Genomic DNA, 69,234 nt, shown 5'->3' on the forward strand with positions numbered 1-69,234 from the left:
GTAACATGATTTCCAGTCATGGTTCATTGACCATCCAGTAATGTGACTTTGCAAAACGTTCTGTAAACTGCGCCCCTCTCCCCAGCTTGAGATTGCTCATGCATAAGGTGCCGGAGTGGACTTTAGATGGTCACTACAGTCCCTGTAAGCTCTAAGCTTTCCTGAGATTTCCCTGCTCTCAGAGCTCCTCCCATGTTCTGACCTTTCCAGTAGACTCGAGGCTAGAATGGATATGAGGAGTACCATTTTTTGTTAGAGGCTTAAAGACAACCAAGACTTTGCTATAGCAAAGGTTAATGTTCTGTCTCAAAGATCCATTTCCCCAGGCTCTCCGAATGTAAATGTTAAGGTGATGAAAACAGGGGAAGCTAGGCTCTGGTTCATTTGAGTCAGAGGCGCTCACCCCACACAGTGCAACTCTGGAGCTGAGGGCCTCTTCTGTGGCCTGCAGCTTCATAAACTCAGGTTGGGCTGTCAGCACTGATTTAAAGAGATTTGGTGGTTCAGTTTGCTTCTGGGGAAGAACTGACATTCACAGAGGGGCTTGGGGGGCTAATAGTGAAACCAGAGCTGGCTTCTCCGCCCCCCCCCCACCCCCTCCTGCCTTGGAGGGGCAGAGTGAGTCACCTGTTTGCACAGAAGACTGTGGTATCAAATCCACAAATTCACAGGCCTTATGCCTGCACCACTTTAAACCAGAAAGGTGTTGCAACATAACAGCTTTAATTGCTAAACCCAAGCTGCAAACCCAAATCTCGGGATTTGATAAGAACTGGGTGGGAAAGGCCGTGAATAATGGTAGTTTTCTGCCAGGTGTGTTTATTTGTTCCTTCCCTCCCTCATTTGCTTCCTTGTTTGTGCTCAAACCCAGACCACAGGCCTCTGGACAGCTGCCATCAGGCCGGCCAACAGATGATGGGTTGGTAGTGGCGATTACAGGTTTGCATTCTTTTCTATTCTTTGCTGGAGTCTGTGGACCTTGTGTCTACCCCAAAGTCCTAGGAACAAGCAACTCCGAATTCTTCTTGCTGTAGCTCATGTGACTCTCAGTCTACAGCTCAGGTGGACAAGCAATAAGGCTTTCTTTCCTAGAACTCCCCTCAGTGCAGGCCTCCCCCTTTCTTAGCTGGTATAAAACCTCTGATTGCAGTCTTCCCTGGGCATTTCCTCCCCGTTCCTCTGCAACACATACTAAGTGTCACACTGTGCCGAGGGTTTGAGGGAGGCTAAGGTGAGGGACTGGGATGACTCTGGCTCTGGGTCTTCAGTCCCATGGTAGGTCAAGGGATCTGTTGCCCCGTCCACCTGGCCCCTGTGGCTCCAGGGTCCTCTGCTCCCTTCTTGACATTATTGGGCCCCAGGAATCCTTCTGAGGCTGTGGCTGGCTGCCCCGCCTTCCGCAGGTTTCCAGACTTGAGTCCGTATTCCTGGAATCAGCTCCCTTCTTGAATAGGAGGAAGGGAGAAAGGAAGATACAGGAAGAACCAACAGTGTGGATTAACACCCTCCTGCATAATCCAGGCGGGTAGCTAGCTCTCCCTTTGCTCCAGCTCCGTGTTTATACAGGAGAGATTACAGGCATTTATTTTTTCAAGAGGAGTAGTAAAATGACAAAAAGTAATATTCTCTAACCTCTGTGGAGTAAATTCTGAACCCAGCATTATCTGATTTATTCAGCATACTGGCCTTTTGAACTATGTACTATTTTAAAAATTTATTTATTAGGAAGAGGAGAGTGCACATGAGTAGGAAGGGAGAGGGGCAGAGAGAGAGAGAGAAGCTGAGCAGAGAGCTCCATGGGGGTGGGAGGGGTGCTCCATCCCAGGACCTTGAGATCATGACCTAAGCCAAAGGCAGACACTCAACCCACTGAGCCACCAGGTGCCCCTGAACTAAGTACTATTATTATTTCCATTTTAAAGATGAGAAAACTGAAGCTCAGCGAGAAACAAAAGAAGTTTGCTCAAGGTTACATGGCAAGTAGTAGGAAAACTGGTATTTGAGGGGTGCCTGGGTGGTTCAGTCGTTAGGTGTCTGCCTTCCGCTCAGGTCATGATCCCAGGGTCCCTAGGATGGAGCTCCATGTCAGACTCCTGTTCAGCAGAAAGCCTACTTCTCCCTCTCCCACTCACCCTGCTTGTGTTCCCTTCTTCACTGTCTCTCTCTCTGTGTCAAATAAATAAATAAAATCTTTAAAAAACAACAACAACAGGGGCGCCTGGGTGGCTCAGAGGGTTAAAGCCTCTGCCTTCGGCTCAGGTCATGATCCCAGGGTCCAGGGATCGAGCCCCACATCGGGCTCTCTGCTGTGCGGAGAGCCTGCTTCCTCCTCTCTCTCTGCCTCCCTCCCTGCCTACTCGTGATCTCTCTCTCTGTCAACTAAATAAATAAAATCTTTAAAAACAACAACAACAACAACAACAAAAAAAAACCTGGATTTGAATCTGGGTCTTCTGATACTGGAGTCCAAATCCTTATTTATAAGTAGTGCATCTTAGATGCCTTCGAAAAAATGTCAGACCTGTAAGTCCAGTGTGGCATTTGAAAACTCTTTTCATAGAGTTTGTACTATATTCCAGGTCTTCTCTCAGTAGGACTATAAAACAGCACCTAGCAGTTACTCCAGCTCAATAACACTTGTTTGAATTATACATCTCATAAACAATTTTGCATTTTCAAATACTTTTGTGTCTGGTTCAGATGTGGCAGAAAAAGTGAGAGGTTGCTGGCAGCCCTGTCTTATCTAAAAGATATAAAAAACCTTTCAGAGGCACCTGGCTGGTTCAGTTGGTAGAACATGTTACTCCTGATCTTGGGGTTGTGAGTTCGAGCCCCATGCTGGAGGTAGAGTTTATTTTAAAAAAAAGAAAAAAAAGGGCACCTGGGTGGCTCAGTGGGTTAAAGCCTCTGCCTTCGGCTTGGGTAGTGGTCCCAGGGTCCTGGGATCGAGCCTTGCATCGGGCTCTCTGCTCTGTGGGGAGCCTGCTTCCTCTTCTCTCTCTGCCTGCCTCTCTGTCTACTTGTGATCTCTGTCAAATAAATAAATAAAATATTTAAAAAATAAAAATAAAAAAAGAGAAAGAAAGAAAGAGAAAAAGGAGAGAGAGAGAGAGAGAAAGAAACCCCATCTAGTTCTGCTTAAATTTCTGTTTGTTTGCTTACTGAGACTTTCAACTTTTCCTTTGTTTTGACTTCCTAGTTCCCATCCAGACTCACTGAGCATGGGATGCCCTGTAGGGTTTTGGCAAGTCAGACCTGGCTTTTAAATCAGACCTGGCTTTTAAATCCTGGCTCAGACACTTGCTATTTGTGTGACCTGAGCTGGTTTGCATACTTCTCTGAGTCTCCACAAAATGCCCATTAAAAAAGAGTAGTAATAAAACTACCTCTGGGATATTGAAAGTGTACATAATACTTATAGGCACTCAACTTCTAGTTCCTGGGGCGCCTGGGTGGCTCAGTGGGTTAAAGTCCCTGCCTTCAGTTCAGATCATGGTCCCAGGGTCCTGGGATCTATCCCCACATCATCATCCCCTCTCTGCTCAGCAGGGAGCCTGCTTCCTCCTCTCTCTCTGCCTACTTGTCATCTCTGACCGTCAAATAAATAAAATCTTTAAAAAAACAAACAAACACCGCTGGTGATAAAAATATTTTATATGTTTATAAAAAATAAAAATAAAAATAAAAAATAAATTTAAAAAAAGAATCAGCTATAAAACAAACAAACAAAAAACTTCTAGTTCCTATCTTTGTTAATTAAATCAGCCACAGCAGAACATTCTAATCCATTTAAACTTAAACTTAAGATCCTTCTGAAAACTCTTTAAGGATGTCATCCCTTTATTTGATTTACTTATTGTTATTTTCAAAGTAAGCTCTGTACCCAACAGGGGGCTTGAACTCATGACCTGGAGATCCAGAGTTAGCATGCTCTACTGACTGAGCCAGTAGGGTGCCCCAACCCTTTAGTTGGATTTAAGAATTCATGTTTACAATGCAACTTAATGACAATGTATCAATAGGATATTTTCAGTTGCAAGGAAAATGCTGACCCAAATTGGCACAAATAGTAAGAAAATGTATCCAAAGGTGTGAGGGTTGGTTCAGTGGCTGGTGGTAGTAAGGATGTAGGTTTTCCAGCTGTTTCTCAGCCTCTGCTCTGCTTCAGCTTTTGCTAGAACCATCCTCCCACCTTCTCTGCCTATCTAAATTCTTCCCTCACGTGGCCAAATCCCTCATCATCCAAACACGCCTTCTCTCCCTTTTCTGAATTCTGGTTGTCAGCCCAGAACCTTTGGGGCAACTCCTGTGGGCAAGCACATAGCCATACCCTCCTGTATGTTACTAGGTTTAAATCATCAGATTCCTTTAAAAATATTTATGATGTAAATACAAAAAGCAGCTTGACTAGAATCTCTAAATGAACATTTATCTAGCATCTAGCACATGGAAGGCATGCAATGAAAAGTGTCAGAATAGCTGTTCCTGGCTGGCTCAGTGGGGAGAGTATGTGACTTTTGGTCTCTGGGTGGTGAGTTCAAGCCCCATGTTAGACATAGAGATTACTTTAAAAAAATGTTGGAATGGTCGATAAAATACTTGAATGGTCTTAAAATTCTGAATAGTATTTTTAAATAGCTATATACTGGTTAACATGCAGAGGATTTCAGGGCTCATAGAAACAATTTTTTCTTTCTTAATGTAGGTCTCTATTTTACTGGCTTCAATCATTTGCATATACCTTTACAATTTCTATGTTATCTATTTACTGTCTGTGTTATTACTAATATGGTTCCTTAAATTGATTATTTTTTATTTTTATTTTTATTTTTTTTAATGATTTTATTTATTTGTCAGAGAGAGAGAGAGCACGCGCACAAACGGGGAATGACAGGCTGAAGAGGCAGAGGGAGAAGCAGCCTCCCTGCTGAGCAAGAAGCCTAATGCGAAACTTGATCCCAGGACCCTGAGATTATGACCCAAGCTGAAGGTGGATGCTGAACCAACTGAGCCATCCAGGCACCTCTGATTAGTTTTTAAAGCTATTCTAGATCTAAGGAAGAATGTCCGTGACACCAGTGGCTTGATGTACTAGTTATTTTCATACATCTTAGAAAAAAATACACAAGTAAGATATCAGACAGTTGTCTATGTGTCACCTAACGTTACTTCATGGGGCACACTTGGGAAACACTAATCTTGGCGTATTTACATCAATATATTTTAGGACTAGAAAAACCAGTCATAATGCAAAAAATTACTCTGGTATGTTTACTATTGTGTTCTTCTACTTAAATGAACATTTAACAAAGACAAAACTAGAGACAGGAAGCAGATCAGTGGTTTGCCTGTGGCTCAGGACCAAAGTCGCGACCGACCTTGGACAGGAATCAGGGAAGTTTTGGGAATGCTGGAAGAATTCTAAGACTGGATGGTGGTAATGGTTGTACATCAGTGTGAATTTAGTCAAATTCATCAACCTGTGTATTTCAAACAGATACATCCTATGGTTTGTAAATTATATCTCAAAGAAGGAAGAGGAGGAGGAGAAAAAGAAAAGAAATGACCAAGCAGGAGGGGGCCTGAGGGAGGCTTCTGGAGTCCTGGTGAAATTTTGTTTCTTGATCTGATATTGCTCACAAGTGTGTGTTCACTTTGTGAAAATTCATCAAGCCATTCAATTATGCTTTGTGTACATTCCTATATGAACATTATACCTCAGTAACAAAATTTTCTTAAAAAAAGATAGAAAAGAAAAAAAAGTCAAGCAAGATTTTGGGGAGGGACACCATAACTTCCCAATAAAGAGTACTTTTCTGTTTATTATTTTGTGTAATGACCTCATTCTGCCAACTTAGTTTTATGATGTGAGGGGTTTGGGTTTTATGTGTCTTAGGACGGGAAGGGTTATAAAAAGACATTTAGCTAATCACACAAGTGCTATAAGAATGTCAGCGGAAGCTATTGTTTCTTAATTATTCATAGCAATTATCAATGTGGACAACATTCAACTTGCAACCGAAATAAATGGATGTTTGAAGAGGCCTTGGTGGAGCAGTCAAATCCTCAGTCTCAAAATGTCCCTCTCACAGCCCAGTCCTGCTGCCCGCCAGAGTTTCAGTTCTATATTTATCTTTCCGAATCAGCAGTATAGCAATTAGTTATTATAATAGGAGCTACCAATTTATTGTGTGCTGACTTCACGCTAGGCACTGCGTTACCCGAGCTTTTCATCCTTTAATTTCATTGTCCCCACAACCCTGCCAAGATGTTGTCTTACACCACTTTACAGTTGAGGAAACTGAGGCTGGGGGACTCCTGAGTGGGTCCAAGCCCCCCAGCTCTGCTGAGTGACAGCCAGAAAGCAAGCTGGGGTCCCACCCAGTGTGCTTTGCTAGGTCTCGGGACCTGACGTCAGTGACAGGAGATAAGTGACATGTGTAACAGAATTCCGAAGCCCGAATCATGGCTCTTCACGCGGTTACTATAGTTACTTCTCTCCATGATGCTCACATTTTTGCTGGGATAACAATGGATCCACTGTTAGCCATTGAGGTGTTTGAACCCCTACCTTCCTCATGAAACCCGAGGGACATTTTAATAGGTTTAAAATAGCATTCCTGCTATTTAATCAGACCTTTTATTTCAGAAGCTCCTGGAATGTTAACAGATCCCACTCTGTGGCAGCTTTACCACTATTGTTTTTTGCACTTTGTGTAAAACATAGGAGCTCTCTAAAGGTAATACAGCCCTATTTCAGAGAGAGACCCCAAAAACTCCTTGACAAAAGCAATGCATCGGGTGGGTGGGTGGGGGTGCATGGATGCCCCCTCACTAGGTTGAGGGTTGGGGGGTGGGCATCAGAGGAAGATGTAGGGAAAGAGGGACCTTAGCTAGGGTGGGAAGGAGAGGCGGTAGGACCTGGAGAGATCCAGCAGAAGAGGCAGGAGCTGTGCTTTGCAAGTGGATAAACAAACATATGCAGAGGAAGTGGTTTGGATTAGGAATGAGGTGGGAAGACAACCAAGGCCTGAAATGTGTTATTGACAGGCATTTAGAGCACTAAGCTGTCGGGGAGTATGAGAACTCAGAATCGGGGGTTCTCTTGCCAGCTGCCCAAGCAATGGTCAGGCAGCTTTATTCCCTTTGGACTCTCAAGGCCCCTGACATTCTCAGATGGGGCACACCGAGACACCCATGGGACTAAAAAGACAGAAGCCAGAGCTTCAGATTCCTGGTCTAATGGCAGATCCATTCTCTCTAATTACAGTGTCATAATGGTGAAGAGGATGGTGACATCCAAGGACAACCACAGGGCCTCTCTCTCAACACTGGTGAGAACAAGATTCCTCCCCCTGGGTCTGTAGCTCCCAGCAGAGTTCTGGAAGCTGATTAAAGAGAAGATCAGAAATAATAGGTAATTAGGAACCTTATAAAAAGGAAAAATGCTCTCATCAAACTTACCAAAGCGTCTCCATGGCTGGGAGTGGGGGAAGCATTGAAAAGTACTGGCTGCAAGGCTCACTTGTGTCAAAGGCCTGGCCTGGAGGCTGGGGGGTATGTGTGCAGAGGGACTGGGACTGGTCCCCAGGGGTGGAGTCGGGAGGTGGTTTAGAAATGTATTTCTCAACTGGGGCAGCCACTGAGCAAAGGGCTAAGGAATGCCTTTCAGCTGCCCCAGGAGAACCTCAGCAGGTGAAACCAGTGGTACAAGGACCAAAACGGACTGAGGGCAAGAAAGGGAGAGACACACACAGAAGAGAAGGAGCCCACCAACAAGACAGGTGGGTGGATGGACTTCTCTACTGGCCAGTTCCTTGGCTATTCAGAATTCTCCAGGAGGGGTAGTTGGAAAGAGCTCAGCAATGCAATTGGTTGCTCTAGGGTCCCTTACCTTCTGGGATCCCTAGGAGCAGTGTGGAAGGTCATTGGAATGCCACGTGTGGGCTGAATGGAGGTTCAGTAGTTCTCTGAGCAGTGGAGCAGCACCCCACAACTTTGCAGGGCATCTCCCCACCGAGGGGTTCCTCACAGTGTCTTTCTAATTTAAGGCGGAGGCATACAGTCCCCTACCCCCACCCCTTTTCTGTACCCTATAGGTCCTCCCATTTGAATGCTCAAGAGACTGTTTTGGAAAAACCCCTGAAGGGAAAGACTGTTTCTTTTTGCATTTCTGCTCCACCAATCCTAAGGCTTCCTGAAGCTGGGGGTGAGGGTGGGTAGACACCCCCTTGACAGAGACAAGGCAGGGGGTAGAGGTGGAGTGGGAGGAGGAGCTCCTGACTGCAGTCAGCACCCCAGAGATTCATCCTGTGTTTTGGGCCGAGTTTCATTTGCTGGTTCCTTTTTCCATCTTGTTTACTTTCATCTCTTCTGTGCTCTTTCATTCCCTTGCTCAGTAAACCTTACTGACCATTTCCGTGGCCAGGGTCAGTCCCAGGTGAAAATTCACTTTGAAGACTGAGACAGGTCTTCTCTGTCAAAGGAGGTCACATTCTAGGTCAGTTTCAAAACAGAGTGAGCTTTATACTCAGTGGGGGCAGGCAGGGGTGTGGTTTGGGGGCCCAGGTTTTGGGGAGTGCGTGGACCTAAGGTGGTAGCAGTGGAGATCAGGGAACTTTCCCAAAGGAGGAGGGAACTCATGCTGGTTCCTGCTGGAGGTTGTCAGATGAAATACAGGAAGGACCCTTGTATTTAATGCAATATTAATGACATAATTTTCCTAAAACAATTATTTGTTATTTATCTGAGATTCAGATTCAACTGGGCATAGTGTATTTTCATCCCTAGTTTCCTGATGAAGATATAGATAGGAGTTAGCTGAGTAAATAGAGGGACAGGAGGGAAGAGCATTCCTGCAGAGGGAACAGCATGTGCCAAGACTTGGAGGTGAGGGATCCCGTGCTTCACTGGAGAAACTGAACATTATCTAGGGGCTGGAATATGGAGTGCAAGGGGCGGGGAGGGAGGGATTGGAGAGAATGCACCACACTGGCCCATAGTTGCTGAGTGGGTACTAAGTGCCAGGCACACTTTGCTCACAGGGTGCTCTTCTGAGCCAGATGGACACAGTTTCTGCTCTCAGGGAGCTCACAGTTCAGATGAGAGGCAGTGAGGTGGGGAGAGAGGACAGGCACTGTGGAAGTTACAGCTGGGGGACATCAGCTTGGCTGGGAGGTCAGGAGATGACAATACGTTGAAGGATGAGGAGACAGGCGTGCTGAGAGCTGCGGGAAGAATGTTCTAGACTAAGGGAATAGCATAACAGAGGGCCTAAAGTAAAAAAATTCACAGTAGGTCCTGGATGCTGAAATGTGGCCTAAGGGGCCAGGGCGCTGAGGAGAAGAGGGGCAGAGGAAGAGCCCGGAGAGGTAAGCAGGGGCCAGATCACATTGGAGGGAATCTGGGCTGGATCCTGAAAGCAATGAGAACCACTGAAGGAGTTTAAAGCAGGCAGGGAGACACAACCAACTTTGTGTTCTTAAAGGTGACTCACGAAGGAGAGAAGAGGACGGATGGGTAGTGTGGGAGCAGAGAGAATGAGGGTGATGAGGGAGGGGGCTCCTGCAGATGTCCAGGGCAGACAAGTCAGTGGCTTGGAGCTGAAGAGAGGAGGAGAGATGGATCCAGTCTGCGCTGAGGAGGAAGACTTGGCAGGGCTGGGTTACCCGGCACTGGGAAGTGAGGGGGCGGGAGGAGCAGACGTGACTCAAAGCTTCTGGTTTGGACAGATGGGAGGACGGTGGCACCACTTGCTGAGCTGAGCTGGGGACTTGAGAGGTTTGGGGGTGGCAAACTAACTGGGTTCAGGTTTGCACATGAAGAAGGTGAAGAAGCTGCTGGTGGGCCATCAGAGGAGGGTGTACAGGAGGAGAGAACCAGGGTACGCCCAGCAGAGTTGGTGTTCAAAGCTTTCTTCTCACACTTGGCTGTGTGGCCTTGGTCAATGACTTTCCCTCACCTTGCCTTAGTTTTCTCATCTGTACCCTGGGATGACATGGGTAGTCTGTCCTCGGAGTTGTCAGGGTGTGGTGGGCAACCTCCAAGATACTCCAGTCATCCTGGCCTCCTGGGATTCGCTTGTGTGGCGCCCTCCCACATTGTGAGACCAAGGGACTACATGTGTGCCACTTTGAAGGCTACGTTATAAAAGACACTGTGGCTTCTGGGGTGCCTGGGTGGCTCAGTCAGTTAAGTGTCTGCCTCCAGCTCAGGTCATGATCTCAGGGTCCTGGGATCAAGTCCCAGGTCAGGCTCCTTGCTCAGCGGAGAGTCTGCCTCTCCCTCCCCCTTTCTCCCTCCCCCTTCTTGTGCTTGCTCTCTCTCAAATAAATAAATAAAATCTTAAAAAAAAAAAAAAAAAGAAGACACAGTGGCTTCTGTGTTTTCTTTCTTAGATCACTGGCACTGGGGGACACCCCAGCGGCCATGTTGTTGGGAGAGGCTCAGGTGAAGAAGAGCTACTGCTTCCTGCTAAAAACTACCCCAGTGATCTCAGAAGTGGCTTCTGGCCCCAGCCCAGCCTTCGGCCAACAGCTCCAGCTGACATCTAGACTGTAAGATCTGCTCTCCATCTAATCTGCTTCTCAATTCTTGACCCATAGAAACTGTGAGATAAGAAATGCTTTATGTTTTGAGCCCCTAAATTTGGGGTTGATTTATTATGTGGCAATAGAGAACTGATCCAGAGGGCAAAAAACTTAGCACAGTGCCTGGTGCAGGGTAGGGGCCACAGAATAAGTAATATCTGTGGATTGGGCTCAGGAGAGAGACTTTGGGCTGGCGGTATGGATCTGGGAATCTTTTGGCTTAGAGACAATAATGGAATCCGTGGAGGTGGCTCAGCCAGTCCGTAGAGATGGGTAGACAGAAGAGGATGGCCTTGGCCATAAACCTGGGCAAAGGGGCAGGTAAAGCAAGAGGAGGAGCATTGCCATGAGTCTGAGAGGAGGAGCTGCAGAGGAAGGAGGGAAACTAGAACAGGGCCTGGGAAGAGGCTGACTCCTGGAGGGTGTGGTCAACAGCATCCCTACCTGTGGGGTGGGAGGTGCTGAGTTGGGGAGAGCTAAGGAGGTTCTTTTGGATTCAGCAATAAGGAGATTCCTGGTGGCCCCACAAGAGCTATTTAGGTGGAGAGACTGAGGCCAGATTGAATATTGTGGGTTGGGGTGTCAGTATAAACACTTTCCACCCCCAACTCCCAAACCAAGATGGTTTGCAGGAGAATCCTATAGAAAATCCAAACTACAGAAAAATCACACTCTTATATAAGCTGTGTAGTGAACAGACACCCATCCTTAATTGATTTTATGAGCTCATGTAGCTTTGATAGCAAAACCAGACAAGGAGAGAAGAGGGAAGGAAATTAGCAGGCATATCTCATTGTAGATATGGATGCAAAAACCCTAAATAAAATATTGACAAATGCAATCCAGCACTATCTCAAAAAAATAACACATCATCAAAGGTATGTTAATTCCACAAATGCACGGACAGTTTAATATAATAAAATCCACCACTGGATAAGGGGGAAAAAAATCTCACGCTTGATAAAATTCAGCACCCATTCCTAATAAAGCAGAATAGTGCTTCCTTACCCTCATAAAAGGTATCTATCAAAAATCTATGACTAACACTCTTTTTAAAGGTAACGTATTAGAAACAGTCAAGAACAAGATGGAAATGCCCAGTGTCATCATTGCTATTCAGCATTGTGCTGAAGATTTTAGTCAATGCCTTAAAACAAGGAACAGGAAATAAAGGCTGAACAGGGAGATACCAAATGTAATTGCTTCCAGACTCTATGATTATTTAACAGAGAATTCAAGAGAGGCTCTAAGTTTATTAGAGCTAAAAAAGAGTCCAAGTTTGCTGGATACATTTTATAAAAACCAACCACATTTCAGTAATCATCAATATATTATAAGATGTATATTTGAAAATATAATTTATAATAGTAAACATTTCAAGAGATATATAGGAATAGTTCTGAGAAAACAACTGACAAAATTAATTCCTCTGTTTTTAGTTGAGGAAAAGGGAAGTAACTCTTTAAAGGATACCAGCTAGCAGGGGGCACTTCTGGATTTTCAGTGGCGTGCTCGCTTCTGCAGCACATATACTAAAATTGGATTTTCAGTGGCACCAAATCCTGAAGATCTGAGTGTTGGGTAATTTTGGTAGTGTTTTTCTTTTGTAAAAATTAAAACATATTTTCTGATTATAAATTCAATATCTATGCATTCTATAAAATACAGAAAATTCAGAAATGCATTAAGAATAAACCACTAACATCCCCATCCTAGAGAACTATGACCAATGACTTGGCATATTTTCTTCAAAATTTTTGTTTATGTGTATTTTTGTTTTTTAAACATAATATTAGAACTATACCACATATACCGTTTTGTCCATGTCTTATTTTCATACACATTTCCCTGTATCCTCATCTAGTCTTTTTGAATATGATAATACAGCACTCAATCATGTTGATGAAACATATGCCATTCATTCAATCTATCGATTTGAGTTTTTGGAGAAAAACCAAATTATCAGATTTGGCTGTGATGATCATGCGAAAAAAAGTTAAACCCCAGAGCCAATCAGGCACATGCGGACATGAAAAACAGGTGAGTTTCTAAGGCCAGGGGTTACCCTGGTGTAGACAGGGAAAGGACAAAACCAACATCATTTACCTGGTCCCTCCTGAACCAGGACAGAGATCTGGTTAGCGGGAAGAGAATGGAATTTGGAAAGTCTATGCTTGCGGACCAGTTCGCTCTGAGACTTTAGGTAATTCCCTAGCCTCTGCAGCCTTGGCTTCTGTAGCGGTGTACCCGCACCAGCTCAACTAGGGCCAGCTTCTTTAGGCCTCAGGACCTTTGCACTGGTCATTTTCTCTGCTGAAGTCAGCTCTCCCCTTCACCCCACCTGGCTGCCCATGGCGACCCTTCAGGGCTGGCTGCCCTTCCCTACCATACCCACCAGGCCGGATGGGTGACCTTATCACAGGGTGGCTTCCCCCTAGGGTCACAGGCAGGGCGTCTAGGTCTTCTTGACCACCACTGAGTGTGAGGCAGAGGCCCCTCCCCTTATACTCCGTTTCCTCCAACCTTGTACTTCCCAAGACCTAGAATCACAACTTGTCATTATTTTGGTATTTTCTTGGGTCTTGTCTCTTTTTTTCTTTCATTAGGACCCCCTTCCGTCTCGGTGGCCGCTGTACATGGTCGGGGCCCTATGCGTGTTCGTGAAACAGAGAAACATCTGTGAGCACCCGAGTGCGAGGACGCAGGGAAAACTGCCAGAGGCTGGGCTGATTCCAAACTGCGGTCGGGGGCGGGACGAAGGGGCGGGTTTCTGGACGCGGGCTCCGCGTTTCGGGGGCGGAGGCTTCGGCTTCGGGGCGGGCCTTCGGGACTGCGGCGGAGCCGGCCTGACCGCTCGGCCCAGGCTGCGCCCAGCTGAGCTCCTTCGGCCTCCTAGCCTTCTGGCCTCCCGCTCGAGCCGCCGTTAGGGGGCGCCCGCACTCGTGGCGCCGCTGCTCTGCTGGGAAGGCGCCGCCCGCGCCGGGCGGCAGGAGCCGCAACTCCGGGCGCGGGCTCAGTCGTCCGCTCTGCCACCGCCGCCGTCGCCGCCGCTGGGCGCAGGCTCGCTCGTCCTCGCGCTTCTGCTCTCCGGCAGCCGGCGTCTCCCGGCCGGGCCGCTGCCGCCACCGCGCAGTGAGTGGGGGCGGGCCCAGGGCTTGGTGGCCTGGGGCTCGGGAGGGCCAGGCACAAGGAGAAGCCCGCGCGGAGCGGCCGGGGCAGCGGGTTAAGGAGAATCCAGGCGGTGGCGGGCCGCGCGGAGGGCACCGTGGGGAGTCGGCGCGGCGCGCTTCGGGGCTGGCACGAGCCCGCGGCGGGCTGCCCGCGGCGGAGCGGCCGGGCTGGGGCGGGTTCCGGGGCCCGCCCCGCGGGGACGTGCGGCTTCGGCTAACCCGAGCTCGCAACACCGGGGCGCGCCCCCTGCCCGGGCCCAGAGCATCTTGTGTCCCACGCCGGGCCGGGTTGGGGGGCGGGGGGCACTTTGGCTACAGGCAACAGGGAAGCACGGCCCGGACGGGGACACCTCGAGTTTTGCCCGAAAATGATTGTCTTGGGGGTGGCGCTTATTAGCCACCGTTTGCCCTAATTTAAAGGCTGTGGCAGGGCTTCTGAGCACCTCTTTAGGGCATTTCCTGCCCTCAAAGATACTCTGAGTGCAGCTGAGTTCTTTCTGCACGGATTTGTGTATCTTGGCGTTTTTAATGGTTGATGGTCAGAGGTGATAAATGACCATGGTAATGGGGAGCCCCTGGAGCACCTGCTGGGCTGACAGTGGTGGAGGTTGTGTCTGAGGGTGGGACCGGAGAAACGAAACAGATCCTCTTTGGATATTCTGCTGAAGTTATCATGTTTCTGTTCAAGTATAGCTGTTCTGGAACAAGTTGATAAATCCAATTTTAGGACTTTGTGATAGAAGAGGTTTGAGTGGCAGGCAGACCCGGGGTGACCTGGTTTGGCCAAGAATGTTTGGGGTAGCCCAGGTATCTCTTACCATTTCCTCTTGACATATTTATTTCCTTCCCCTCACAAATGTCCAAGTGTGATCTCAGAATAGGAAGAAAGCTAGAGGACAGCATTTAGCACAGGCCTGAGCCCAAGACTGATATTTTCAAATGAACAAATGTGTGGCTGGGAAAAGGAAAATCTTCCTATCTGCAGGGATGGTAGTTGGAGGGAACTTGCTCTTCGGGTGAGAACTATCGGTCCATACTAATTTTCATTTAATGTAATGCTATAGATATTAAAGACTGAGTGGTGAGGACTGCCACAGATGCCATTCCTAAGATTTGTATGATTGAAATGTTCATAAATCCTGTTTTACCCAAAGCATTCCTACATAAAGGAATCCTAGGGTGAATCCTTCTGTAGATCCCTCAGTGTGTCTCGAATTTTGATATTTAGAGTCTGTTTAAAACAGAACACACGTATTTGGATTTGGCTTTACCTTAGAGATAATCCTGAGTCATGCTTTAGGGAAGTTCCTTCTGTGATCAAGAACTCAGATGTCTGGTGGTCTCTATACAAGCCATCTTGCTCCCCTTTACTTGTAATTCTGCCTTGTAGAGTTCTGAAGAAAGGAGGACCTGGGAAGACTGGAAGCAAATTAAGAGGCTTTTTCTTCCATATTTGTCTTGTTTCCATGCCAGGGTTCTAAATTACTTGTGTTCACACTCTGAAGTTTCTCAATTTACCACAGAAATTTTGTTTATGCTACTGCCATTAGTATTTTCACGTTTGTTTAATACTTGCCAGTGTTTTCTATTCATGATCTTGCTTATTTTCTCATATTCTGCAAAGAAGCTGGGCTTAAAGAGAGATTTCCTCAGGGTCTCATAATTAGTAAAGGAGCAGAAGGTGGATACAGATCCTCACCAGTAACCAGTTCTCTTTCGTCCGCACTGACCTGCATGTGACTTTGGAACCCTAGTCCTGATCTGTTACCCTGTAGGTCAGTTGTTGCCTTTGTGCTATGCCTAAATGGTATCATTATTTTGGGGAAGGTGGTATTATCCTATTTTATTTTGTAGAAACTGAGAGTAAGAGGAATCTTCTAATTTTGTGACTATTTGTGACAGCTCTTAAGCATTAAGGTCATTTTTTCAATTTAGACCTCCTTTCCTCTAGACTACGTGGAGACTGGAGAGAGAAAAAAATAATTAATTTTAGGAAAAACCATCTGTTTCTGCATTGGTATGGTTAAGGATACCCTAACATGTTCTCTTTGTGTGCCTGAATATTAGTATCAGCCTATATGTGAATGTTAACTCAAAAGATTCCTTTAGTGTCCTTTAGTTACTATAAAAAGTTTTCATTTTCAAACTCCCATGTTTCAAGAACTGAGGAATTCCATACCAAAAGTCATTTTGAAGATATGTATAGGTAGAATTTATCGAGTCTTCTTTTCTGAGTGCCAGACACAAAGATTTCAGTAGAAAAACATTTTACAGGGGCTACCTGGAAACTTTGGGAAGGCAGTAGTTTGAGGTTTTTTGTTTTTTTTTTTTAATTTATCTGAGTTTGGTGGTGTGAATTCTGATGGATAGGCTGTTATATAGGAGTAGGACTTTTGCCTGAAAGAAAACTCTGTTTTAATCTGTAGCAGAAATGGTAAACCCAGAATATTTATGTAGAATTAGCTACTTAATAACCAAAAGCTTGATTGCAGCTTTGCAATGATGATGAGAATGGCCCTGAGTTCTTCGGTTATTCTTTAGGTTATTAACTTGTTGGGTTGTGCATTTTTCAGATTTGCTACTTGAGAAAATTGTTGGCAGTTTCTTTTAAGGCTTTTATAAATTCTTTAGTATGTGTTTCTTTGGCTTAATTATCCACTAAAATTACACTGTCAGAATTTACACACTAGTCATAATTAACCTTTGAAGCTTAACTGTGGGTGAATTTTCAGTACTCTTTATGTTCTTTGGGAATGGTCAGCCAGTAGTTTCCACAAGAATTTTATTTGCACTGAAGGTCAGATATTTTCAGGTAGGACTGATTTTCAGGGGCCAGAAGCCTTTCTTTGAACTTTATAATTGTGCTTGGTTGCATTCACTGCCGTTTAAAAGGATCTTTAATAAGGAGAGTCACTTTAAAGAAAATATTTTTTCATTGTTACCTTCATAATCTCTATTCCTGGCAAATTTTCCGGAATATTTGATTTTTCTTTGTCTTCATTAAGTAAAACAGGTCCATTTGATGCCCATTTCAAGATCATCCTTCTGCTGCCTGTCTTGTGGTCATTTAACTTCTCATTAAGCCCTCCACTGGAGACTGTGCCAGAAGAGAGAGATGATGAAAAGCAAACGAATCATTTTCTAATTGTTAGCAGCTCTGAAAAATGATTTGTAGAAGAGATTGACACTATCCCGGAAATTCTTTAGGATTATGTTTTATTTCATTCATCTGTATTATCTCTGAGATGTTCCTAATAGTCATCAATTTAGAAGCTGATTATCCAGCTGTTGGATGACCAGGAATCTAACTGCTTTTTTTTTTTTATTTGTTTCTTGCTGTATCTAAGCATTAAGCATCTCCACAGAGGATGTCTAGAAGTAAGGAGTAGGGATAACATTTAAACTGATCAATACTTTTTTTTTTCCCCTTAGAGCTCTTAGTGAACAATTTGATTTTTTTGGACAGTTTAGTTATTGTTATTGGAAGTGACTTATAGTAATTTCATTTTATTTTGAGTATCTGTATCTTACACACAAATGTAGGGAGGCTTTTGGGTGCATTTTAAGAAACATGGGCTTATATAGATTCCCGTAATTGCTTTCTTGAATTATTACGCTTGAGGTTTCATTACATCTTTGTATCAGAACAGAACCTGGGCTTTTGCCGTGGAACAGATTCAAAGGCATCATCTAATTTTCTTTTTATGATTGTTTAAGAAGTTATATTGTTTTGGCTTAGCAGTAAAAAAGGGGGAAAAGGATTAATAGTGGACAGACCTTGCCTAACAGCTGTAACATTGATGCTGTCTGATTTTTTTCTGTTGTCTTTGGTCTCCCATTTCTCATTTAATCATTCGTATATTCCTGAATTAGAGTTCTTTGCTTCACTTAGTGCAGAGGACACCAGCCTTCAGTCACACTAGTGAGTAGGTGCTTGCTATTTTGCCTCAGGGGAATTTTTACAAACCCATTGTGACTGCTCACTTAGACTGAGTTACTGTTAAATTTGTAAATAAAATCCACCTGCTGGGGGGGGGGTCCTAAAGTTAATCCTTTCAGTTTCTTATTTCTTGGATTCTGTTCTTTCAGTTTCTACCCATAGAGGGGATTTATAGAAAGATCTAGACTGGGAGTCAGAAGATCCAAGTGTTTTTTTGTTGTTGTTGTTGTTGTTGTTTTAAGATTTTATTTATTTGACAGCGAGAGAGACAGCTAGAGAGGGACCACAAGCAGGGGGAGTGGGAGAGGGAAAAGCAGGCTTCCCGCTGAGCAGGGAGCCCAGTGCGAGACTTGATGGAATACTCGAGACTTGATGGAATACTCGAGACTTGATGGAATACTCGATGTGGGACTCCATCCCAGGACCCTGGGATTGTGACCCTAGCTGCAGGCAGAGGCTTAACGACTGAGCCACCCAGGCGCCCTCATACGTGGCTTATGTTACAGGAATATTGTGGGAGAAAAAGGCCCATCTCTTTTTATTTAAATTATTTCTTCATTTTGGAATCCCTTCTCCTCTTGGGTTGTCCAGATATACCTGCAAAGTCCTCCTGAGCGAGCTCTTCCTGAAGTTGGCCCATTTAGAAATGTTCTTGCTTTTTCTTCCTGAAGGCCTCTGCTAGTCCATCCATTATGTAGCACTTTTCTGTACAGTTGTTGCATGTTGCGTTTCTTCACAGGTAGGAAGCTCCATGAGGATGAGGATTGTATCTTTCCCATTTCTGTGTCTTTACATTGCACATCGCACCCCCCCTCCCCCGCAACCAAGTTCACCTATAATAAATGTTGGTTGACTGAATAATTTTTGAGGCTGCCAGGAATGAAAACTTTGAGTGATGGGAAGATGCCAAAGATAAGTCTATTACCAGAACTTCTGGATGACTGGCCTTTTAAATCACTCAGTCATTTATCTGTCTGTCATATCAGTAACTGAATCAGATGCTCATAATGTAAATTGATAAAACCTGTTTCCTTGGTTCTGTTTACTTCAGATATTGCCAAGCAAGTCAGAGGAATGCAGGGTTGTCACAACCCCCCTGAATAGAACATTTGTTCCATTTCTCACCCTATAGCATGTGGAGATCTATCTATATCCAGCTGCTGAGTATGGAGAATTAAACCTGACTGCACGTTGTCTGGTCCACATTTTAGCTCGTTTTCTTTGAAGAATGTGCAAGGTGGAAAAATAGATGCTTCAGGCTCTGATTTCAGCCCCTGCTGTGCTATGCAAATGTTCTCTACATGCCTGAGTGACCTTTTTGAGAAAGAGCCTTTGTGATCTTCTGTAGCCAGGGCCTGTTCTGGGAATAGTGTGCCAGATTTCTCTAAAAGTGGGAAAAGTGAATCTGTTCAAAGACCATATAAAAAAGCCAGTGCTTTTCCTGGATAAATACCGGTAAGTTCATGTTTCTTACTGTCTCTTGCCAGAGCTTTTGAAATTTGCTCTGCAGTTTGCTTTGCCGGTTGATTTGGAGAGTGATATGTGTGAGAGGGGACTGACTAAAGCAATTCTGTGGCTGGGAAAGTGTTTTAAGTGCTTTTGAATTGTAGATAAAAATAAATTCAAACTGGCATCATTAGTATCTGGGTGTTTATCAATGTCTTCAGCCTGGTTCTCCCTAAGTGCCGGCTGAGTGACTTGCAACCAGGTTGGGTCAGGTTGTCCCAAATTGTGCTCTGATGATTTGGCATTTAAATTGTTTTCTGTTTGTTTTGATTATTGTACAAAATGAAATATGTCATTATTAAAAGTATCATTAGTGTTTTTTATGTTATAAAAGAAACACCATTCTGATCTCTTTCTCTTGGAAATTGATGCTGGTGTTGCGGAGGTTTATGGCTTTTGAGGCTTTTACTGAGATGTTTAGCTTCTGTGGCTGAAATGGATAAAAAAGAGTTTTCTCTTTCTCCCTTTCCTTAAACCACCTTTTTGATAAGGATCATTGTAGGTTTGTATGAGGTTAGGGTTAAACAGTTAATTGTAATGTTCTCCTGTATAAATTGAAAAAATTGAATTTTCAGAGCAGATAGAATTTGAATGACTGCTGTACTTACTAGGCTCTTCTTCCTTCCTTAAGCATAGGATAATTTTTTTTCTCTAAAGATTGTCAATCTCTTAGTTATGTGTGGACGGTCGCAGAGGAATGCTTTCTTCTCCAGATCTTTGCCCTGTAGCTCGTTTTGACTGAGCAAAGATGAGTAGCTGTCTGCTCTGTCGGGTGGGAAAATCCTTCTTTTTTCATAGTTACATGCTCTGTTATATGTCTTTTTCTTCTCCCCAAGTTTCCCTGGAACCTGGGCTCCCCAAGACGCAGCGCTGGAGCAGATGGATAATGGAGACTGGGGCTATATGGTGAGATGCTTTTGCAGATGCATTTTGAAGGCTGGCAGATAATTTGTATGTGTCTTTCCCCCCTTCTTCTGTGTTCTTCAGTATAATACATCTTGTAAGAATGAAAATTATAAATTGATACATCATCCCATCCCCTCTTAGTTTATTTTTTGGGGTCTAATTTGGTGTTTTTATGTAAGCAAAGTCAATATGAAATAAGTAAGTTTCTATAATGACTTACTTGAAGAGCATACTATTTTTTTTGGTCTTTAAAGTATGTTGCTCTTAAAACTCTTCCTTCATAGAGTCATGACTATTAAAATGGTCTAGTAGGTAATGGTACAGAGGATATTTTCTTGTGTTAGGGAAGTGAAAGGTTGAGAAGCTGCCACTTCACCCACTTGGACGTTTTTTGAGTGTGAATGTCTTCCTATTTTCCTTTGGTAAGAAATATTCCACTTGTCTAGTACCTGAAGTCTTTTTGTCTTTATTTTTATTTTTTTCCTTACATATAATATCTAAAAGGTAAAGTATGTATTATTTAGAGGAGCTTGCTTTTCAAAATTAAAGGCCAAATTGCAGCATTATTATAAGAGTGAACACATGATTGGATTATAAAATTTGAAAGCTGCTATTAGCCTTTGAGTATATAAGATGGTGTTGACTAACTGTGTATTCTAATTTAGTATTTGGCACTTTTATTTCCATGGAGAAGTTATAAAGATTAGGTCTGCACAAATTTTTATTTTTAAAATAAATTTTTACTATTTGTTCCCCTTTTCTGAGTGGGAAAAACGAAAGAAATATTGAAAGTAGGTATCTTTATACTATCAGATCATTTTTATTCTATTTTGTGTTAAATTGACTTAAAAAAAGGAAGGTAATCAGGAAAAAACTTATGTGAGCATAACATAGCTTGGCTTTTCTCTTCCCATAGTGTACTCTGCCCTAAAAACTTCTCTGTAGATACTAGGCCTGAAATTAAGTGGCTTTGGAAGTCATGCTCTTCTTTTTTAGTGTAAGGCTTTAATGAATTAGATTTATCCTTTTCCTATTGAAAGAAAATGTTAGATCCCTTCATCTGCGTAGGTTTATCATTGACAGTAAAGCTATTTTGCATGATAGGATTGCTGAATACATTATAGTCTGAATGAATCTTTTGCCTTGCTGCTTGTTACTGTTAACTTTCTTAATTTGTCAAAATTGGGATTTAAGAAATTTCAGATGACTGATCGTTTTTTAAAAATTTCAGATGACTGACCCAGTCACGTTAAATGTAGGTGGACACTTGTATACAACGTCTCTCACCACATTGACGCGTTACCCGGATTCCATGCTTGGAGCTATGTTTGGGGGGGACTTCCCCACAGCTCGAGACCCTCAAGGCAATTACTTCATTGATCGAGATGGACCTCTTTTCCGTTATGTCCTCAACTTCTTAAGAACTTCAGAGTTGACCTTACCCCTGGATTTTAAGGAATTTGATCTGCTTCGGAAAGAAGCAGATTTTTATCAGATTGAGCCCTTGATTCAATGTCTCAATGACCCCAAGCCTCTGTATCCTATGGATACTTTTGAAGAAGTTGTGGAGTTATCTAGTACTCGGAAGCTTTCTAAGTACTCTAATCCAGTAGCTGTCATCATAACACAGTTAACCATCACCACCAAGGTCCATTCCTTACTAGAAGGTATCTCAAACCATTTCACGAAGTGGAATAAGCACATGATGGACACCAGAGATTGCCAGGTTTCCTTCACTTTCGGACCCTGTGATTATCACCAGGAAGTTTCTCTCAGGGTCCACCTGATGGAATACATTACAAAACAAGGTTTCACGATCCGCAACACCCGAGTGCATCACATGAGTGAGCGGGCCAACGAGAACACAGTGGAGCACAACTGGACTTTCTGTAGGCTGGCCCGGAAGACTGATGACTGATCTCAAAGCCCGGGAGGAGTTCCTGGAGACTGACTTTCCAGGACATGGAAGAGACTTTTTTTTTTTTTTTTTTTTAAATCACAGGGTGGGTTTTTTTTGTTTGTTTTTCTTTTTTGTTTTGTTTTTGTTTTTTAAATATTTGTATTTATTTGAAGGCAGTGAGGACCAGAAGGAAGTTTTGTGCTTTAGCAGACTCCTGTATGTTTTGTTCCTTTTACCTTGAGTATGCATGTGCCTGTTCGGAGCCTCCAGATACCTTTTTTATAAAAAGAAGTATGAAAATCATTATGGTATATAATCTACTCTTAACAGAGCTTTTTTTATTACAGTGCTACAATGATTTCTGATTAAATGGTCCCTAACTCAACTAGAAGGTTAAAAATGCAGGAATGAAAGAATAAATAGAGTACTCATGATGCCTTTGAGAAAAATCAAAACATCATGTAGGGTGACCTAATTTCCAAACCAATAAGCAGTATTGTAATATTAAAGGAAAACTGTTCCAATCATTTAAAAGTACTTGTTAAGTACTGCTTTTTACAGTTATGACAACTGTTTCTTTCTATGCATATAAATCAAGCAACCAAATATCTGTAGCCATGGAAATGTCTGACTAGAAATATTTATATTGGATTCTGAATACAAAATGTCCCTGTGGTAGAACTCTTACTTCTTAAGCCTGGTGCAGTATAATTCCCAAGTGTACTGTCTACCAGAAGAAAAAAAAAAACCTAATAAAAAACGAAATATGAAAATTAGGTTTGTATTTGTTGAGTATTGTTACTTAAGGGGGGAAGTCATAATTCTTGCCTCAAGTTTGAATTGTTCAGTTTATGTCCCACTATATACTGTCCGTAGAGCCTTTGTGTTTGACTCGAGGACTCAGCAGAACCTTAGGATGCAGTTTATAGAATCTCCCGTGTTACGGGAACAGGAATGGATGGAATTAATTGTTTTGTCTAAAAGTGCACATTTGAATAGTGAACATAGAGTTGGTAAACTTTTTTCAAATAGGACTGGCGTTGAAGATGACAGATTTTTCTTCAGTAAGCCACCAGCGGTCAGCACTGAATGTGACCCTTTACTCTAGCTTTGTACTGAGCACAGGGACAAAATGCCTCTTCAGCTACTTTTTTTCTCACAATATTATGGTGGCCAACAAATATATTTTATTATTATGGTTAAGTCTGTTTCTGAGGAGAAAAACTAAACTGCAGTGACTGTAGGCTCTGGAACAGGAGATACATGGATGTACTTTATTTCACTGTGGTCTTATTTTGAATAGTTGATTTGATTATCTTTCTTGGAAGTTACAGGAAGGATTATGTAACTATAGTGAGACTTCCTAGTTTTCAAGAACACCTTATAAAGGGAAGTCATGTAATTTTCCTGTTTTCTAAGGGAAGACTAGAGTTCTGAGGCTGTGTGCCCTCGGGCAGGTCACTCCTTTTCTCCTCTTCAGAGAAGATTCTGAGATTCTTGCTCTGAAAGGAGGATGAGAACACTTACTTACATCCATTTTTGCCCATGTCTCTGAAAATCTATTTTAAGATTTGACAAATGACTGGCGTGCCTGGGCGGCTCAGTTGTTAAGGCCTCTGCCTTTGGCTCAGGTCATGATCCCAGGGTCCTGGGATCGAGCCTCACATTGGGCTCCCTCCTCTGTGGGAAGCCTGCTTCTGCCTCTCCCACTCCCCTTGCTGTGTTCCCTCTCTCACTGTGTCTCTCTCCATCAAATAAATAAAATCTTAAAAAAAAAAAAAAAAACTGACAAATGACCAGCATCTAGAAACCTGTAATTTCCCCGTTTTCACGATCTTCAACTAAACCATCTTTAGCCATCTTCAAACTAAACTCCCTTCATTCTCTTGGCAGGTTGCCGTGATTTCAGTGAATGTGCTAGTGTGAGGTTATCTTTTTAGAAAACCGTCTCATACTTCAAATTGATTAGAGACCCCCCATCAAAAAATTATCCAGCCACTTATGTGTTGAGTTGGCGGAAGTAGAGGCAAGACAAAGTGACTTGGGTTGAAAATTGATGTGGAAATGGGAATAATAGCTGTTCTAGGGTTTTAAAAGTTAAAATCTATGGGGTCTGTTCCTTGCTCGATTTACTGGAGAGAAGTTTGTTTTGGTAAATTTTCTCAGATTTATTAATTATTAACAACTGAGGGGCCCCTTGGTGACTCAGTCGGTTGTTGAGCATCTGGCTTTTGATTTCAGGTCACGTCTTGATTTCAGGGTCGTGGGTTTGAGCCTTGAGTTGGGTTCCATGCTGGGTGTGGAGGCTACTTTAAAAAAAAAAAAAAAAAGGAAAAAATTTATTAACAGCTAAATGGTTATTTTTATGAATAAATTAGGAAAAGTAGCCAACTGAGATTTTTTGCAATTTAATTTGTCTGGTGGCATTTAATTTTGAGTGTTTTATTCACTTATGCAATATGAAAAATGTAGTTTGATTATATTTGGGTAATTTGAAACAAGTATGTCTTTTTAAGAAAATTTTAAATAATTTTCACTGCGAAATAGTCGATTTTCAAAAATCGATACTCAGTGGTATTCTCAGGGCTCTGCATTTTATTTAGATTACTCCAAGTACAAGCACGTTTGGAGAATTGTGTATGTTCTTTTAAACCCTTGGATAAATGTGTGCTAAATTAAACATAAGTGATAACTGATGAATCTGTTGACTTTAGATCTAAAGTAAAATTCTTCAGTTTTACTAAATAGATGCAACAAATGGATAGCACTACTGTTTTTTATCATGGGAAATTTCAGACATACTCAGAAGTCGAATAGTGCAAACACCCCTGGACCCACTGTCTTCAGCTATTGGCTCTCCTCTTTTCCTTTCATGGATTATCTTGAAGTAAATCATAGATGTTTTTTCAGTCCACGCAGATAATGACCCACTCTTTAAAAAAATAAATACTTGAGGGGGTGCCTGGCTGGCTGAGTTGGTAGAGTATATAATTCTTGATCTTGGGATTGTAAATTCCAACCCCACGTTGGGTATTGGCTTACTTTATTGTTTTGGTTTTTTTTTTTCCTTAAAGATTTTATTTATTCATTAGAGAGAGAGAGCAGGAGTGGGGGACAGAGGGAGAGGCAGACTCCCCACTGAGCTGGGAGCCCCATGCAAGACTCCATCCCAGGACCACAAGACCCCCAAAATCATGACCTTAGTCAAAGGCAGATGCTTAACTGACTGAGCCAGCCAGGTGTCCCTAGAGCTTACTCTAAAAACAATATATATATGCACTTTGAAATATATAATGTGTATGTGAAGCATACTTTAAAATTTAATGCTGTATATGCCATAGTACCATTATCACACAGTGGTGCCTCTTGAATGCCGTTGATGACTTCACAGCTTGGATTTCCAGCTTTGTAATAGTGGTCTTAAGTATTTCTCATAGGCAGGGTTCCCCTATTTGTAGAAAAAAGTGCATCGTTAGGACATTATTTCTGCTGGGATTAATGACTTCTACCTTCAAATTAAGTTTTTAGTTTCAAAAAAGTAACATAAGATTCTTAATTTTAAAAATTATTTTTTAAAGGCATTTTGTGTGAACATATGGAGAAACATTTTTTCCAAAGGGCATCCTTCCTTTTCTCATGCAGATTTTAAATTGTGGATGCAGGTGGCCAACTAAGAAACAGCTTATCATTTGCTTTTGGAATTTAATACAAATAAAATGCTTGACTTTTTGACGTTCTTTGAAATTGAACATTAACCACAAAGCAAGGAATCAGAAGGTGGCCTAAGGTAATCAAGATTCTATGTCAGAGTAGGTTAGTCCCCATTGTTCGTTACTGTGTGTCTTGATTCTTTCCTTTACAGTTCTAGCCTCATCTTTTATGTTAACTTGTTTATTAAACTTTTTGCCTGTCTTGGCTAAAACTTGAAGCTCCTCATTGAAGACAGGATCTATGATTCTTTTGTTCTCCACTGTAGCCTTAGTACATAGAATAGTTTCTGGCATATAGCATATGCTCAATAAATATTTACTGAATGACCGACTGACTGAATGAATCAGTAGGTATGTTTAATGCTTCTAGCAGCTACTTGGACAAATTTTTACAGTAGAATACTTAGGGGATATAGGATTCTTGTTTTGAAAATCCTCAGTGATTCTTGCGCTGTTTGCATCTATAGGTAATCACTTAAATATGAATTCACGTCGGGAGCAGGAACAGCCTTTTGCAATTCCTTTGGAGAATCTGGCTTGAAATAGCACCCAGCTCAGGAAAAAAGCCAGAAAACACACCATGGCTAGAGGACACTATGAGAAAGCGGATCATCCTATCTAGGGATAGAGGTCAACACTCAACCTGCCCCAGACAGAGCAGAGACTGTCTTAGGGTTCTAAGACATTCAACTCAGCATAGCACTTTTCTTTTGGTAGAAAATGTTGATGAAGTATATTCCCATTTGTAATGTTGTGTCTCCAAGGCGTGTTTTAATGTAGCTGTTGTTTTAATTTACTTGAAATACCTGTCACGTGCCTTTTTCTACTAGTGCAAATGAAGGGGGAAAATGTCTCTTATTGCAGCTTCAGAATTATCTATAGCAGATTAGAAATACATACCTTAAAAGTGCTATTTCGGTAGACTCTCAAGGAGCCAGTGATAGAAGATTATGTGGCTCTATGTCAGTGGTCGACCGACTGCCATTTTAACTAACTGGCAACAATTCCCCAAGGTCACTGATAACCTCACATGCCCAAATTACTGTGTGTGGAAGAGCCACACTGCTATACCTGGCCCCCTTTTAGCCAAGTGACGTAAGCCACAATGGGCAGGAAGTCTACAGCGCCTACGGTGTCTACAGCAGGTTCTCTGGCCCGCTGTGAGGATCATAAAACTGTGTTCATTTATTCCATAAATAGAAAGTGTCTACTCTGAGACAGATCCTGGACTTAGGAAGAGGAAGACTCCCTCCTTGTTCACAGTCAAGTAGCAGGAGAAAAGGAAAAACAGAAGTGAATGGGATGAAATACATCAACATTTTACCAGGTCTGTTGATGCCATGGACCAGTCATGTCCCTCATTTCCATAAACCTGCCCTCATACAGTATCCAGATTCAGTGCTTTTAAAGTAAAGAGGAGGGGCGCCTGGGTAGCTCAGTCGGTTAAAGCCTCTGCCTTCGGCTCAGGTCAGGATCTCAGGGTCCTGGGATCGAGCCCCGCATCGGGCTCTCTGCTCAGCGAGGAGCCTGCTTCCCCACTCCTCCCTCTCTGCCTGCCTCTATGCCTACTTGTGATTTGTCTGTCAAATAAATAAATAAAATCTTTAAAAAATAAAGAGGAGACACAAAGTGTAAAAAACAACAACAAACCAAGACAAACCAAGGCACTCCCTATGTTCTTTAGTGAAGATGAGGAATTAGAACTGGCATGTTTCCTCCTCGTATTGCTAGTTAAGCAGGTCTGAGCTAGATAGATCAGCATTTGCTGGCAGGTGTACAGCAGGCTCAGTTTCTCGCCGGCGCATCACAGGGCATAATACAGTTATCCTTAGACCACAGGAGCTCACCTGGAGTAGGAGGACTGCTGTTTCATGCCAGGATTTAAACAGTAGAAAGTAGGGAGATCTAATTAGAAAAAGTAAAACGCCAGAAGTAGCTTGACTGTATGAAGCGGTAAATGTATCAACCTTTCTCTAGGTGAGTTCTTTCTATTTTCTTGTCAGGTTAAAAGGATGCCTCCCTGGAGACGGGGAGTGGCCAAAATGGATTGGCCTTCTGACAAGCATCTTGGAGGTGACCAGTTGTGTTCTAATTTTAGATAATCATGGTAGATTAAGCTATGAGGTATGACAGGATGCAAAATGTGAAGAGCAAGTCTAACACCACGCTAAGTGTGAATGAAAGTCTGAGAGTTGCCAATTTTATGAGGCGTTAAGACACCTTTTCTGAAATTTGACCTAAGGGGTAAAAGAGTAGGCTTCCCTATCTGAGTAACATATTTGCACTATAGAGCTTAAAATAATCTGTTGCGTATCTATAGATTATCTTTGTTTTGATCATCTGTATAAAATCTGCTATTAAATGTGGCTTACCACACTCTAAAAATAGGGTTTATTTCTTTACTCCAGTAATTGGAGTCATTGACATTCATAACCTTTTCCAGTGAGGCTTAGAGCAGAGGGTCTGTGATGCGGGCCCTCGATCGTTAGGATTTTAGGAGTCCTCCCCTCTTCTGTCAATGACACAGAGTTCTGGTATTCTCTCTTAGGACAGCTGGGGATCTTTGTTCCATAACCCTCGTAATGGTCATTTATACAGCTCTCCTGGGCTGCCGATGGCCCTGCAGCAGCCTTCTTTGTTCCTGGGGCTGTGTTCCTCGATGCAGAGAAAGGAGGTGTCTCCAGCAGATGGTCAGATCTGAGAGTGCTCCGCCACATCCCAAGCTTCCTATCCCTTCTGAGTACCCATTTTTATCAACACAAAACTGAGAGTTAAAAGGCTGAAAATAAGATGGTTAAATCACTGCAATGATTTATCTTATTTTTGTTATTTAAAAGCCAGTCTGCCACTATGTTTATATGATATGCCCTTGGGTATGTCAAGCCATGACTTAGAGCCTGGACCTTCCTCCTCGTTCCCTTTACCAAATTCTGAGCAATGCCTTTTGCTGATTACAGTCCAGACTCTGTTCCTGCCGGGCCATATCCCCACTCCTGGTTTCTTTTATGTATTCTCAAAATATTTTCAACAGACACTCTATGCCAAGCAATTTCCAACCTAATGGGAATCAATTAAAATGAGAAAACATGGAGGTGAATTCACTGCTTGTTCTCTGCTCTCTTACATAATTTATAATGTGTTCTACTTAACTACCTGAGTATTGGTCGGTGACTTCTGAGCCCAGTGGAACAGACGTTCATAGACATTTCCATCGTAACAGCCAAGTGCTGAATTTAAACTGGGATCCGTGAAGTCAAAGGCATCAGTTAACAAGATGGCATCCTTCCTGTGAGAGAGAACAAGAGTTTCTGAGTATTTTAGATTGCTCTTATGAATCTAATTAATCAGGGATGGTGAATAACAACACCTAATTAGAGACTTGATCATTATTCACTTTTTAACAACTCAGCTTTAAATTTTTTTAGAAGTTTTGATTTTTGATCTGTTCTCTACACAAGTATAGACTCCAGCAGTCTTCAAGGCCTGCTCCTTAAAATCAGCACCTCCCTGTCTCCCTTCTACTTCCCCCACCCCTGGAATCCGTTTCAGTCTTTAAGCTGATATATTTTGAATGTCTCTATCTTGTTCGGATTGCCGCTTCTGGATTGTTCCGTCTTAGATATTATCTGTCAACTCTCCATTACAAAAAGATAAGGATATGTTTTGGGTCCCCTACCCTCACCCCTATATGTCATCCTCTCTTCCCACCCCCCACCCCTCCCCCGACCCTGCCCCAGCCCTGGCGTTGCTTCTCCTCGGCCTTCCTGCTCCTAGTATAGTTATGAGTCAGACTTGCATTAGGGACTTCCACTGTGATGGCTGTATGTGTGTGTATGATGGTGACTTTATGTATCCTGCTCACAGCTGAGCTGTGTCCCTACCATGTCTCTCCATTTGTGATGTGCCTCCTGGTCTGCTGCTTTTCTCCCCCATTTCCTCCGTCATCGTCCTTAGTGATTTCATTGCTTACATGAATGTTCCTCTACAGTGTGGCCTCAACGTTCTGGGATCTTCTCCGCTGATCCTGTTGCGCTGTCACTCCCCGGCAGGAGCCCTCCCCAGGTCTCAGTCCTCCACATAGGCACCTTTTCTGGGATGGCGATGTGGGGTGTCTTCCTGTTGCTGGCTCCCGTCCTTTTAGCTTACTCCCTCTAGAGTTCTGACTCTGATAGCTCCCCCCCCTTTCTTTTTCTTTTTCATTCAACGAAATACGTTTTATTTTAGCCTATTGAATGAAGTATTTTAAACAAATGTTCACATGCTTCTCTTCCTTTTTTAAGGAAAGGATCTAAAGCATAACACTGCTGTTGTTTACACCCAAAGCAGTTGAGCCGACTGGGATACTGTACCTACCTGTTGTCATCTTCTCTGGGTGATCCTTCACCATCACTGTCAGAGCATTTCCATTTCAGGCTGTTTGCACTTCTTTGACCCTATCCACACCCACCACTTACTTCATGTCCCTCATCCTCCTGGTGGCCTCCCTTCCTTCCTTATTCAGCTGAAATGCCTGGTCTGTTACATTTACTCCCTCAAAAACAGATTCAGCAGTTTTTCACTGACTCTGTGCCTTTGTAGCTATAGGTGGCTGGGAAACCAGTTCCAAGTGGTGTATGTAACTCCCTTCCTGCTGCCTAGCGATCATACGACATTGCTCTCATGCCTTTACATTTCCATTCTCTTAGATGATTATTTCACACCTTCTCTCTGAATCTTAAATCCACACGACCCGCCTCCCCATCTCTCTTACTTAGATGACTTTTGGTTCCATTTCACTGATAAAATAGACTCAGTAAGAGCCTAGCCACAAGTTCTCACCCATATATTTCTGCATGCTTTCTCTGTTTTTAGTATAGGTACGCTTTCCAAGTGCCCAGCTCACGTCAGTCCTTCCTCATCCATTAGATGCCCTCCCCTCTTGCCTACTAGAGAACATTCTAGAAATTCTCTTGCCTTTCCTCTACAATGTCAAAATCTTTCTCCACTGGATCATTTTCAGATACACACGTGCTTTCCTATTTCCCATCTTGAAAACAAACTTTTGAGTCTATTTTTCCCTCTCCATCATCTACTCCAGATCTTGGCTCCCCTTTATGATAAAACTCCTTAAAAGTGTTGTTCTTGTTTATGCTTTGCTATTTTTTCTCCTCCACCTGTTCTCCTAGACTAGATCCGTTCAGGTTTTCATTTCCACCACTCCACTGAAATAGCCCTTGTCAGGGCCACCTCCTCTCCTCCTCTTTGGAGGGTCCCAAGACTCAGTACTCCATGTGAGTACTTGTCTTTTACAGTCACTCCATGTGATATCCTTCTGAGGGCTTTAAATACCAGCCATATGCTAATGACTTCCAAATTTATCTCTCCCGTCTCACTTACCTGCTTATTAACATCTTACTTGATTTCTAACAGGCTCTTCAAAGTGAACATGTTCAAAGCCAAACTCCTGATCTTCTACACCTTCTGTACATCCTGCCCAAACCTGGTGCATTTATAGCGAATGGCAACTCTGTCCTGGCCAAAAACCTGTGCTGCTCTCCGTCGCTTACACCCCACATCTGATCTGTCAGCAAATCCTGTTCTACCTTCAAAATACACCCAAACTTCAGCCATTTCCCACTACCTCCAGTGCTATCACCTAGTCTAACCCAGCATCATCTTTCCCGTGGATTACTGAGGTAACCTCCGAGCTGGGCTCCCTGCTTTTTAATCCACCGCCCCCCCCCCCCCCCGCCGCCCAGTCACTTCTTAATATGGCAGCTGGAATGATCCTTTAGAAAAATTCATCAGATGATTGAAATACTGAAAACCCTCCCACTCTCACACAAAGTAAGAGCCAACATCTTAAGTCTTTGCGATGATCTCCACCCCCTTTCGCCCCTGGCCTGGTACACCCTAAACTCTCTGACCTCTGCTGTCCTTCCTCCACCTCAGTCACTGTTGTCTGTTCTTTGGATGGAGGCGCCAAGCATGCTCTCGCCTCCAGCGTTTGTACTTCTCTACCTGGGGTGCTCCTTTCCCAGCCAACCGTATGGCTTCTCTCCTGTCCCCGCCCCTTGAGATCTTTCCTCAAACATCACCCTCCCTGAGAGGCCTTCTCTGACTTATTTAAAACTATAGTCCCTGGGGCACCTGGCTGGCTCAGTCAGTAGAGGGTGACTCTTAATCTTGGGGTTGTGAGTTCGGGCCCTGCCTTTGGCGTAGAGATTAAAAGTAAAATCCTTAAAAAATAAAAGAAAACTACAGTCCCCCACCCCCCCCCCTGCTTTGCACTCCCAGCATTCCTGACCCCCTTCCCTGCTTTCCTTTTCTTCATAGCATTTACTTACCATTTTGCATACTGTATGCTTGACTTATTTTTTCCGTGTGTGTTTGTCTCCTCTAGTCTGTAAACACCCATGGCCTTTTCAGTCTGAAACTTGTGCTCTTCATTTGAGGAGTATTTTCTTGAATTATTCTGCTAATGGTTTGTTCCCTTCTATTTTCTCTGTCTGCCCTTTTTAGACCTCTTTTTCAGATGATGGACAGATAAGATCAGTCTTCTTACTATTTTTATCTTTTCTAATTTTTATCTTTTTGTCTTTTTGGTTTCTTTTCTGTGAGATTTATGTAACTTTCTCTTCCGGTCCTTCCACTGAGTTTTTCATTTCCACTATCGTTTTCTGGTTTCACAGAGGTCTTTTTTTTTCCCCCCTGAATATTACTTTTTAAGAAATAACATTCTTATTTTGTGATTGCTGTATCTCCTCCTAACTCTTTAAGGATATTACTCATCTTTTTAAAAAGATTTCTTTTCCCTGAAGATTCTCTTGTGCAGTCCATTTTGTTTCATTCTTGCTTGTTGGGGTCTCTTTTCTGTCAGGGGTTCCCCCCCAGGTGTCTAATCATAGCTAAGAGTGGGGCACTAGCTAGCTGATTACAAGTCTGGGCATGCTTGTCAATGTGTGGGATTCATTATGGGGTGAACTGGGGGTACCCGTGTGTCAGTATCTTCAGTTTAGTCTCCTTTGGGCTGTTCAGAGTCTCCAGAGAAGGAACATGCTATCGTCTTCCTATAGCTACTGGCCTGGCTGCCAGTTTTCTGGAACCCAGGGGAAAGAGGGCTGAGGGAGGGGGCTTAGGTTAGCACTTAGCCTATAAACATTTATCCAGGCCCCTGTTTTCTGTGGGTAGCCTCATTCTCAACTATGCTCGATGTTCCCTGGCCCACAGACCATCTGTGTGCCCTTCTGCCAGGGTGGAGTCAGAGAATCTCAAAACTGCTTGCAGAGAAGGAGGGGAGCTAGGAGTTCAGCTCCTTCTGAAATGGACTTTCAGCCCCTCCTGTGGGTCTTACCTTCACCCTGATTGCCAGACGTACACAGTGCTGTTAGTTCTTGGGGTTCTTTGGTATAACTTGTTTCCCACTCCTGGTTTGTGATCCAGTTTTTCTCAGATCTGCTAAGTCACTGTCCATCTACTTTCTTACTTTCACGTTTCCTCCCCTGTTTTTTTTCTCTTTTTAAAATTTTTGTTTAGTTATTTATTTGAGAGAGAGACTGAAAGAGAGCATGAGAAGGGGGGAGGGGTCAAAGGGAGAAGCAGACTCCCTGCTGAGCAGGGAGCCCGATGTGGGACCCAATACTGGGGCTCCAGGATCATGACCTGAGCCGAAAGCAGTCGCTGAACCAACTGAGCCACCCAGGCACCCATCCCTTGTTTTTTCTTTTTGTCAATTTATACCTTTAAAAAGATTTTAATCCATTTGCTGGTATTTTCATGGGGTTTCAGGAGGGAACAAAAGTAAATGTATATGGTCAGTCTGCTGTCTTCACCTGTCTGTCCTCCACCTGAGATTTTACGACCCATTAATTAACTGTAAATTGTGGGTCAGTTAATTACCGTTACACAGAGAGCTGGTTCTTAGTGTCACATGAAATAGTGTGCCATCCTTCATTTGTCATCTCAGAAATCAGAGGGTGATACTAAGTAATCAAGGGAGGGAACTGTGACACAGAACTGTTACACGCACAATGTCTGTTACATACCTAACACCCTTGCAGTGATAGGAAGGTTACTTAAGAACCATAACATAACATGGGGGCACCTGGGTGGCTCAGTGGGTTAAGCGTCTGCCTTCAGCTTGGGTCATGGTCTCAGGGTCCAGGGGTCGAGCCCCACATTGGGCTCTCTGCTCGGTGGGGAGCCTGCTTCCCCCCCCTCCACCGCCTGCTTCTCTGCCTACTTATGATCTCTCTCTCTGTCAAATAATCAATAAAATCTTAAAAAAAAAAAAAAGAACCATAACGTGCATAAATCAGTTTGTGGGTTAGATGCATGCATAAGTTGCCTGTTTGTGTCAGTGCTGTTGGTCTTAAGTTGTAAGTCTCCGGCACCAAGGCAAGCACCTAGAAATGCTGTTGTAGATTTAAAAAATCATGCTTCTGAGGTGTTAGGGTGATCTTTTGTGTTTCATCTGTGTCAATCAGGCTAGAATCTTACTAACTTCATACACTTTTAAATGCGGAGCATTTCATGGGTGCCCAGTGACTTAGAGGGTTAAGCCCCTGACTCTTAATTGTGGCTCAGATCATGATCTCAGAGCCCTGTGCCTTGGGCTTTGTGCTCAGCAGGAGTCTGCTTGAAGATTCTCTCTCTTTCCTTCTCCCTCAGTGCCCATGCCTGCTCAGACTCTCTCTCTGTCTCTCAGATAAATAAGTAAATCTTTTTTTTTTTTTAAGATTTTATTTATTTATTTGACAGAGATCATAAGTAGACAGAGAGGCAGGCAGAGAGAGAGGAGGAAGCAGGCTCCCTGCTGAGCAGAGAGCCTGATGCGGGGCTAGATCCCAAGACCCTGGGTTCATGACCTGAGCCGAAGACAGAGGCTTTAACCCACTGAGCCACCCAGGTGCCCCTAAATAAGTAAATCTTAAAAAAATAATAAAACGCCAAGCATTTCAGAATTAGGTACACTTGAGCTTGACCTGTGTAATACTCAGTTCTGCTATTAATGGTTCTCACCACTGGATTCTCTCTATTAGGAAAAGTTTAATACCTGGGCCAGATTTGTAAAAAAATGTATTTTTGACAGTTTTTGATGGTTTAATTGAACATTTGCTGACCACTGAATATCTGTTAGGTGCTTATATGGACTCATAAATGGTCTGTAGCATGTTGCATGTTGTTAGAAATAAAAATAATTTGATCTAGATTTTTTTTTTAAACTTTGTCACAAGTAGCTTATTGGCCTTTTTTATCATCTTAGTCTTATAGATAGTGTAACTATTGGAGGTTCTAGGGGAAAAGTCACACACACACACACACACACACACACGTGATACCACCCCACATGAAACAGTCATCCTATTTTCTCAGAAAAGGTTGCACTCTCAAGTAGCCCATTTTTATCCTAGAGACAACAGTGCCTACCCTGTTTTGTTTGTTTCTTCCAGTGCTCTGTTCAGGTTGGGGCTTTGATTTCAATGTTTTTAAAGTGATCCTCTAAATTATATACAATGTAACAGAATGGAAGGGCCGCATTAGTATGTCATGACCCTGAACTGTGTGCATTTAAGAACTGTTTGTATTATTGCTTTTTGAATCTGTGTTCGAAGACCGGGTTTTTTAAAAAAAATCATCATGAAGCTGAGCAAGGATTAAAGTAAGTTTAGCCCACTTAGTAAGGATTTGCCTCAGCCCATTCAAAAAGACAAGGATATATTTGAAACATAATCGCCCCACCTTAACTTTAACACAGTTGAAGAGGATATTCTCAGGTCAGGCCCCAGAGTGCCCCCTGATCTCCCCTGGCTGATTCTGAGACCTGGGGCAAGGTACTTCCTCCCCTCAGCCTGAATTTCCTCCCCAGTAAAATGGGGAGATTAATAGTGTTCATTTCAGAAGGCTGTAAGGATTAAGTGAGATGATGCATGTGAAAGCTTTTGGCATAATGCCTGGCACATATATGTGTTCCTTAAATACGAGCTATGAAGAAGACTCATTAATATTATCTGTGCATACTATGAATACGGTGGGATGCTTCCTTTAGATACTCTCCTTATTTCCTTTACAGTGTTGAAGAGTATTTGGTGGCGATTATTTGTTTTTAAGCATTTTTATTTCTAATTGTTTTTTCATTTTTTTCCTTTCATTAATCTACCACGCTTTACGTTGAGGTAACCGTGCTACCGGGTCAGCCTCTCCAGGGTGGTTGCTGCTTCTGCCGGACCCTGTTTAGCAAGGTCCTGGAGCGCCAGGTTTCGGAGTGGGAAGGGAACTAAGGGTGTGGGGCTCTTCTCTGAAGATTAGCACGGCCTGAGGGTCTGGGGGCCAGCCACTCACCGGATGAGGCCGAGCAGCTCCAGGTAGCCGGTTCTCACCGCATCTACTTGGGCCCCAGACAGGAAGCCATCGTGGAGAAAGTCAGCAGCGTTAGTCAGGATGCTGTGCAGAGCATAGAGGTCACAGAGGCGTTTGAGCACCTGCTGAACCGCTGGTTTGTTTTCCAGTTTCTCCAGAGTTTCTGTAAAGCTCTTCACACTGATATAGTAGCAGTGTGCCTAAAAGACACGAAGATCCATCAGCTTCTGATTTCTGACTCCAGAAGTCATATTGGAAGCTCGGCAAGACTGTTGGGGTGAGGTCGCTGTGGCCATGTGTCCCCCCCCCTCCCCAGCTTACACGGGTCCCCATGGGGGGTGTGTGTGTGCGTGTGAATATGTATTCGCACATGTGCTCCGGTTGGGGGCTTGTGGGCTCTGGGACTTGGTAGCTTCCTCATTTTGTTTGGGGAAATTTCAAGGAGGTTTGAAAGTAGAAAGAATACAGGGGTATTGGAGGCTGGCCTGGAGACAGTGGAGGACGGCACCACATTTCTGAAGAAAACAGCTGTTTGTCGTTTGCCGTGTTCAAGGCACCGGTGTGTGTGTGTGTGTGTGTGTGTGTGTGTGTGTGTGCTTTTGTTTCTTGGGGTGAGAAAGTAGAGGTACATGATGGACATAAAATGTATCCCAGCTAGAAAGTGAACTCTGCAAGGTAAGCAGGGCTGTTAGCTCACCCGTACCCAACAGTCTGGCTTTGTCAGTAGTTCCACTTGGTAAGTGACCACAGCCCTCAACCTAGTGAGACTCCCCTGTCTGTCAAGCTGGGATCCTTCCCTGGGACCCCCTCCTCCCCACAGCTCTGCAGAAAAAGGATGAATGCCTGACCCAGGAGGAGGCTTTCAGGCCCCTGCTTCCGTGAGGCCTGTAGTGCTTTCTGATTAGTCTGAGCCCCCCTGCTGGTTGTTGAATATTTTTGAATATTCCCCTTCTCCCCAAGACAAATGCACATTATTGTTATCAGGTCAGGTTTACGAATTCCATGGGGGGGCAGGGAGAAAAGTCAAGCAAACAAAACTCTTCTCCAATGTTGATGTGAATACAGATCAGTTGAGCGTCTCGTGAAAATACAAATTTCCAGGTAGCTTCCCAGTAATACCTTAAGTAACAAGGCTTAGACTGTCTGGAGGGTTCAAAGAAGTCTGACAAGGAGCAGGGCCGGGGCCGGGGTTATTGCGTGCACACTGGACTGTGCTTGCAGGAGGCTGACCCAGTCTGCTGGGGCTGCCCCCTGGGGCATAGTGAGGCAATGACCGACCTGCAGTGGTGAGGCTGCCCCCCCACATAGCCCCGCACCACTGAAGGGCCGTGATCCACATGGCTGGGGAAGTGGGGAACAAAGGCAAAAGAAATGTAGATAAGATGAAATTTTCCTCTAACTTGCAGCCCACTGACAAATACTTGAGACAGAGTATGACATTCCTCCAGGAACTGAACTGCACAACTGAACTGTCTTCATGTTAATGCCTTGCTAGAGGGAAAAAAACACCTTAGCTTGACAATAACTGGGCCTCCAGGATCCAGTAAGTCTTCTCGAATGTATGAAAATCCTTTTGGAAACTCCTTTTGTCTCTACCCCTCCCAGTTTAAATGTTTGTAATCAATCACTCCTCGTACTCCCAGGGTAGCTATTTCTGCTCACTGGTCCTGCCCCTGGGCTTTAATAAAACCACCTTTTTTGCACTGAAAATGGCTTAAGAATTCTTTCTTGACCATTCACTCCCGAGACCCACATCAGATCCCATCAGTTGGGATTTCTTTCCCTGGGGGTCGGAGAGCCACAAAGTCTTCAACAGGAAAGTGAGCCCATCAGGTTTCTCACTTGGAAAGGATCTGCCTTTCCCACGGAGGCCTCACACGGGGGCTAACGACACACTCTGCTGCGTGGACCTGGTGTGCTCCCAGCCACACTGGGTTCGCAGCAATTGGGTGCAGAAGGGGAGCAGATGTGCGTTGCTGCCCCCGCTGAGTCAGACAGACCTGGCTTCCCTTTTCTCATCTGAGGACCACATCCTTAAACTCTCAGGGCCCTGGGCTGTGGAGTGGAGTGAGAAAAAGCTGCTCGAGGGCCTTGGCCTCCGTGGCTTCTGTTCCCGTGACAGGGTGAGCCGAACGTTGGCACCATGCTCCAAATGCAATGAACTCTTTACTTTTTGTGTGTGTTGGTTTAAACCTTGCCTCCTGACTAATTTGGTGTGTGGGGTGGGATGTGTAGCATTTATATGCTAGGTGCATTTTACGTTTTACATGTATTAACTCATTTAATCTCCATAATAATCTTAAAAGGTAGGTATTATGATTGACTCCATTTTGTAGATGAGGAGACTGAGGCATTGAGGGATTAACTTCCTTGCCCAAGGTCACCTGGCTAGCAAGTGGTAGTAACAAGATCCACACCAAAATAGTCCATCTCCTGATTAAGCGTCTGTACTCTTCACTATTCCCCTGCGTTGCCAAAGCCATGAGAGACCGAGGCTGGATTAGAATGAGGACCAGCATTTGCTCCCGTGGTCCTAGGGACAGACCTCTCTCCAGAGCAGGGTCTCAGATAATAGGACCAGAACTCGTCAGAACCTAAAGGTCTTTTTCATGCCCCTTTGTTTTACAGACTGGGAAGTTACAGCCCAGAGAAGGAAGGACATTGGAGGTCACATAGAGAAGCCGGTCATGCACAGAGCTGGGAACAGAACTTAGGCCACCACTCTGCCACTGTTCCCACTCCCCTTGTGTTGCTCACTCTCTACCTGCATATTTATGGTTTCTAGATGGGACTTGGTGGGTGCTTAAGAGTTCTGTAGAGTAGATGGTTCTTCCAAAGCATGAAGCTCAGAAATTGCAGATTTCCCTGCCCCTCTGACTTCGGAGAGTCAGCTTGGGCACCATCTCCCCAGGAAGCCACTCTTCTTCAGCTTACAATGGCCGGAGGAGAAGGGACTTGCTCTTCTCCTCTAGGCTGGTGGAACTCTCTACCCTCAGTATCCCTAGAACTCGGGGATCACCTCCCTCCCTTACACATAGTGGCTCCCTGAGGACACAGCTTGCCTCTGTGAGGGAAAGGAAAGCAAAGCATCTTAACTATTTTCTACTTCTGGGACTTAATTCTTTAGATTTCTGGTTCCTCATCCTTAAAATGGAGATTATGCTGCTCTCCCCCCCCAGGGTGGTAGGTACTAAATGAGGTAACCCTGACATGCAGGGTCCACTCCACTGGAAGGCAGAGCACAGGTTTGGAAAACGGATGCATCATGGGCAGCTGGGATTCCTTTTGTGTTTGTCTGGTGAGAACACAGCCTTGGCTCACCCTCCCCTGTGTTGATAGGACATTTAGCACAGCAGGGAGTGCTCCTGCGGTGGACACAGCCTGGAGGATGGTGGCCCAGGTAAGACCAGCACCGGCTGCTGTGGTAGAGGGGGCAGGTCACCAGGGGGCGCTCATGCCCAGCCTGCGCCCAAGGGCGCTACAAAGCTCTCCTCGGGCTTTCCTGCCAGTTCCTGGGCCTGATGCTTGAGGATCTGAGCATTCATCTTGGTTTTCCAGCTGTAGGTAGGGCCAGAGTCTCAGCTGCCTAAGCTAGAGCTCAGGACTCAACCTCTTTCCCAGCCCACTACTCTAAGAAGCCTGTCACTATCTCCTACCCCCTTAATATGTCTGTATCCACCCACTCTTCTCCATGCCCTCTGCCAAGGTCATGGTCGGGACCATCCAAGCCCTTGGCCAGACTGCCGCTGCTTGCTCCTAACTGGCTTCCAGCCTCCAGTCCATTGCTCCCCAGGCAGCCTGCATGATTCTTCTACGGTGAAACTCTGATCACCTCACTCCCATGATACAAAGTCGTCCAAGGCTTCCCATGGCAATGAGAACAAAACCAAACTGCTCACAGTGAGGCAGAAGGTCCCAGGCCTTGCCTATCTTTCCCCATCCCCTAACTGCCTTCCTCTCCTGGGTTCAGTCTTCCTCCTTGAGCTCCTCCTTGGGAGGATTTGCATTTCTTCAATCACCGTGCCTTTTCTTGCCTCTTCCTTTTCCACCTGCTGTTCCCTTTGCCAGGAAACCTTTGTTTCCCAGACCACAGCATCGACCCTTTGCCTGGCTAATTTCAGCTCCTCCTTGAAGTCCTGGCCTCTACGTCCCTTCTGGGAAGCCTTTCGGATCCTCACGCCGGGTAAGAGCTGCACCTCTCTGGGATCCCACGGCAGCCTGTGTCTCCCCATCAGAGTTCTGCCTTGGTGGCACTGGGTGTAAGGGCACCATGGAGGCCCCAGCTCCCAACCCATGCCTGGTGTTGAGCGGGTGCTCAAATATTTGCTGACTGAATGTGAATTATGCACAAACACAAAACATAGTAGAAATTAAATCAGACATCTAAGGCTTGCCTGTGGGGCTAAAGGGAGACTTGACCTGCTTTTCTATCTGGGAGGAAATATTTGAACAACCTGAAGCAAATCCAATAACACTGCCTCATTACATTTTTCCCTAAGAGCTGTCAGCAAGATTGCTTTGGAGTTAAGTCCTTTAATTAAAATACCCTGGACGAAAGCCTTGGAAGTGAAATGAGGGCAGCCACGGAGCAGGGCTGGGGAATAATGGCAGAGCTCAGATTTTCTCAGCGTGGTGGTCTGCTGGGTAAACAAACAGGTCCCTTTCAGCTGGCGCTTCAGCTGAGGGGCAGCTCACCTTAGCAGTCTGGAGGTGTATGACCGTGGTCTGGTTCCATGCCTCATCCCAGTCAGCCCCAGATTGCATCAGAGTCTCTAGGTGATGCGCTGAGTCCTTTATGAGCCTGAAGGCCAGAGAAAAAAAAAGGTTCCACTTCCTGACTGAGTGGGAAGGACACTGATGGAGTCTGGTTCAGGCTACCTGGGGATCCCTCAGAAGTAGAAATGCAGTCATTCCCGTTGATTGACCATTGGTTTGTGTTGCAAAGCTAAATGGTGACTATACATTACCTCTCTAACCCTTGTAAGGCTAGGCATTCCCAATTTACAATGGAGAAAGCTGAGTCCCAGACTGGCTCACTTAACTAGTCTGGGTCACACAGTTAGTAAGGGGTAGAGCTGTCCTGACCTCGGAGCTGGAAAGCCTCAGGGCTCTGGCGCGGGCACTGACCCTCCTTTCTAATGCAGACACCACCTTATGCCAGTGTTTCCACGCCATCCCTTGACTGCCTTCTGTAGCTGAGCAAGGACAATGGTTTTCCTGTAAAGGCTACTGACACCTGTCAGTCACCAGGCCTGTTCCAGGTTCTACCTAAGGGACCTTAAAAGGCTAGAAAAGAAAACTAAACAAACTCTTGTCCCCCAAACCACTAAGTCGGTCATTTGCCACGTACGTAACCTTTATTATTTTATTTTCTATTCCCTGCCCATCCACTCATGACCCTTGGAATTTCTACGCAAAACACACTGTTTATTAAGCAATATTTATTTTCTCTTACTTGTCAGGGAGTAGATAAACAGATGTCACATCTAATTCCAAGCAAAAATCAATATAATGGCATTTTAACTACCCTGAGAAGCCTTACTGGGCACTCACCACCTCCCCCAACTAAAACATTAGTTCTGTGAGGCCTGGGCTTTTTGCGACTGGTTTCCTGATAAATCTAAAATGCTTGGAATAGTGCCTGGTGCCCTGTAGGCACTTAGTATTTGTGGAACAAATAAATGGATGTCCAAAGTTGCTTGTGATCTTGAAATAATTATTAGCCATCCTTTCGACCACAGGTAGGGGTATAAGACCTCTTTTCATATACTGATAATATTTCTTCCAGCTTGTTTTGGTGTTTTATTTTAAAATTTCTATTTTTTTAAAAATATTTTATTTATTTATTTGACAGAGGCAGAGATCACAAGTAGGCAGAGAGGCAGGCGGTGGGTGGGGGGGCAGAGCAGGATCCTCACCGAGCAGAGAGCCCAACTCGGGGCTCGATCCCAGGACCCTGAGACATGACCCAAGCCGAAGGCAGAGGCTTTAACCCACTGAGCCACCCAGGTGCCCCAGTTTGTGGGATATTTTAAATACAGTATTGGTATTTATTATTTATCAGTATTTACATACTGATACATTTGTGGTATTTACAAATGGGCACATTCATTGCACTGCAAATCACAGTAAGAGCCTAAAGATAGAAAAAGTTCAGGGCTCCTGGGTTGCTCAATTGGTTGAGCTGCTGACTTCAGCTCAGGTCATGGTCTCGGTCCTAGGAGCAAGCCACTGCTCAGTGGGGGGTCTGCTTCTCTCTCTGCCCCTGCCCTGCTCATGCTCTCGCTCTCTCACTCTTCAATAAATAAATCTTTTAAAAAAAATTCTTAAAAAAAAAAAAAAAAGAATTTCCTTGCACTGGCCAGAGGGGTGATATCCTTCTACCAGCTCGGCCAGGATGGGGAAGTGATGGTGGCTCATGGATGTGGCTTCCCCTTCTCTGCCCATGGTGGCAGGAACCGAGAGGACCGAGGTTGGGGAAGGGGGGGTTCTTCTCAGAGGAGTATCCACGAATGCTCACCCAGCCCGCTCCAAAGGCCCTAGTGTGGGAAGGAGCCTGCCCCCAGGTGGAATGGCCAATTTCTTGCTCACCTGGCTGCCACGTGTGCCCAGGCCGTGGTGTAGAGTTTTGGGTGGAGGAAGTCAGCTGCTTTCTGGGCTGGGCACCTGGCCAGGTAGGGTGCAGTCAGGTATGCAACAGATGGAGGGAGAGACTCCTGTGTGGAGCCTGGGATCGCCTGAGCTTGCAGGTAGTTTTTCACTAGAAACCTGGGGGCGGGGGAAGCAGGTAAGCAGTGGGGAAAACACGCAGTCTTATACTCCCTACAGGAGAACTGGGGCCATGCAGGCTCCTGCCCCTCCCATGGGCATGCTCACTCCAGAGCCCCCTGAGCCCACCTGCTGTGAGGCCCTCAGAAAAACGCACCCCGAGGCTGTAGTCTCTTCCGTAGGGAAAGGAGGCTAGAGCTGCGGAGCTGTGCAGACACTCAGATCCAGAATGTAAACCCTTTTGGTATCTGAGCAAACAGAATCCTTTCTCCTGGTTAGGATCTTGGGATTTGGGGATTCGTGCTCAACTGTACAGTGATGGCAGAAATCAAATTTTCTTGCTTGAGAAAGGACAGGGGTAAGAATGCTAACATGAGTGGAGAATTACAGGTGACTCTCAGCTTCTTTCCTCTGACGACCCAGTGGTTAAAGGCTCTGGGCTCAGCCAACCTTGGATTTCCAGGGCAGCTCTACAGAAGACCTCTGGCTGGTCCAAGTTACCTCATCTCCCTTGGCCTCAGTTTCTCTATCTCTAGATGGGGATAATAACAGTCACTTGATAGAAGGTTTGTGAAAACTGGAAATATCTGTAATGCTCCTATAATGGTGGGGCACTGCATGTCTAATATAGGATGCTGTAGCCCCCTTATCATTTGAGAAAACCTCCCATAATACTCTAGGGACGGGAAAGGCCTTGTCAGTCTGCCCCCCCCGCAACCCCGCAGAAGAGAATGAACAGAATCCTCCGCTTTACGCGGAGGCAAATGCTGCCTCCCTCCCTGCCTCTCACGTGGGAGGCTCTGCGGGCAAGCCCGGTGCTAAACCCAGGGACCCGCGGTGAGCAAGCCCTTCAAAACTCGGGCTCACAGAGAACAGCCCCTCGCTCAGTGCAGGCCTGGCGTGTTCGGTCGGGGCGGGCAGCTAAGCCGGGACCTGAGGGCTGAGAGGACCAGCAGGTCCAGCAGGCTGGGACAGAGCTCTCGGGGGAGGAAAGCTCCGGGAGCCTGTGATGGGAAACAGGAACCGGGTCCAGCTGGGGCAGGGAGAGCACGAGGGGAAGCAGGAGCCCATAGGGCAGGGGGAGCACGAGGGGGAGAGAGAGAGCACGTGGGCAGGGAGGCGGGGCCAGGGGCGGGGCAGGCCGCAGGAACCCCGTGGGGCAGGTGCAACGTGGCGTTTTCCCGTGAGCTGTGGGGAAACCCCTGAAGGCTGTGAAGCAAGGGAAAGCTGTGCTCCTGTCGCCTCTACCGAAAGCTCGGGGTGGACTGGAGACTGTGCGCGGTCGGCCTCCGCTCGCTCGGCGCCGCCTGGTGCCCGCCCCTGCCGAGGGCCTCGGGGCGCTGCTTCAGCCCACGCAGGGGCCTTACCTGGCCGTCTGCAGGTAGAGTACAGTGTTGTCACCCTCATAGGTGCAGGAGGCTGTCACCCTGGTGACCAGAGAGGGCAGGCCACTCAGTTTCGAGTAGCCGTGGCCGCCGCAGGCTTGGCGGCACAGCTCGGAACCCTGGAGGCACAAGTCTGACATCATGGCCTTGATGCCTGCGCTCAGGGCGTGAAGCTGCAAGAACAGGGGATCGCGGTGAGTCAGGGAGCCCTCCAGGAACAACCATGCTTCCCACTCACTGAGCACCTGCTGTATGCCCGTGACAACCCTGGGGAGTAAGAAAGATTTCCCTCGCAACTTTATGGAGGAGGCTGAGGCTCAGAGATGTTATGTGACTTGCCCAAGGTCCTATGATGAGGCAAAAGTAGCTGTAGGGGCAGTAAAAACAAAGGGAACCTGTCCGAGCCAGCATCTCCAGGATCTCGGGAAGACGGGCCTTCCTGGAGTGGGCTCACCGTCATCTAGGAGTTATGGATTTTCCTGGCAAGTGGAATTTTTGGAGAGCAGGCCTGGGACCATGGAGGTCCACCATCAACCCCAGTGGTCTGGGTTGTAGGAGGGGCAGCCACGCAGCAGACCTGTTTGAGCTTTTGGTTCTTGAAAGCCCTTACCCATCTTTCAGGCTTCTAAGTCCTTGGGAGGAAGGTCATAACCCTTCATCTCTCTGTGCTTTACTTTCCCAATCTGTAAAATGGAACTACAAATGGGGCCAGTGGCACAACTGGAAGGATTAATGAACCAATGCTTATGAAGCCCATGGTCTGGTGGACAGAACCGCAGTGTATATCTAAGTCCATAATCCTTCATCTGAGACCCTTTGGGGCCAGATGGGTTTTGGAATTGCTATTTTTTTGATTTTAGAAAGCTAAGGCAGAGCACTGAAGGTAGATTATATATAATACCCAGAAAAGTCTGGGGCAGCCTTAGTGATCATACTCATTAGTATTTTTGGCTGCAAAAGGTATACATATCCAGTGAGATATATCAGATCAACTCAGGTCATACCATGCCACCAAATATGTTCTCAATGACGTGGTAATTTTTCAGAGCTTTTTAGGTTTCAAATTCACACCAGGGATTGTGCTCCTGTGTTCTATGTTTTTTTTTTTTTTTTGTCTGAGAGAGAGAGCGCGAGCACAGGCAGACAGAGTGGCAGGCAGGGGCAGAGGGAGAAGCAGGCTTCCCGCTGAGCATGGAGCCTGATGTGGGACTCGATCCTGGGACACCAGGATCATGACCTGGGCCGAAGGCAGCCGCCTAACCAACTGAGCCACCCAGGCGTCCCTGTGTTCTATGTTTTATGTGTGATTATTCCCTCTAGCATTTCTGGAGCTTTCTGGAGGCTAGATGTAGGTGGATTTATATGTTGGGGTACAGTTTGCCCTGGGTGCCCTGGGATATTGGGAGGCTGGGGGGAGGAAGTAAAAGGAGTTCATGGGAACAAGAGTGGGGCTGCTTCCCAGCGGGAGGAACAATTGCAGCCATCTTCCCAGCTCCTGCCCACCCTCCCCCCCCAGCAGAGAGCAGGTACCTCTGGCAGGTGGCTGAAGTCTTTGTTCCGAATGGCTTCGTAGGAGCTGTGCAGGAATTCCAAGAGGTTGCTCGCCAGGAAATGGAATGCATAGGCTGTGGCCAGCTGAGGGAGGAGTTTCTGCTGCTGCGTCTGGTAGTCCAGGATTTTTGCCTCTGGGTCGCTGAGGGGAGGAAAAGCAGAAGGTTTAGAAGATCACTACAGCTCCCTCAACTTCCTATATCCCCAGAGCCATAAGAGGTGTAAAAACAGATAGTTTTTTATAACTCACTGCAAAACTTGACCTGAACTGACATGAGGTTAATAATAATCTTAAAATGCCATCTAACATGAGTATCCACACATTTCTCTGTAGAAATATTGACAGGTTTGCTTATGGGTTCTGCCCTTTATAGGGGACGTGTACAGAATTTTAGCATATGCACCATATTATCTTGCCAAAATCTGGAAAGTTCTGAATTCCAATGCATTTGGTCCCAAGGACTTCAAGTGAGGGCTTGCGGTCTTGTACACATCGAGTTTCATGATGTGAAACTTGACCTTTCACTGTCCAGGTGCAAGTATAGTATGTGCTGGGGGGTAGATCAAGTCTAATCAGTAACTCTGAGGATGTGAACTTGGGCCTGATGGAATCCCAAGGCAGGGACTACATCTGCCTTGTCCTTTGCTCTGTCTGCAGTGCCTGAGACAGTGCCCAGCATGAAGGGGATGGGGATAACTCTTTGTGGATTAAAAGAAAGTGTGAATGTGAGAAGCCTCCCATGGTTGTTGGGGGAGAATCTTAGGTTAGCAGCTCCTCATTTGGACACTTAAAAAAAAAAAAAGATTTTATTTATTTATCATGGTGGGGGGAGGGGCAGAGGGAGAGAAAGAGAGAATCTCAAACAGTCTCCCCCCTGAGCACAGGGCCCAACTCGGGGCTTAACCCTATAACCCTGAGATCATGACCTGAGCCGTGACCAAGATTCAGATGCTTAACCAACTGAGCCACCCAGGTTCCTCAGACACATACTTTTATAACTATCCTTGGGACACTTGTGGAACCCAGAAAACTGGGCTCTGGACAGGACTTCAGCAGCAGCACCTTTCCCCCCAGCACCCCTGTCCTCCAGAGAAGACTCCCTTAGCAAGGGGGAGTTCGATACCCAGGCCAGTCCCAGTATCTTGGGCTTGCCAGAGGAAAAGGACCCTGGGCTATGGGCCTGGCTTGCTTTTTTACATTTCACTCTCCACAGTGCCCTAAAGGAGTGCTCCTGTCATGCCCTGTGTTGTAGGTGAGGACACTGAGGGACAAAGAAGTGGCACGACTTGCCCCAACTCCCACAGCCGGCAAGTGGCCCAGCTGTGTGTCCCTCAGGTCTGTCGGCCTCTGACCCTCAGTCCATTTTGCTTTAGTCTCCTGGATCCTCAAGCCCATGGCATCAAACAATACTGGAATTGACTAGAGGTTCTCCCGCTCTTCACATTCCAGGTAAGAAAACCGAGGCCCAGAGTGGGCAAAGGACTTGCCCAGGGTCACTTAGCTGAGTTGGGACAAGAAACCGCCAGGCTAAAGTCCATCCCTTAGCACCACGAGTTTAGTCAGCTGGACTGTGCCTGTCTTCCCACTCTGGTAACATATGCTCAGCTCCTCGCTGCCACATCTTGGCTGCATGTCCCCATTGGGGGTATATTTATTCTAAAAAATTATTTACTGCTTACCTAAAATTCAAATTTAACTGGCTGTCCTGTATTTTCATTTGCTGGCAACCGCGTATGTTTACACAGGCCCGCATGAGCATGGGGGAACATAACACATGGTGAAAAAGAGAGAGTCCTGGCGTGCCTGGAGGGCTCAGTGGGAAGAGCCTGTGGAACTTGATCTCAGGATTGTGAGTTCAAGCCCCACGCTGGGTTGAAGATTGTTTAAATAAATATTCAAATAACGACAGAGAGTACAGTCCACTATTCAGTCCCATGGGGCAGAGGGGGTACCCACTGGACACAGCCACAGGCAACAGAGTAGATCCAGATTTGGATGTGCTACACGTGGGTGCGGACAGCCACAGCTGGACAGAACCCACTTCAGCCACACACCGCCCGACGTGACAGCTGGCCTTTCCCAGACACGCTCACTCACACCCCAACAGAACTCAGGAGCCACAGTCCCCCGCCTTCTGGCAACCAGCTGACAACCCAGACACCATCAGCCAGTCATAGCCGCGCTGAACCCGGACAGACAGATCTGAGTCAGATCTGACGGTACAGGATCACACGGAAACCCAGACCGTGATCTCTGGCGGTAGATCAGCCAGGGACAGAGAGAACTCGATGGAGACCCCGCAGGCAGGGCCACACGGGCCGGGTCTAGCCAGAGGTTATGCGTGTGTTGTGGAGGTCACATGTATTCCCAGCACCCCACTCGGGCAGAGGGGCAGCATCAGGGGGCAGGCGCTGTGGGATGGAGAGCTAGCCCTGTCTGTCATGGTCAGCGTGTGGGTGCCCCTTGCCTGGGCCGGATGCTGGATTGGCGGCGGATGACGGAGTAGCGGATGGCGATGACACAGGCCTTCTGCAGCAGAGGGATGATCTCGGCCAGGAGCAGCTCCACCCGCACCACCACCATGGAAAAGTAGTTGGTCTGCAGTGTTCCCAGCTTGACGTAGGTGCCGTCTGGCAAGACCTGGGGTACCAGAGACAGGTGCTGGGTCTGAGCCAAGGCCCCGAGTCTGTCCTACACCCATGACCACGGGCTTCCGTCCCCTCCAGGCACACAGTCCTCAAACTGCTCACCGGGAGCAGGTGGCTGACCACCAGCCAGGTGCGCTGGTTGTGAAACACACCTGTGCTTTCTGCTGATCTGTCCCTGCCTCAAGTGCCTGGGTTCATGGCTCCTCTCCTGGGACACCCAGGACCTCCCCCAAATCCACAGCTAAAGGGAATGCCTGGCAACATGGGGACCTCCAGAACTTCCTCCAGCACTTGGCTTGTGTCTGGTCAGTGACTGGTTGTCCAGGCCTTGCTGTAGGTAGATAAGCTGGTCACCCTCAGCCCTTCCTCGTCTCCCGTCACTTTGCCACCCTGCCCTATGACTGCTCTACCACCACATGGAGCTCTGAGCATTGATCCATGAGAACTCTGAGGCTCAGAGAGGTCAAGTGACTTGCCCAAGATCACACAGCTCCTAAACTGGGGCTTTACCCAGATCTGTGGGATGCCAGAGCCCCTCTAGAGTGGGGTGGGTTGCCCCAAACTCTGCTCTTTGGAGGAAGACCCAGAGCCAGCAGCATTCTGTAGGAGGCCACTGTCCCCTCTTCCGGCAGTGTAGGCATGCGAGACTCCCACCTGTGCAAAGCGACTCAGCATGTTCTCTCTAGGGATCCGCACGTGGTCCAGTCGCAGGAAGCCATGGTCTATGTGGTCATAGTCCATCTTGGGCCCGATGTCTCCAACAGTGACTCCTAGAAGGAGATGGAGATGGGAACGTCTGTCAGCCAAGTGCTTTCTGTGTGCTGGGTACCCCCCCCATTCCTTCCATCTCCCCTGAGCCTCATAGCAGCCTGTCACATGGGGTTATTACACCTGTTTTGCAGGTGACCAAGCTGAGGTCAGACAGGTGCTGAATGTTGCTCAAGTTCACCCAGCTGGTTAGCACCAGGTCTATCCAGGGACCCATACCTGCCCAAGGGGGACATGCCCCAGCTTCTCCCATGAGCTCTGGGGCCTTGGGATAGGGAGACCTGGTGGGGTCTCTCCATGGCAGTGGTCCTGGGAGCCATATGGGCTTACCTGGCAGTGGGGTGTGGTCCCGGAGGCTTCGGATGGGCACAATGAAGGCGTGCATGCCCTGCCGGGCTCCTGAGCAGATCAGCTGGGCCTGGACCAAGGTGTGGGTGGCTGACCGTCCCACTGAAGGCAGAGAGAGGAGAGGCCCAGCATGACCTCTGGTGTAGGAGGCTAACTTTCCCTATCAGGAGCCTGGGTGTGGGCCCTGTCTGTAACGGGCCATGGGGACCAATGTGGTGGCCTGGGGAAGGGCAGGGCACTGTGGGAAGCTGGGACGGGCTCTGTTTGATCAGCCTCAAATGCTGAGCTCAGGGGAGGGTGCATGAAGAGCCTGAAGGGTACAGGGCCTTCCTGGGGAGTCACACAGGGCAGGGAGGGCCAGGCAGAGGACAAGTTAGCATCTGGGGTACCAAAGCATGCTTTTTCAGGATACCCCTTGACTCACATGGCCTTGACCCATCCTTGGAAATGGCTGGAGTGGTCTTGAGAGCTTTAATACGAGCGTCTGGCTCTAGAACGCACTGGCTTGGTGGACTTTATGGACACTCATTTGGTGGCTGGAGGAGCAGGGGTTCCTGTCTAAATGTCACGTGTGTGGAGCAGCCTCCCTACAGTACACAGGCACGGGGCAGGGAGGCTGCAGGAGGCTGCTGGAGATCCTGAGGGGTGTGGAGTCCTCCACACCCTCCAGATGCTCCCCACTTCCAAAGCCAAAGTTCACAAAGGTTATGGATTTTAATGCAAATAGCCTAAATGAAACGGTCTGGGGAATCTCAGCTTCTTTAAGAATTTGGTTCTTCTGAAGTCTTCTGGCTGAAGTGTGTGCCCTTGAGTCATTTTCTTTGGAATCAGGGAGATAGGATCTTTATGCCAGAGCTGCTGGGGTATGTCTGTTAGGATCCATGGTGAGAAAACCAGTCCTGGATCACAGGGAAAGGTGTGTATCGCTACCCCCACCCCCCATCCCAGGGGCCTCAAAGAGTCATTGATCCCAGAGAGGGAGACCTGCTCCCAAAGAACCAAACAAATCTAGCAGTGTTTTGCAAAAGGCACTGTGAGATGAGCAAGATTTTTGTTTTTTTTCTGTCCTCAAAAACCTATAAATGAATCACTGTATCCTCCACGTAGTAATAATGAATACAGATAATTAATAATAAATAATAAATCCAGGTGGTGCTGGGCCCTGTGCTGGTGCTTTCTGGTTCTCGCAGGGTGGGGATGTTGAATCCCATTTCCCAGATAAGGAAACTGAGGCTCAGAGAGGCGAGGGAGGTCCCTCAAGGTCACTGGCCTGGACAGGGGCGGCACTGGGATGTCAAGCCTGCCTGATTGCCAAGGTTGGTTTCTTTTTCCTGCTGTCCTTTTTTTTTTTTTAAATTTTTAATTTTTTTTATTTATTTGACAGAGACAGAGATCACAAGTAGGCAGAGAGGCAGGCAGAGGAGAGAGGAAAAGCAGGCTCCCCACCGAGCAGAGAGCCCAACATGGGGCTCAATCCCAGGCCCCTGAGATCATGACCTGAGCCGAAGGCAGAGGCTTAACCCACTGAGCCACCCAGGCACCCCTTTTTTCTGCAGTTCTGACGGTGGTCATCTATTCCCTCCCTCTCCTCTCTCTTTGCTCTCTCCTATCTGTCCCTATTTCTTTGACTTCTCTCTCAAGCTTTCTCCCTCTCTGCTTATCTCTGGCCTGTTTCTTTCTGCTTAGTCGTACTCTTGGGATTCCTTGTTTTTTCTCCCCCATGGAAGCATTCACCAAATGGGTTCTGAAGTGCCACAGACGGGCCCTCACAGGTGTGTGTCACATCCAGGGGAGAGGGCCTTGTTGGGATTCCCTCTGGGGCAATGACAGAGCCTGGGGGAAGCATGGTGCGGTCGCCACCTGGTGGCCACAGGGGGCAGTATGGTGCCGGCAGCCAGACTGTGGCTGAGCCTTTCTGGAGCAGGGGCGATCTGTGAACTGGGTGATGGCTTGGCAAGCTTAATCACTAACTTGGGAGGTGAGAGTGCCTGGGACTGGGCCGTGTGTATGTAATGTGTGTGTGCACGCGTGTGTCTGCGTGGGGGCAGGGTGCCTGTGGGAGAGGCCCTGGCCCTCATCCCCAACAGGTCGGGTGGGTTTCCTCAGCTACTTCAAAGTGGGGGTCTCTCAGCCACTCACAGATGAAATTCTTCCCATCCCCCCTGTTGACAGGGTGAGACCCTGAAGTTCAAGTACATGAATTGATTCATTCAAGTTCACCAGCCTAGAATAGGGAATCCGTCTGCGGTCTGGTGGACCTCAGAGCTGTGCTACTCTACTGTCCAACTTTGTTCTCCTTGGGGACAGATAGAACTGGGGGTACGGATGGATACTCACAGTCCCCAGGCCACCATTTGGTGGCTGTCAACGTGGGGCTGTGCACCACAAACTCCTGGGTGGCTGCATCATAGGTGGCTTCAGTCTCCAGGCCCCGAAGATTCGTCCCTGGGAATCAAGGAGGAGAGTCTGTGAGTCAGGGTTCAGGATAGTATTCCCACCTGGGGGGCAGCGTCCTGGTGGGCCCAGAACTGCCAGTCACCAGCCTCATCTGGAGTTGGGGAGCTCCCAGCTGTACTCACAGGCATTTCTTGTTTTTCACCCGTGGGCTGAGTGGGGGAGACGTGTCCAGCCCGTGACAAGGGACGCCTGCTGACATTTCCAGAAGGAACGACTTGCCTCACACACGCTAGCTCATGTGGTGTGTTTCTATAAACTAGGAAAGGGAACCCCCTCCTTCCAGACCCTTGACTGCCACCTGCTGGAATGTTTCCATAGGAAATACACAATCTCTGACTACTCAGCTGTGAGTGGGCTTTCTGGAACCGTGCATGCAGAAACGCAGGCTCACCGTGTCCCAGTTCTGTCTGGGCATATGATGCAATGATCTGGAACTTATTGCAGAGCAGGGTCCATTTGGCAATCTGCTCCTCCGAGCCCAGGCTCTGGAGGGATTTCAGGAACACGGTGTGTAGGCCTAATGCCAGGTCTCCAGAAAGGGCTCTGTGGGGGAAAGGACACGGTGCTGGAGTAGCCCACCGGAGACAGGGACCCTGGTACCGTCAGCCTGGCGGGGTGCAGGAGGGAACGGGCGCCTGTCATCCTGGCCTCCCAACAGCCATGGCCTCTAAAGGTGGGGAAAACTGCTAATGGTGCTAAGGTTTTCCAGGTGAACCCAGGTGACCTCCTCTCTGGTGGGGCTGCCCTGGGAGTGAGTACCTGTAAGCGTAATATAATTCAGGACTGTTTTCCGACCAGCCGAGGCGCTTTGCTATTATCTGGAGGTGAAATTTCTTCTGGACGGCGGCCATATAACGTTCATTCTGGGTCATGAAATAATTATCCTTCACGCTAAACTCTGGGTCACTGTGGATGATGCTCTCTTCCAGAGACAGAGAACAGAGGGCTTAGAGACCAGGGTGAGGTTCCTGGCACCTTCAGATCTTTCCACCCTCTTGCCTTGTGGACATGGAAAGGAAGTCAGACATTGTCATTTTACTGATGTAATGACTGAGCACCAGAGGTGGGAAGGTGACTTGCTCGAGGTTACAAAGCTAGGCAGTGGCAGATTAAGGACCAGCATCCCGGTCTTCTGCTGCCTAAGACTCTTCCATCCTTCAATTGGGCTCAGGGAATATAGACTTGTTAGAGAGGCCAGGCCAAAGGAATGAATCTCTAACAGTGGAATTTTGAGAGCAAAATTGGTCATTTGAAGGTGGGACAGCTAGTGGAGGACTCTTCTTCCAAGAAAGGCATATGGGCACAAACCAGGGGCTCCACTCCCCAGCTCCCTCTTACCAACTTTCCTCCGGAGTGCAGTGTTCTGGGCACCTCCATCCAGGATGTTGGTGAGTTGTTCCACGCTGAAGGACTGTATGAACCTCTCACTCGCTATGTCAGGGTGCACTCGCCTGCTCCAGTTATCCCTCAGGGACACTCGGTGCACTGGGCTGTCCATCCTAGCCTGGAGCTGCCTGGTGCCTCAGGAGAGATACTTCTGGCCTACTGCTCTGAGCCCCGGGGGTACTAAGAACCTCTGTGCAGGAGGAGGAAGTGCCCAGAGCTGAACATCAGCCAGGGGCCCCTCCCGGTAGGAAAGCAACTGCCCTGAAATATGCAAATGCCCCGCACCCCCACCCCTTTCCCTGGCGCCCCTTTCCCGGGCCAGGCATGCAGTAATCGCTCTGTAAATGGTAGAGCAGGACCCTTTGTCGAGATCTGGACAGGATCCAGTCACAGGGCCGGAGCTCCATCCACTGCAACCTGTACTGCATGGGTTACCTGGGGGAATTCTCGCACAGTAGTTCAAGTCACTCATGCACAGATATTTGGTGACACTGAGCATCTGTGTGGCTTCTAGCTGCACAGCTTGAGGCAGCCAGGAGTTGGACAGGGTCTGACCACAGAGCCAGGGGGCCTCGCTGGAGGGACCTGCGGTCCCATTCACCTGGTCCCCTGAGTCCTGGGCTCCCTCAGTCCATTTCTGTGAGCCTTGAGGGGTACCACAGAGCTGGGAGGAGGAAGCTTGCTTCGGGCCTGGGCAGGGTTCCCCCCGGGACCCCTGTGTGTCCCCCGCAGTCAGGATGGACCTGCGTCCTTTGGCAAACCCCCTGACACTCAGAAGCCCCTGTTCCCCCACAGCAAGGCAACCATCAGGTAGGCTCCAGCCTGCTTCTTGAGTATCTCAAATGCATTTATTCCATCCCCATGTCTGTCCCCCACCCCGCCCCCACCATCTCTCACCTAACCTCTGCCTCTCCCTTGTCAGTTCTCCAGGCTGCCAGGTGGAGCTCTTCAGCTGCAGTCACATTGTGTCTCCCCGCCACCCCCGACTTGGAATTTGCCCCTTGGTGTGCGGGAGAGAGTCTATGCTCCCAGGTGCGCGGGAGAGAGTCTATGCTCCCAGGCTTCCACCACCTCCCCCCAACCTGCCCCTAGCCCTGGATCAGCTACTCCAGCACCCTGGGAGCTCCCCTCCTGCTCCTGCTCCCTTTTGCCTCTGGCGCTTTCCCCCATTGTTCCTAGTGAGACCCAACCTCCAGGGACCTCTCCTCCAAGGAGCCTTCCTGACTGTAGCACCCTACCCTGCCGCTCCCCACCCCGCCGGAACCGAGTGTCCCTTTGCTGCCCCACTGGGTGCTGTTAGAGTAGGCAATAGAAACAATGCCTTTTTTGCCCGAATGTTCCCCTCCCAAGTACCTGGGTGGTCGGCACTTCCTTGGATCCCACACCTAGCTGTCCAGAGGCACGTGGTCTGTCTTTCCCGCAGGCATCCAACGCAGCCCTATAGATACACTACTGTTACTAGCCTGTTTTACAGGGAGGTCAGGATGGGAATGAAGGACACTCTGTGAGGTCGTGTAGCCACAAGCGGCAAGTCAGGTTTGTATGCAGGCTTCCAAACCGATACCCCCGAGGGGGTGTCAGGGCCATGGGGGTGCTGACAAGAGGTCTGGCATGTTCAAGGATCCCCTCTCATCTGTCCCCTGGATCCCTGCAAGGCCGCTGAGCTGGCCTTCTATTTTCCTGCTCCACTCCCCTACTGTTGCTGCCACCTTGCAGGCCTCCCCTACACCCCACCTCTGCCAAGTTGTATCCTCTGCCTCGAACTCTTCTTCTGGAACACTCTTTCCCCAGGTGTCCTCTTGGCTCCCTCATTACCTCCTTCAAGTCTTTGCTCAATGTCACCTCCTCAGTGAGGCCCACCTGACTGCCCTCTTTAAAATCCCAAGCCCCCCTCCCCTGGAGTTCCCCTGGCAGGGGCCTCTGTCAAGTTAAACTAACACTTAGCCAGAGCCTGGCCCATGGGCAGCGTCTCTAAATAGGGGTTGAAATGAAATCAAAGAAAGCCAAGCTCAGAGTCATTAGGAACGCAGGGAAGGTCATGACTAAGGTGGTCCAGCCCTCAGGGGCCTCCCACTCCCTCCCCTGTCCCCCGACCCAGCTCACCTGTCTCACCTGTGTCTGCCTGTAGGCCTGGCCTCTGGAGCTGCACGCCTAGGTTTCTAGTGGGCGGCCCAGCCCCTTTCTCCTCCTCTGGAATGGGCTGGAACATGGGAAACCGGAAGGCAGCGCCTGGCGGGCTCTCAGCTCTCAGGGTCCCCAGGCTGAGCTCCCTGCTTTCCTCTCCTGCACTGGCTCCCTCCGGTGGTGTGACCCGTTCTGCCTTCTACCACCAACCCCTTCTGCGGGGGTGGTGGGGTGGTGGGGGCACAGCTCTGGGAGTGTCAACTGCTGACCCTCGCCGGGCTCTTCCTCTGTCCACCTGCACTCCAGAGCGGTCCCCGGAACATGTGTACCCGGTTCCCTGTGCGTCAGCAGACACTACAGCCAGAGGCCCGGGCTGGAGTCCAGAGGCCCGGGCTCAGACCCTGCAGATGTGACCGGGAGATGTCACTTGACCTCTCTGAACTTCCCTTCCCTTGTCTGTAAATCGCAGGCTATAAAGGAAATCTCTTGGCAAACTGTGAAGCTCCTAGTTGTAACTTGAAATTATGTTACTTATCTCAAGTTGTAACTTGAGATTATGACTGGTTTCTTGGTGCCCTATGACAGAGTTTCTTAATTCCCCCAAGTGACGTTTAATGTTGGAATTTCAGATTCTGGACAGTCTGCTGTTGAGGTTCTTGTGGGCGGGTGTGTGAGGGTTTAGGTTGTAGGGACTTGTTGGTTTGCTTTGTTATCCAACCCTGTTGCTTTGTTATCCAACCCTGTGGTTGTGTGCCCAGCATGATCTAAGCACTGGGGTCCAGTGGGAAGCAAAAACCAAAGGAAATCCTCTAGGAGGCCTCTGACCTTGAAGCATCCAGGCTGGGCTTGGGGGGCTTATGGGGAGGGAGTCTCCACCAGAGGAATGAGCAGGAAAACCTGGACGGCATACTCACAATCACTTCTAATGAATTTCTAGCTTTTTGGAACTTTGAAGTTTCTCTCCCTCTCTTCCTGCCCCCGCTGTTCCCAGGCCTCCCTGGCCCTACCTGTCCAGCTGCTTTTTATCTTTTCATCTCACCACACTGGGGAAGTCGGCGCAGTCTGGGTTGGAAGCTGCAGGACCTGCTTTCTTAGCTCCAAGTTTTGGCCCCTTGTGGTATAATACAAAACACGGGTATTTGGTCTTTGTCCCCAGTTCCTGGCACAGACCTCCTAAAAACCCTTGGAAGTTCCTGAGTGATAAGACCATAACCATTTTTTTTAAAGATTTTATTTATTTATTTGACAGACAGAGATCACAAGTAGGCAGAGAGAGAGAGGAAGGGAAGCAGGCTCCCTGCTGAGCAGAGAGCCCAATGCAGGGCTCAATCCCAGGACCCTGAGACCATGACCTGAGCGGAAGGCAGAGGCTTAACCCACTGAGCCGCCCAGGTGCCCCAAGACCATATTCTTTATTATCAGTAGCGGGGAGTGGGGGGCCTTAGATAGCTTAAGGATGGGGCCTGCTTGCTTGAAAGACCAAGCCTTAATGAGAGAGGTTGGAATTCTCTGTTCTCCCGATACATCCTCCCTACCTAGCCTCCAGGGAGGGGAGAGGGGGCTGCATTTTGAGTTAATCACCAGGGGCCAGGGATTTAATCAATGTTGCCTATGTAGTGAAACCTTGGGAAAAGTCCCTCAATAGCAGGGTTTGGGGAGAGCTGGTGAACATGGAGGTGCTGGGAGGGCGGCTTGGAAATTTCCATGTTGCTTCCAGCCTCTCCCTCCTCAACACCCTGTCCTCCACGTGCCTTCCCATTGGCTGCCCCCAAGTTGTGTCCTTTATAATCACCCGATAAACTAAGTAAAGTGAGTTCTGTGTGTCATTCCAGCAAATTGTTGAACCCAGGATGGGGGGGTGCTGTGGGAACCCCTGAATTTATAGCCAGTACTCTGGAGGTACAGGCGGCCCTTGGGATGGGCAGCTGTGGTCTGAGGTGGGGGCAGTCTTGTGGGACTGAGCCTTGATCCTGTGGGATCTACACAAACCCCAAGAGTTGGTGTCAGAATTGAATTGAATTGTTGAACATCCAGTTGGTGTTGGGGAATTGGTTGTTGGTGTGGAAAAACCACACCCTTGGTACACCCACTACCGTGTGGGTATTTTTTCTTTAACTCTTGGTTTTTGTGTAGATCATCAATGAAAGCAAGGACTTTCTCGCTCTTGGTCACCAATACAGTTCCGTTCCCAGACCAGGGTCTGGCCCAGGGTAGGTGCTCAACAAATATTTGGCAGATGAGTGAATAAATACAGTTGACCGGGGCGCCTGGGTGGCTCAGTGGGTTAAGCCGCTGCCTTCGGCTCAGGTCATGATCTCAGGGTCCTGGGATCGAGTCCCGCATCGGGCTCTCTGCTCAGCAGGGAGCCTGCTTCCCTCTCTCTCTCTGCCTGCCTCTCTGTCTACTTGTGATCTCTCTCTGTCAAATAAATAAATAAAATCTTTAAAAAAAAAAAAAAATACAGTTGACCGTGAAGGACTTTGGAGCTTTGACACTGTTTACAAAGGTGGGAGGGGGTGGGTTTGTGTGTCTACTCTATTTGCACACATTTGTATATCTCGACACGAGACCCATACGTTCAGTCTCAAAGCTGGGGATTCCTTTGGTACTACCTGTACCAAAAAGCTGCGTACCCAGCTGGGTTTCCAAAGTGATCCTGGTTTTTCTGCATCCTTTCCCGATCTTTCCCGATGGCTTCTTGTCCTATTCCCCGTCAGGAACTCAGGTTGTTAATATCCAAGGGGCTTAAAAGGCTCCCCTCAGGTGGTCCTTCTATGAAAGGTTTGATCTGCAAGGTGAATGATTTTTCTCTTCCCGTATGTTTCTGTGCTAAAATTTGGCTTGCCTTGAGGCACCCAGGGTGGCTCAGTTAGTTAAATGTCAGCCTTCGGCTCAGGTCATGACCGATGGAGTCCCAAATCCCACTCCTTGCTTGGCGGGGGAGTCTGCTTCTCCCTCTGCCCCTCACCTTGCTGGTGCTCTCACTGTCGCCGTCTCTCTCTAAGATAAATAAATAAATAAAATCTTAAAATTAAATAAAATTTGGCGTGGCTTACGCTTAGCGTTAGTATCCGAATGCCTCTGACCACCGTTCTGAAGTGAATGTTTTGGAGCACCTGTGGTGGATTGGGCCCGGCTCGGGGTGGGACCTGGAGTGGAACCAGGTCTCTGTGAGTGGGTGGGATGTTTACAGGATCCCTCCCCTCCGCTGCATAACAACCCCGGGGAAGTCACATGCCTCTCTTCAGTTTGTAGAGGGTGCAGAACTGGGATTTTTAACCTGGTGTTCTGGCTCTTTCCCTGTGTATATAAGATTGGGAAAGAAGGCAAGAGAGCCAGAGCACCTGTTTTGAGAGGACTTCTGAGGTCTCTGGGCAGGTGCCCTGTTCCCTCAGGCTGTGGCCTCCTCATCTGTGATGACAGGTTTCTGCTCACTAAGGGGCCTCACACCGCCCCATGGTCTCTCCCCATAGCAGCGCCACACCTTAAAAATCTTTAAAAATTAAAAAAAACTAAGTATTTAAGTAATCTTGGCACCCAGTGTGGGGCTCAAACTCATGACCCCAAGATCAAGAGTCACAGGCTCTTCTGATGGAGCCTGCCAGGCGCCCGTCAGACATTTTATATTTGTTAATGTCATCCTCTCAGCTACTTGTAAGGCTGGCACTATTGGAATCCTCAGCGAACAGATGAAAAGCTCAGAGATGTTAAATAATTTATCGAGGGGCGCCTGGGTGGCTCAGTGGGTTAAGCCTCTGCCTTCGGCTCAGGTCATAGTCTCAGGGTCATGGGATCGAGCCCCACATCGGGCTCTCTGCTCAGTGGAGCAGAGAGCCTGCCCTCTCTGCCTAGTTGTGATCTCTCTCTGTCAAATAAGTAAACAAAATATTTAATAAAAAAATAAATAAAAATAAATAATTTGTCAAAGGCCACCCACCTGGCAAGTGGCAGAGCTGGACCGCCCCCCACCCCAGTCTGAAGTCCGACTTTGTAGCCTGGGCTCCTCACGGTCATGCTGGGTCACCTGTCAGGGTGTCCTTAAAAGGGAGAGAGAGAGAGAGAGAGAGAGAGAAGGAATGTCCATCCCTTGAAGTGATCCAGGCCCCGGGATCAGGCATTTTGTGTCCAGTCTCTCACGTGGTAAGACCTGCCAGGCATACAGTCGATGCTCAATGCATGTTTCTTTCCTTCCTGCTCCTTCCCTGAACATCTTGGGCCGAGGCCAGGCTTTTGAACCTTGGTATCCCACTGGCCACGGTGTTGTCTTAAAGTGGTGAGTGGAATGGGTGTGGATTCTTGTCCCTGGGGCACCTGCAGTCGGGGAAAAAGGAAGGAGGAAGGCCACAGGTCCTCAGCGCGCTTGCAGGATGTTTGCGGTGACAGATGGGAAAACTCGAATGTGGGTGCTTTGCAAAAACAGTCCTGCGGCCTCCACCAGCAGACGCTGTCAGGACAAATGTGCTGGCCCAGTCAGGCAGACGTGGGTTCATGGGTTCCCAGCTTGCTGCCTCCACCTGCTGGTGACGTGCCTTTGGGGGGTGGCTTGGCCTCTCTAAACTTTGGACTCTTCACCTGTAAAGTGGAGGCATGCCAGTCCTGGGGGGTATTCAAGGAGAGAATTCACAGAAAATATAAACAGCCCAATCCCTGCCACAGACGCCAAATATTCTATAAGTATAAATAGCATTATCTGTGTTGCAGATGTGGACAATGTGGTCCCGCAAGTTTCCCAGGCCTGTGACAAGTAGTGATTGTCAGAGCTGGGGCTTGAATACAGGTCTGGGCACAGGGTTAACCAACTTTATGGGGCAAAAGCCTAAAGTCAGCCTTGCCATGGGGAATGCGCCTCTTAGGTCAGGTTCCCCAAAGGGTCAGCTTCAGCTCCCTGGTCCCCTGCGAAGCCTGTCCCTTGGAGGGGGAGCCCCAGCTCACTTCGGTCTTGTTGGGCAGCCCAGGGGAGTTGTCGGGGTCCTTGCCTGGGAAATCCTGCTCATCTCTCCAGGAGTCCTTTCTGAGAAGGGTCCTTCCTAGGTGAGCACCTGCTTTTCATCAACTGAGGTAATCTTTGGATGGCTCAGATGAGGGCAAGTGGCCCCGGGGAGTATGGGGACAAAAAGGCCAAAGGGCATTTGTGAGGCAGGGCCTGGTGGGAGCAGGGTGGCTGGGGGTCGATGGGTCTGGTGGTGGGGGGCACTGAAACACCAGAGTGTTTACGTTACTGCTCAGCAGAAGGTCCAGTCCTGCAAGGCGGGCAGGAATCCCACTTTGACGGTAGATGCTAACCTGTTGTTTGGCTCCAGAGACTGGTTGGCTTTGGGGGGGCAGAACCCCAGAACTCACATCAGTGTATGTTGACCTGAGTCTTTTTTTATGGGTAGAGGCCAGATCCCTCAAGTTCAGACACAGAGAAGGTTAAAACAGCTCGACGAATCTCATGGGCAAAGGTCAGAATGGCACAGGGCCCTCCTCCGTGCCCTTCCTAGGATCGAGGCCTAGCTGTAGTGGAGAAAATGTGCACTTTGCAGACAGACAGCTCTGTGGGAACCTTGTCTTTCCCCAGGGATGGTTTTGTGACTTCGGGCAGGTCTTTTAATTTACCTAAACGTTGATTAATCTGCAGAATAGTGAGACTGACATCGCGTTGTCATGGGTGGTGACATTGCTGGCCTTCTGTAAATGCAGTGACTGTAACTGACACCCAGTCACAGCTTTTGGAACACCTGGGTTGGTACTGGCAAATGGAAGCTGAATCAGCCAGAGTCCCTGCCTTCCAGGAGCTTGGAAGTTGTATAATCCCTAGCGAGGTAAGGCTGCCCAACAAAGGCTCCTGGGTTCTGAGGGCTCCCCTGGGCTACATATGCAGAATCAGGGATGGGGGGCCCCTTCACCTCCTGAGGTCTGTCTCCCAGGTTGTGTATTTGGGCCCATCAGCCATCGAAGAGGGTTCACCCCAAACCCAGACTGGGGCTTGTTGTCTGACAGGTGTAGGGGGAGACGGGTGCTTAGTGAGAATGGGCTTGCTGCCCTTGGTTCTCCTGTAGGGCAGAGTCTGATGTCAGGGCTCCTTTTCTTCTCCAGGGTCCCCAGGACTCGGCGATGACCCAACCTCTGCCTTCGGGAATGTTCTAACTCTCTGGATGGCCACAGAATGGCGTGTAGCAGCCACACAGCTCCAGTGTTGGTCTTGTAGGCGGTCAGGCCCAGGTGTACTGACAATAGCCCAAGCAGCCAGAGGAAAGCTTCTGGACCAAACTGACATTTCTGGGCCCAGGTGGGATTGTGGAGGGAGGAGGCAGGTTGGTGATGGCGGTGCTGCCCCGGGAGAAGCACCTTCTCACTTACTCATCATTCAACAAACAGGAATTGAGCACCTGTTGCATGGCTGGAGCCCCAAGCCTATTTGGCTTTTCTCAAAGCCACCAGTGGGACAGGACTGGATTCCTGCTCCCAGGGCCCAGTCTGCCCAGTCGGCCGGAGACTGGCACAGGCCAGGTTACCTGCTAGTGGGGAAGGAGGAGGGAGGACGGCCATTTGGGATTCAGCAGGAAATGAGACAAACATCTCTGCCCTCATGGAGGGGACATTTTCGCTAGGGGAGACACACAAGGTAAACAAGGAAGATGTGTGTTTGGTGGTGGCAAATGGTGAGGAGGAAAAATAAGACGGGGAAGGAAGGATAGGAAGTGTGTATGAGATGCTGGGAGTCAGACGGGTCGGCCACGGAGGGCCTCCTTTAGAAAGAACATAGAAAAAAGTCCTGAAGATTGTGGGGGAGAGGACTGTATGTCTCTCTGAGGGAAGAAGGTGAAAAGGCACCTGTGGGATGTGGGGCATGAGGAGACTGGGCTGGCAGCCGGAGCTGGGGGAGGGTGGAGGGCAGAAGGCAGGAGGCCAGAGGTGAGGAGGGAGCTGGACAGGCAGGGCACTCCGGGTGGCAGGAAGGCTGTCATGGGGGGTGTCGGGGTAAGGGAGGACTCTGGGCAGAGGAGCGCCAAGACCTGTCTTCCATGTTTACAGGCTCATTTTGGCTGCTCTCTCGAGAATAGGCCATAGGGGGCAGGGCAGAAGCAGGGAGACCAGCGAGGAGGCGGCCATGGCAATGATCTCACCGTTTTGTTTCTGACTGTGCCCCCAGCACACAGCGTGCTTCCTGGCACCGAGCAGGCCCTCAGCAAATCCGTACTAAATGCTGTGTGAATTAAGGGTGCCCAGATACCAGACTGGTGTGTGGGCTGTGTGGAGAAGAGACGGAGAAACAGATCTCAGGCATTGCTGCTGGCGATCAGAATCCAACTAGTTTCTTTCTTTTTAAAAAAAATTTAATTATTTTTAAGATTTATGTACTTATTTGAGAGAGAGCATACGTGTGTGTGTGTGTGTGTGTGTGTGTGTAAGGGGTCTGGGAGGGGCGGAGGGAGAGAGAGAGAGAATCTTCAAGCAGACCCCCTATTGAGTGTGGAGCCCAGCATGGGGCTCGATCCCACGACCCTGAGATGATAACCTGAGCTGAAATCACAAGTCAGATGATACTTAACCGACTAAGCCACCCAGGTGCCCCTCCAGTTGTTTTTCTTTTAACTTTTTTTTTAAAGATTTTATTTATTTATTTATTTATTTTTTTGACAGAGAGAGAGAGAGAGATCACAAGTAGGCAGAGAGGCAGGCAGAGAGGGGGGAAGCAGGCTCCCTGCTGAGCAGAGAGCCCAATGTGCGGCTCTATCCCAGGCCCCTGAGATCATGACCTGAGCCGAAGGCAGAGGCTTTAACCCACTGAGCCACCCAGGCGCCCCACTCCTCCACTTGGTTTTTAATGGGAAAGAGGAATCTGGATTTTCAGTACAGTCTGGTGGTTATTCTAGGCATCAAGGCTGGCCTTCTGTGTCAGGAATACTCTGGCTGCAAGTAACAGAGACTGACCAACAGCAGCTTAAACAAAGAGAGTTTTCTTTTTTATTTGTAAGAATTCTGGAGGATGGCTGCTGGCATTGGCTTGGTCAAATGATGACAGGGTCAGTGCTCTGAGATTCTCTTGGCTTTTCCTCATGGTGACAAAATGCCTGTTGTGGCTCCAGGCATCACATCTTCCATCAAGGCAGGAAGAATGGAGGGCCAGGGAGGTGTTAGCATGTCTGCCTCTTTTAGCAGAAAAGCATAAACTCTCCCAAAAGCCCCTGTAGAGTTCCTCTTAAATTTCACTGGCATATGTACTCCCCAAGCTGCAAAGGAGTCTGGAACAGTGGGAGTTGGGATTTATAACCTCCACAGTGGGAGGCAGCTAGAGAGAAGGGGCGTGGATGTGGGTGGCTGCCGAGGCCCCACGGGATGATATGGAGTTTCATCTCCGTGGCTTGCCGCTTCCACGGAGCACCTCTGGGGAGCACTGAGTGGAATCCCAGCCATCCTCTCCGAGGGGCTTGCTTCATCCCAGACGCTCCGTCCTGCTTCTTGTCATATGTCTGAGCAACACAGAGACCTCAGGGGGAGATGTCTTTGGTGAAATGGTGGTCTTTATTTGGGGATTGTGCTTTACACTTGCTCTCAAGAGGCAGACATGAAAATACCATGACCACGTTCTCACTAAGAGTCACGAGCCTTTTAGAGCCTGGCTTGCACACACACACACACACACACACACACACACCTACACCCCTGCAAGAAGCATGTCTATTTACACTGCTGGGCACCCCACCCAGGAAAAGGGCACCGTCTTGGTCATCCTCAAACCACTCAGTTAGGGGTTGAGACCAGGACGACCCCTTTCCTGCTGAATGTCCCACGTTTGGTCCGAGAATAAAATAGCGTTCCAGCAGCAGCTTTTTCTGGCCGTTTTTGGCGGGGAGAGGCGGTGGAAGGAAATGCTTTTCTAGCTCTGCCCTATCACCTTAAATGAAGGGGCTGCAAGGCCAGAGGGCCGGGATTTTATCCCTCACGGGGCAGGGAAAAAACTGGCCTGGTTTCTTCTCTAAATCTTTAACAGTGGGCTAGAAGCAGAAGGTTGACACACGTGGTCTCGCGCGGGGAGGGTTTTGAGGAAGAATGAGTGACGTCACCGGAGCTCAGGTGGTGGAAACCAAGCAGGGAGCCGGTGCAGGAACTGGAAATGGGGACTCAAAGGAGCCTACGAACCACCGTTCGTATTTCCAGAAACCCACGGAAATCACTGTATATTTGTTCTCCATAGACTTCGGAAAATAATTTTTTTTTTTTTTTTTTGCTAGAATTGCATCATGACGGTGGGGTAAGAAAATGCAGATTGGCAATGATAGACCTCTCCAGTGACAATGGCAATTATGAAACGGACATAATTTGCTGGGCAAATGTTTTCCCAGGTCTGGGGATCCTGGAATGGGGTGGATATTCGAGAGCCCTTGGGGCTGCAGAGGCAGGGCGGGGAACCCCCAGGGCAGAGGTGGCTTCAGGGAAGGCGTTTCTAGTATTTACTGTCCCTGGCTGCTTACAGGGTGGTGGTGGGAGCACCCGCCCAGGAGCTGGTTGGAAACGCAGACTCTCAGCCCCCAGCCCAGATCTCCTGAATCACAAGCTGTCCTGTAACACGACCCCCAGTGATTTATAGGCACAAGCAAGTTTGAGAAGCACTGTTCTAGACTTTGGGGAGCAGGAAGGCCGCAGCCCTGGTTAGGTGTGGTTACAAGGCCCAGACAGGGAGGCCCTGGAGAGGAGAAAGCAAACGCCTGGGTGTAGGGGAAGCTGGCAAACTCTGAGAAGCTTTCCTTGTCAGTACCCTTGCAACCTGGCGGCTGTGAGCGCCAAGGCTGCCTTCGGAGCTGCCCTGCCCTTCCTCCCCAAGGACAGCTGCACTTGAACCATATTCCCCTCAGCTGGCTTTCAGGGCAGGTGTTCTGAGATGCTCTACTTCAATGCCCCCCACATGACCGCAGGGGAAACCAGTCAGGGAAGCTTTCAGAGAGCAGGTTGCTGGGCTGTCCAGAGAAGCAGGGCCCCGTGGGGCCTGGGCAAGATGGAGGGCTGGTCAGGCCAAAGAGGGGCCTCTCTCTCCTTCCCAGTTCTGCCAGGAGAATCTCAGCAGAGCTTCCTGGAGACGTGCCTTGGGAAAGTTTTCTCAGCAGCAGCTTCCTTTTGGAGCAGAAGCGGTGAGTGCTCGGAAGGAAAAGCCAGGGAGCTTAGGGGCCCTGGCTTCTTTAGGGTTGGGAAGGAGGGCCCAGGCCCTCTGGGGCATTTTCACAAGAGCAAGCGTGAACATCGTTGCAGATGGCCCAAGGCTGGGGGCCCGGGGCTGCCAGGGGCCGAAGGGCTGCAGGCGGGTGCGGCGGGGGCTGGAGCTTCAACAGCCCCCTCTACAGAGCTCTCTCTTCGCTGGTGAGCGTCGCGATTCTCCGCAGGTTCTCCCTGACTTTCATAAACTCGGGGGCATGGTCCTCTTCCTTTTCTGGTGGTTTTTCCAGCTAAAGGAGAGACAAAGCAGAGGTGTAAAGTGGGGGGTGGGGGTGGGGACTGGCTAGGGGGAGCTCCTCTTCCCCAAACCACAGTGTTTGGACCATGGATCCTCTCTGGGGGAAACAGAACGGGGGATCAGCTTTGCCAGCAGCCTGGTAGCTGGGGTGACACCATGAGACAAATTTTTCCTTGTGAAGCTGCGGCGGATCGCTTGCCTCGGCTGGGGTCTCAGGTTCCTCATCTCTAGAATGGGAACGCCATCTGGCTTGTAGGGCCATAGCGAGAATGAAATCAGGATCAGCATGCGATAGGTTGGGCCGATGAGGGAACTGAGGTTCAGAGAGGGGAGGCCACCAGCTCAAAGTCACACAGCTGAGTGAGTGGCAGCATGAGGACTTAGGCTGGTGGTGGAGTGCGGGTTGAAGCCTCATTTGGCATCATCTTGTCCCTCTTGTCAGCTGTGGCCAAGTGCAGCAACACCCCCCCACCCCCGCCCCAGGCCGGGAGATAGTCCTGGGAGGGGCTGGGGCCAGGGCTGGGCACTCTCACCCACCTGGTTCAGCCTCTGCTGCCGTCTCAGCAGCTCCTGCTCAAAGGGGCACTGCAGCCGCTTGGCCTCCAGCTCCTCCTTCTTCTTCTTGATGAGCTGGTTCCGCCTGCGGTGCTCCAGGACCCGCTGCAGCTCTGGCTTGCTGTCCACGCCCAGGCCCCTGGGTGGGGGGGAGCCGTCAGGAGTGCCTAGTGTCCCCCCACCCCAGTCTCAGGGCTGCACCCCATAGTGACACCAACCTATACCATTGTGTCCTATACCCCCCATCCCCGCCGCGGGCAGTTCCAGGAGGGGGTCTCATTCTTGTCCCCTTATAGGCAGCCAGTAAATGAGGCTGCTAGGACTGAAGACACCAGTCCAAGTCACAGCTTCGAAGGGGCCGAGCGAGGATTTGTACCCAGGCTGTCTGACAGCAGAGACCAGGTGGTATGTCATTTCTGGTTATGTGCCAGGGTCAGTTTCTAGAGGTGGATTTGCTGGGTCAGGCTCTTTGAAAAGATTTTGGACACATATTTCCATCTTTCCCTTAGAAAAGGTTCTCCAGTTTATACTCTGTCGTCAGTGTACAAAAGCGTCTATTTCTCCCCACCGTCACTGCTCAGTCTTTTTGTATTTGAGCATCTGCTAGGCAAGGAATAAGACTGGTTTTCATGTGTGTTTCTCTAATTCTTAGTTACCTGGGAACAACAGCCTTCGAGATGTGCACCCATCATTTGCATTTCTTCTTTTGCCAACTAACTATACCTCTCTTTGTTCATTTTTCCCCATATGGATTTATAAGTGATAGGTATACATTTTTATGTGTGTTTTATATTGCAAGTGTTTCCCTGATTTGTCTTTAGGCTTTTGTTTGTTCTATGGTGGTGTTGTTTTTAGACGTGAAAAGGGATGACTCTAAAACACATTCAGAGAAAAGACACATGTTACACTAAGCAAGACAAAAAAGAACCCACCGAAGATAGAAAATGACACCTGCTGGAAGGTCTTGAACAGAGCGGAAAATAGAATGAGAATCCTAGCCCGTGCCAATTCCAGAATGTGCCAGTAGAGGGAGCTGCAGAGGCGCCGCCGCCTTCCTCCTGGTGCTAGCCAGCTGGGAGGTATTTCCCAGGCCGCCTCCACATTCCCTCCGTTATTGAATCCCAGCCCTGCCACTGCAAGCCTCTCTCTTTCATTGCATCCCTGGCCTCGCTGCTTCCCTTACGCCTCTCCCTCCTACCACCCCCTTGTGATTGTGACATCCCTGCTTTTCCAGGTCAGCACATCTCTGGCCTACCTCAAAGTCAATGCTGTCAACACCCTGAGCTACTTGTGTTTCCTGTCTCTTCGCACATGCTCTTCCCTTTGCTGGGAACATACTTGCTTTCCACCAGCTGATGCCCACCTCCTAGTCTGGCTGACTCTAGCCCACCCTTCAGGCTTCAGGCCTCCTCCTAGCCTGTGGTTATGCATACATCCCCACTGTGAGGGCAGGAACTGGGTCCCATTCCTTCTTGTACCTCAGGTCTGGATACCATGCCTGGCACATAGTAGGTGCTCAGTAAATGTATGTGGAGGACAGGCATGAGTAGGTAGCTGGGAGGGAGAGCAGGGCTCGTGGGGACCACTGGGAACTAAAACTTCACAATTTCTGTGGGTGACTATGTGTGGTACCCTCAGCTGTCCTCAGCCTCCGGGAGAGCCAGCATGACCATCAGCCCTGCCTTCCACAAGGGGTGCCTCTTCGAGGCCCAGCAGGCCTCAGGAGATGCTTGCCAGGAGGAGGCAACTGAGCTCTATTCCCACCTTCTGTGGTTCATGAGCAGCTCTCGGTGCAGCTCCTGGTGGCTCCGGGAGGCCTTCACGGGGTTCAGCAGCTTCTTGGGCTTGATGAGCTCTGGGTTCCATTCTCTGTATTCGGGCCGGGCCATCAGGCCTCCGATGTCTGCCCGCTCCCTCTGGATCTCCGAGTACATCGAGGCTGTAGAGACAGGTAGGGGTGGGGGTTGGTCAGAGTGGGGTCCACAGTCTCACCCACCCCCGTGGGGCACAGGTGAAGCTTCTCGATGTTAGATGGACTTTGGCCATCTGTCGCTGGGAAGCCCTGGGCTGAGTGTCTGACCTTCTGATCTCCTCATTTGTGAGATGGAAATAATTGAACCTGTGCCCAGGGTTGTTGTAAGGATTGGAGATCTGTTTGTAAAGCGTGGTATGGGGCTGAAATGATACTGGGGTGGACACATGCATATGTTTTTGGCCTGATTTTGTAGAAAATAATATCCTACAAAAAGAATTATGTTTGAGTTTTTTGTTTTTCAGTAGATCTCATCAGAAAAAGAAAAGATACTTAAAAAGAACAAGTTTGTGTTTGTTAAGTGTGGATGGACGTAGTGATCAAAAGGAGACTTCACCCCCTATTGTCCCGTTTCCCTCTTCTTCATTCCAAATTCTCTGTGGAAGCATCCAGCTTTTCAGTTTCTCCAGATCAAAGAGGAGAGTAGGAAATCCTGGAATGGCTATGTGTCTAATTACAAAGTGATGGCTGTCATCTTTAATGCAGATGGCTGGCTTCTTGATGGCCTCACTTCCACCACAGAAGCTCGAAATTTGTCAATTTACTTAAGTAGAAATTCAGGCAGAAGGGCTCCCTCCTATAAGTTGGCTTTGTATCCTTACAGTGCCCCAAAGCAAACTTGTGTGTGTGTGTGTGTGTGTGTGTGTGAGAGAGAGAGAGAGAGAGAGATGACAGAGACCGACAGAGAAAGGAAGACTTCTTCAGAAAAAGTCTCCAGGG

General features: G+C 47.8%; 3 protein-coding genes and 1 long non-coding RNA gene across 10 annotated transcripts in view; 1 reads left to right on the forward strand and 3 right to left on the reverse strand.

Moving 5' to 3' along the window:
* Positions 1–5,011: 5,011 nt before the first annotated feature.
* Positions 5,012–15,416, reverse strand: LOC116874012. The gene is made up of 3 exons (XR_004383920.1): positions 15,332–15,416; positions 13,199–13,201; positions 5,012–5,023 (listed from the first exon to the last, which is right to left on the reverse strand). It is a non-coding gene; the product is annotated as an uncharacterized LOC116874012 (long non-coding RNA).
* On the forward strand, positions 7,316–22,107 carry KCTD6 (potassium channel tetramerization domain containing 6). Of its 3 annotated transcripts, none has more exons than XM_032868446.1 (3): positions 7,316–7,334; positions 20,042–20,111; positions 21,343–22,107. In XM_032868446.1, exons 2-3 carry the CDS (start codon positions 20,085–20,087, stop codon positions 22,027–22,029), a joined length of 714 nt encoding a protein of 237 aa, XP_032724337.1. In that variant the 5' UTR covers positions 7,316–7,334; positions 20,042–20,084; the 3' UTR covers positions 22,030–22,107. The 3 variants fall into 3 exon arrangements, with proteins under 3 accessions (XP_032724337.1, XP_032724336.1, XP_032724335.1); XM_032868445.1 differs by lacking the exon at positions 7,316–7,334 and adding an exon at positions 13,456–13,721; XM_032868444.1 differs by lacking the exon at positions 7,316–7,334 and adding an exon at positions 16,154–17,681.
* Positions 22,108–24,154: 2,047 nt separating this feature from the next.
* On the reverse strand, positions 24,155–53,665 carry ACOX2 (acyl-CoA oxidase 2). 3 transcript variants are annotated; one of them, XM_032868440.1, is made up of 15 exons: positions 53,324–53,665; positions 52,721–52,907; positions 52,377–52,588; positions 51,866–51,973; positions 49,511–49,630; positions 49,067–49,182; positions 48,232–48,404; positions 45,743–45,905; positions 44,195–44,385; positions 42,651–42,827; positions 40,755–40,860; positions 36,042–36,259; positions 28,875–29,007; positions 25,356–25,459; positions 24,155–24,320 (listed from the first exon to the last, which is right to left on the reverse strand). In XM_032868440.1, exons 1-14 carry the CDS (start codon positions 53,481–53,483, stop codon positions 25,397–25,399), a joined length of 2,127 nt encoding a protein of 708 aa, XP_032724331.1. In that variant the 5' UTR covers positions 53,484–53,665; the 3' UTR covers positions 24,155–24,320; positions 25,356–25,396. The 3 variants fall into 3 exon arrangements, with proteins under 3 accessions (XP_032724331.1, XP_032724333.1, XP_032724332.1); XM_032868442.1 differs by having other exon boundaries at positions 52,377–52,528; positions 52,745–52,907; positions 53,324–53,559; XM_032868441.1 differs by having other exon boundaries at positions 24,155–24,317; positions 53,324–53,559.
* Positions 53,666–65,779: 12,114 nt separating this feature from the next.
* FAM107A (family with sequence similarity 107 member A) overlaps positions 65,780–69,234 on the reverse strand; it is a 19,176-nt gene continuing 15,721 nt past the window's right edge. For all 3 annotated transcript variants that reach the window (XM_032868447.1, XM_032868449.1, XM_032868450.1), the window contains exons 2-4: positions 68,247–68,421; positions 66,465–66,621; positions 65,780–65,919 (exon numbers count right to left, since the gene is read on the reverse strand). In XM_032868447.1, the coding sequence (XP_032724338.1) occupies positions 65,812–65,919; positions 66,465–66,621; positions 68,247–68,416 (435 nt within the window). In that variant the 5' untranslated portion in view covers positions 68,417–68,421 and the 3' untranslated portion in view covers positions 65,780–65,811. The remainder of the gene's footprint in view (positions 65,920–66,464; positions 66,622–68,246; positions 68,422–69,234) is intronic.

This window comes from Lontra canadensis, unplaced genomic scaffold (assembly GCF_010015895.1).
Source record: "Lontra canadensis isolate GAN:19392208 unplaced genomic scaffold, GSC_riverotter_1.0 scaffold35, whole genome shotgun sequence".
Classification (NCBI taxonomy): Eukaryota; Metazoa; Chordata; class Mammalia; order Carnivora; family Mustelidae; genus Lontra; species Lontra canadensis.

Coding starts and splice junctions, on each gene's coding strand:
- KCTD6 (XM_032868444.1), top strand. CDS start 17,560: ATGCTGTCTGATTTTTTTCTGTTGTCTTTGGTCTCCCATTTCTCATTT. Junction 17,682..20,041: donor ACCAGCCTTCAGTCACACTA/GTGAGTAGGTGC, acceptor CTTCTCCCCAAG/TTTCCCTGGAACCTGGGCTC. Junction 20,112..21,342: donor ATGGAGACTGGGGCTATATG/GTGAGATGCTTT, acceptor TAAAAATTTCAG/ATGACTGACCCAGTCACGTT.
- ACOX2 (XM_032868440.1), bottom strand. CDS start 53,483: ATGGACAGCCCAGTGCACCGAGTGTCCCTGAGGGATAACTGGAGCAGG. Junction 49,631..51,865: donor CAAATGGTGGCCTGGGGACT/GTGAGTATCCAT, acceptor CTCTGCCTTCAG/TGGGACGGTCAGCCACCCAC. Junction 42,828..44,194: donor CTCTACCTGCAGACGGCCAG/GTAAGGCCCCTG, acceptor CCCCGCCCCCAG/GTTTCTAGTGAAAAACTACC.